Here is a 72,089-nt window from a genome sequence, read left to right on the forward strand (position 1 = left end):
TTGAGCACTATTATACTCGTTGTTGTGATACTATACATGAAGTCCTCCACCCCCGGACGTTTCCGCCATCCTTGGTTCGGGGGTGTGACAGGTGCCATCATGCTATTCGAAAAAAAGGAAACTTCAAATCGAAAATAACAAGGGAAAGAATTGAGATTCAGTAATTAGAAATCGTGAAAAGAAGGAAAAGAAAATAGAAATAACACTCTCGATTTACTATCGGTAGTATGATATGGTGAAAACTGAAAAGACAGTGAAACAACTTGTTGACAGAATCAGAAAATCATAAAAGATGAAGGAGAAATCGATTCACTTGAAATGTGAATAAGAAAAAATCGACAAACCATTGCTTCTTGAATCTGGATAAGACGTTTGGATTTTCCATTGAAATCTATTGCTGAAGAGTTATGGCGCCTTGGAAGCCGGACATCATCGCACGCCAATTCTTTTATCTCGCTTCATCTGTTGTATCGGCGGTGCTTTGATAACCGGTGATTTGGGCTTTGAATAATTAGTTCACTGGGCTTAAAACTAATGGTCTTTTACCATATAATTAATATAAGAAGTATAAAACGAGTCCTTTTGGCATTTGGGGGACCGGGGCGGTCGCCCAGGCCCATGGGCGTGCCCTGTGGACATGGAGGGATTCGACGAGTCGCTCATACGACTTAGCGAGTCGGGTCACAGTTTCCCCCAAACCTCTTCTGTTAACGAGCAATGTGTTGAGTTGGAAGAAGACTCAGTCAGTTGGGTTCGTTATGGACCTGAAGATCATAGAACTCGATGTGTTCAAGAACAAACTCGGCGAGTTCAAGACTAAGTCCCAATTGCATGAAGAAGAACTCGACGAGTTCATGGAGAACTCGGCGAGTGCAGGGTTAGACGTGCCAAGTTTCATGAAGCAGGCTTCGACAAGTTCAAGGATGAACTCGATGAGTTAGTTTTAGAAGGTCCCGATTATGTACGAAGGAGAACTCGGCGAGTTCTTGAAAGACTCGGCAAGTAGGGTCGAAGCTTTTAGCATTCTAAGGATTATGGAACTTGGAGAGTTTGTGGATAAACTCGGCCAGTTGAGTCAACCAGATGTTGACCTTGACCAAAAGTTGAGTTTGACCAAAGTGTTGATCTTGACTTTGACTTTGATATGAGTTGACCCTTTAAAGGGGTTAAGAGTGTGAAATGGTAATTAAGGAAAATTGTTATGTGTAGGAGTTGAGAGGAGTTGATCCCGGCATCGATGACAGTTTAGATACAACACGACATTGAAGTGAGTTACCTTACATTAGAAGTGGGTCTAAGGCACCAAGGCCAACCCACTAGTATGAGTTGTTTGCTAGATGATTGTCTTTGTGATAATTGTCTGGTTTGCCACTATCTGTTGTGTTTTATGTACTAGTATGATATGATGTTATGTGATAGTGGTAGTAGGGGGAATAGTCCCCATATTCGGTCGATAGGACCAAAGGGGTAGGTCGGGCACCCCAGTATGCCTGGCAGTAAGATTATGTTATGCTTTTATGTGGTAGTAGTAGGGGTGAAATAGTCCCTGTAACCAGTTGAGATAAACCGGAGGGGTAGGTCGGACACCTCGGTATGTCTGACAGGGGTGGGTTAGGCACCCCCGGTATGCCTAGCAGGGGTAGGTTGAGCACCCTGGTATGCTCAGCAAGGTAGGCCGGGCACCCCGGTATGCCTGATGGGGGAACTCACTAAGCTTCGTATGATGGGGGAACTCACTAAGCTTCGTGCTTACAGTTTTCAGTTTTGTTTCAAGTACCTCTTCATCGAAAGGGAAGGAGCTGGCGCGGTAGCTGCGCATCACACACACACACACAGGATTTCCGCAATAAGACATTCTCAGGATTGTACTCTAATATTATTACTATTTTCATGTTATGGTTTTGAGACACATGATTGTGGTTTTGATGAAATGATATGACATGATGGTGTTTTCTTATAAACGATTTTCTAAATTGTTATATCAAAAATGAAATTTTTGGTCTTGAAAAATTGGGATGTTACAACATCATTCTAACAAAATAATATTATGATAGAATAAAATCGGTTTATGCTTACAAATTACGTTTGAAATTGAATTAATTTTTTTTAAAAACCATATTTTTAAATCAAGGGCATTAATTATCCCCTAAATCTTAAATTTTTCTTTTTAATTTTGTCTTAATTGACTAAAATACCCTTATATTGAACTTAGATGATATTTTTGTGTTGTTTTTAATTTAATTATATTTATTAATCACTTACTTAAATAACTAAAAGGATTGGTCCATAATCAACCATACATGCACACAATACTTATCAAAAACACAGTAACCTAACTCTCTCTCTCTCTCTCCCTCCCTCTCTCTCTCTCTCTATATATATATATATATATATATATATATATATATATATATATATATATATATATATATCATGTTATTATTTATTCTTAGCTTTATTTATTTATCTTTGTTTTTGTGGTTTAGATTTTTTTTTTAATGTTTTTGACGTCTTATTCGAATATACGATTTAATATATATATATATATATATATATATATATATATATATATATATATATAATGTGTGTGTGTAAGAGAGAGAGAGAGAGAGAGGATCAGGTGAGGACTCGTGAGTATACCTTAAAAAATTGAAGAAAAAAAAACATAAGTCATAAAATCGAGCATAATACTATATCAGAGAGAAAAAAATGGAATTTTTTTTATCATTAAATCGCAAGCATGGATCATTTTTATGATCCATAATTCAATTTTAATAATCCAATTTTTTTTCTCTCCGATATTGTACTATGCTCGATTTTATGATTTGTATTTTTTTTTTCAATTTGTTAAATGTGTCATCACCGAAAAAAGAGTTATTGCCTATATATATATATATATATATATATATATATATATATATATATATATATATATATATATATATATAACGCTTTATTCGTTCATATTATATAACGTTTTTTTAAAATGTTTTGCTCTAATAAACAAATTAAAATAGAACCCAAGATAATTATCAAACATCAATTATAATTATTTAATTTTTTTTGTGTTTTTCATTTACCATCATCCGTTTATGTGTTTTATTTTTTTATTCAGCTTTAAAAGGGTTTATTGTTACCTTTTAATCGAATAATCTTAAATATTAGGATAAACAACTATCATACCGTCATAACAGCTATCGAAATAAGAATTATTTGTTAAAAGAATAAGCATAAATAAGCATAAGCTGGATTATGTATCTAGAAACTACAAGATTATTTATCTAGAAACCACGGATTCAGTTTTTTTTATAAGCATAAGCTGGATTATGTATCTAGAAACTACAAATTCAGTTTCTCTCTTTTTAAGCATTAACTGGATCTCTCTATGTAGAAACCACAAATTCGGTTTCTCATTTTATCAAACATTTTAAGTATGGATTTACTTATGATTTCTCTCATTAGCAAACATTTTAAGTATGAATTTACTTATGATTTCTCTCTTTATCAAACACTTTAAGTATGAATTTACTTTTGTTTTTTTTCTTTTTATCAAACATTTTTCAAACATGGTTTTAACTACAAAAGAAATAAATTTCAAACTTATAAAAGTATTATTACTGCGGTTAGCAGAAAACCTGTAATGCTCATCAACCTTTGTGTTGACTCTCAAACTACATGAATTCTCAGGAGATCATAGAACCAACTTTTAGCAGAAGAAATGTTTATGGATTTTGGGCAACATAGTTTTCTCTGGGTTTTGTTATATCGACCTATTTGTTAATGAAATTCACGCGTTTACTTGTTTATTATTATATGTAAGAACCATGTATTCAAACTTGAAAGTGGAATGTAACTACTGTATTGTTATTATTGTACTTGTGATGTATATTCAATTTGCTTGTGACCCATAAACTAAGTCGCAAGGTCGGCTTTATTTGTATTTGACCAAAGATAGGGCTTAGGGCCCCCCTTCTAAGGGGCCCCATTTAACCCAAATACCCAATACCTATTATCAATAGTGAATCTGGATTGCTAGCCCTCACACACGTCATTTTTGTTCCTTTTCTTCTACAAGGTATGATGTTTCTTCTCCATTCTCGATTTCTCGGACTCTAAATCAGTGAATCTTTGATTAACGATCATGATTCTAGCCTCCTCCATTCTTGGCTTCTCCTGTTCTCCATAACAACATTATGATAACTCCTTCTCAGTTCTCACGATTTGTAGTTTTGTAGGCAAACTATATTGTTCAAAAATCAAAACATTACAATCTATAAATATGATTGATTATTAGGCAACATTCTGATCTCTGAAGGAAATATCAATTATTGTCGTCTACTCATCTGATTATCTATCACTGAAGGTAAACACCATCAATCAATTGTTCAAAAATTTCTGATGTTTCTCAAACTTAAAGTTCATTGCTACTGTGTTACTTTGTGAATTATTCATTGATCATTGATTACAAGTTTACAATACAGACTGGTCCGAATAGCAAACATAGACTTAAATTTAAACCAAACAAACAGATCATATATAATAACCTTTCTCCCCTATAATTAGATGCATACTACTAGTTCCTACTTGATAGGTATGCCAATGGTTTACATACCTTGGCAATACAAAACAAAGCAAACCATTTAGAAAGAACTCATATTCTATAATTAATATCCTCCATGATCGAAAAAGAAGAAACAAACAAACATGCATCCATCATCATCATCATCGTCCCTGTCAGCTGGCATGTATCTCACCCTTACTCTTTATACTGAGCATATGGTTGGAATCCAGCGACAGAAGCAGCTTGCCTAGAAGGGCCACCGTTTGCTGTAGGATCATTCAAGAAACCAGCGATAGTAGCAGGGCCAAACAGTTGATCACGCATGCGAAAAACAGGCGCAAAAGCATCGATGTTACCAAACGACATGGAATTAGCAGTATGATCAACATTAACATCGTCTGTCTTCGTAAACGACTGACTTCCACACCCACGTTCGCCACCATCAAGCTCCCTGTAGCGATGAAGATAGATTGTTAAGGGTTCGATGTAATCATCAAATCCCAGTTTGTTCATTGCCCAAAGGATGTCTTCGGCTGTTATCGTCTTCCTCTGCTCACGCTGGCATCTATCATTGGCTTCACTAGTCACAAAGCTGATGAACTCAGAAACACATTCTTGGATTGTTTCTTTAGCATCATCGGATATCTTGGCATGAGGAGGGAGGGACTTTCGCATGATGCGGATCACGTTTGCTATTGGCATGAACATATCTTGTTCTCGAACAAGGCATTCGTCGATGTTATTGGTGGGTTCTGATTGTGGTTGCATCCAATTCCTTGCTCCTGATCACAATGCCCGATAATACCATATATGTCACCATTAACGAAACTGATATTCAAGTATATTTCTTTCATTTAAAAGCTATTTAACCAAACAAAGTAAATAAAAATAGGAAAACATACAAAACTTTTGTCATTTTTTTGGTTGTTTTTTAAGGGGATGTTTGGCTTAGCTTTTAAAAGGCCAAAAGTCATTTTAGGAAAAGATAAAAGACAAAAGATGTTTAAACACTTTTAAAAGCTACTTGTGGATTTTGGATATAAGAAAAATAAGCTTTTTAGAAAAGTCAGAAAAACTTGACTTTTTGCAACTTTTCTAAAAAAAACTATTAGCTTCTAAAAAAACTAAGCCAAACAATCCCTAAATATTTTACCAATCTCAAAAGGCAAGGATTTTTGTTTGAAGCCCACGAAACAAAATAAAATGACAAAAAATCAATAAGAAACATAATATCAGATTTTTTAATAAAAATTAAAAATAGTTACGGTTGGTCCTATAAGACACTCTCTCAAACTTACAAAATAACTTCGTTCTATATATTGTTTTATTATTGATTAAATATATAAATATCTTAATAATTATAAAGAGACTTTCAAATTAGATCAAAATTAGCAACGTAAAACTAACCCATTTTGTAGAGGTTTTGTGTTTTAGATTGAAGATCTCGATTTATAATCCAAACATCGACAATTTCGTAGTACTAATTTCTAACCATCAACCTCACGGTTAAAAAAACTACAAGCCTCATAAACAATAAAAAAACATTAATAATAAGAAGAAAAATAAACGTTGTTTTCACGGTTTAAGAAAAAGTTGCTTGGAATTTTAATTATGTTGGTAGATTTCATCTTATTTATTTTAATAATTAACTAGTTGTAAAACCCGTATATTATACGGGTTAATTAAAACATAATGTTAAATATGAGTGATTAAATGAGAAGTTTATTTCAATTTGAAATATGAAATAAGTGAAAATTATGAAGAAAAAAACATGCAAAAAATAAATTATCTAAAATTATGTGTTTAATTGTTAGACCTGTGTACTACACGAGTTGTTATAATAAAATGTTAAATACAAATGTTTAAAGTGTACATTTATTTGAAATTAAAATTGAAATTTCAAATTTGAAATTTGAAATTAATAGTTATTATATTAGGTTTAATTTATGGAAACTAAATTAATGATATAGTGAAAATGAGTAATGAAATAATTGACAAGTGGAAAATAAAAATATTTCAAAATTATGACAAAATGACATGTGGCCAATTAAATGAGAGAATGACAAGTGGCAATATCATTTTCATTTATTATGGTAGATGTTCTTAAAAATCCATTTTTTTTTGCTAAAATAATAAAAATCGGAACACGCCAAATATAAATTACGTAGAAACTGAATTACTAGAACTAAAATTAGGAAATGGATCCCTAAACCAAAGCTATTGTCAGGTACATAAAACTAAAAATAGAAATAAATATTAAAAAAATAAAAACACAAAAAGTAAGAGGTGTGTGGGGTCGGAGAGAGAGAGAGAGAGCATGAATGGGATGGATGCCATTTGTTTCCTCATATTTGTCTTTCTTTCTCCCAATCCAAACCATTTTCTCTCTTTTTTCTTTTTCAACACAAAAGAAAAACTCTTCAAAAAATTTCATCATCCACTTAAATCCACCTTTCTAAAAGAGAAAGATATGTGTTTTGATGTCTAAATCGAAATAGGGTTTTTCCTTTTCTTCTCTGTATGTGTAATTATTAGTTATTAACATTATTAAAGATACATAACATCATTAGATTTTCAAAACAAAATCATAAACAATTTAATTAGCAGTGTAACAACTAGCAAATCAAACACGATAACCTAATTAACTAAAAATCTCTACATCAGATCAGATCAGAAGAAGAAGTTACATTTGGTTCATACCGAAAGAAACAAATCCACATCTACTTAAACACTTCATCCAAATAACAAAATAAACACAAAAAACTTCAAATTAATGCAATTGAAGCAAAAGGTGTCAAACAATTTTACCAAATGTTGAATGAGGATTGGGTCTCTGGTAGCCATGGAAACCTTCGCCATTCGCCATTCCCTCTTTCGCTCTCTTGCTAGACTTTAATTTTAGTACGAGTTGGAATTTAATGAAGGCAAGTGACATATAAAGATGAGAGGCGTGTTGATTTGGGAAAATGTGGACAATTATAATGATGACACGTGGTTGAGAGCACGCGGTGACAACAATCATAAACACACTTCCCACACTCGTTCGATACATTAACTAGTTGGAATACATTTTATTTTCATTGTCACCCTTCGATTTTCGATTAATTTATGCCATTTATTTTATTTTCTTATCATATAATTTCACATAATGTGATGTGTGACGATACATTACCCACAAACTCATCTTCCATTCTAAGAAATATCCAACTATTCCCAAGTGGTTGAACTCCATGACTCAACGTACTTTTGTTATTTGTATTTTCAATGTCTTGATAATCAAATTAAAATAAATGTCATTGTACTTGCATATCCGTATATTTTATTTTACTTATTTTGTTGCTAATTACAATTTACTAAACAACTGTTTTTCAAGAACCACTTTCTTAGTTTCTTTCATATGCTACTATGAGTCTATGACAATGTTAGTAGCCAATTTCTTTATACATATATATTTTATCACAATTATATTTGTACATGTGACGCAGTTTGTCAGTTTGCTTATGTGACATTTTAAATTCTTCGAATGGATGATAATGTGTATGTAGGCTACTATAAAAAATTGGTCGCATAACGACATTTTTAAATCAAACTTATTTTCCTGAGTTAAGCATGAAGCACATACATGTGTTTTGCACATCTAAATCTGCAATAAAATGCATTAATTAAACGTTTATTGTATAATCATCAATTAAAAAAATATCTTCATGATTTGCAAGGAACCAATGATATGTAATTAAATATACATTATTTTGTATTTGTTCAACAAGTTTAAATAAATATTAGCAAAATATAAAAAGAATATTACGGGTTGGAATTGGATTGTCTCGGTACTTGGATCTTGATCTTGTCTTGATGAACTTGGGTTTTGTTGTGTTATTTAAAACTTGGGCCTGGGCTTGAGCTAATCGTTGGTGGACTATGGAATGATGTATAATTGTATATTCCTCAACAACCTTAAGGAAAAAAGAGGTTAATACGTAATTTGTTTTACGATTTTAACATTTGAATAATATGAAATTTTCAGAATAAGCGATTAATTATTAATTAACTAAAATCACAACATACGCAAAAATAGGTTATTCTAATAAAAACTTATACAAAATAATAATAATAATAATAATAATAATAATAATTATTATTATTATTATTATTATTATTATTATTATTATTATTATTATTATACTAATAAAATATCGTCACAGGACTGACAGGAGGCAACGATTAGTAAATCCAATTTCACTATTTATCCGGATAACGTAACGGCGCTTGACCATTTGACCATCAACCGTCACGACGGGTCTGCTGCTAAAAACCGTTTTCCAACCGCCACATCCCGTTCCTATAAATACGTACACGTCCATGCATGCAGAAGATATACATATAGAGAGAGAAAGATCGTGAGGCAGAAAGTGGGAACGTTTAAGCTCGTAATCGAAGAAGAAGACATGGAGGACATGGAGTATGGTTGGGGTGTCGGATCGGTGGTGGCCATGCTCTTTGTGGTGGGATGTTTGTTGTTCTTGCCACTGGTAATGGGGCCGGTGGCACCACCATCATTCCCGGTGCTTTTGATTATTCCGGTGGTGTTGGCTGCCGTTCTCATCTTCCTCATCCATGCCTCCAAGCCTCATGATCATTGATTGATTGATTATCTAATATGTCAATGATTCTCTTCTCTATTTTATTATTATCTTTTAATGTTGTTGTCTATCGTATTTTGATTAATATATATATGGTGTTTGGTTATCAAATCCCGAGTTCCATCATCCATGCAGTGTTTACTTATTTATTTATTACTCTTCTTCATGCATTTCGACAATTAAATTATACACCAAAGGTAATGCATGAAATATACACATCCGAATTATATGTATATGTATCAAACCTGAGATATACAAACATTTACATTTTAAAATAATAATAACAAGAACTACATTCTCATACAAATGATGTTGACCATCAATATAATGGAGAAAAAAATTAGAAGATCAAATTTCTTTTCAATGTTTAAATTCCTTTTAATCTAAAAAATTCGAGTCATGATTCAAGTACAATTGTATAAAGTTTAGTGTAACTCTTTTAAAACCTTAAAGCATTGGATGTAATATTAAGATGGTTCGATTTAATAAAACTGGATTTTCATGATACGACCATAGTCATGATAATGATTGCATTTCTACTTTTTATGGATGATTGTTTTTCTAATCAAAGGCGAGTTATTTGTTGGATGTTTCTCTGATTTTTGCTTAATTTGGCGGTTTGAAAACAAAATTATAACTTTTATATAACCGTAGATAAGTACTTTAAGAAAAACAATGGACAGGCATCTTTTTGATTTCATTTAGTTTTATTTTTCATTTTATAAGAACAAATATTGAAAACTATGATGGTCTCATTTCAAAATAGAAAAAAGAAAAAGGATTCCGTAGAGTACGCATTGAGATTTGTTGTTTGGGTATTGGGCTTGCAATCATTTGGATTTCAATTTTCAAGCCTAGATAGAAATGTTATTTAGCCCAATGTTAGACTTTATATATTTAGTTAATTACTTAATTTAAGAAATAAAATAAAAATTAAGATAAAACATTTCAGTTATTTTTTTTTAACTATATATGTTAAAAGTTTATCATCTTTTATACTTTGGTATTGTAATATTTTTCTTTATTTAATTATAATGATAATAATTTTTTTCCTCTGAAAATATGACATGGTAATAAAATAATAAATTATAAGAGTGAGTTTAATAACAATTTAAGATAGATAAATGATAAATTAGTTAATTTAAAAAATATTAATTATTGAAGAAGCTATTTTGATAATTATTTTTTTGTGACACAGTTCAAAAGTTCTTGAAATGTTAACTATTGAAAATATATTTCTTTATTATTATTATTATTATTATTATTTAATAGTTCACTAAACATATGTGATAAATTTCTCTTTTGAAAAGCGACTGCATCTACTCTTTTCTCTCGTGAACAAATGACACTAGAAGTGGACGTCGTGGCTGATAAAATATACACATATTTAAAGAAGATATAAACTGATTACAGTTGAAAAGGGAAATAATTGTAAGTCGAAGAGACAAATATGATAATCAGATGTCTCCCAAAACCATCAATTTTATGTTTCAGCTCCACAAGCCCTTCCTTGTCAAGTCTCCGTCTCCGCCCAACTTTCCTCACCGGAGGACCTGCAGGTCCGTATCTCAGTTTCCATTTCTAACTGATTGACATTCGATCTTTTTCTACATTAATTTTCAGTTATACAGCTTATATTTGATTCAGTTTTACTCAATTTCTAGTTACTCGATATTGCGTTAGGGATTTTCGGTGTGCTTTTGATGTTTATAGGTTTTGTTTATTTTTTAGGCAAATTCGAGAATCCACTCGTTGTATTTCTTCTTTGCTCATTTGATTTCAGTAGTACAGTACTACTTTGGATGTGCTTTACAATTTTGCTATCCTTACAATTTCTAGGAAAAATCAGAAACTCGTTTGGAATCCATTTGAATGCACGTTCCATATCAGCTTCAGTGAGGTCTTCAGCAGCTAAACAGCTTGATAATGTGTTATTGTTATCTGCTAAGGAGGATGATCATGGAGGTGTTATTGTGGAAATGTCTACTGAGCCAATGGACCGGATTCTGTTCACTTGTTTACTCAAGGAGTCAATCATACAATGGAAACAACAGGTTATCCAAAACTTCCATTTTCTTTCTGCGATTTTTATGCTTCAATCATGCTATGGAAATAATATATACATGGATTCTTCACTTATCCAAAAGGTCAATTCCTGTGTAGGGTAAGAAGGGTGTCTGGCTTAGACTACCAATCGAGCTTGCAAATCTTATTGAATCTGCTGTTAATGTAAGCTCATAGCTTGGATTCAAGCATTTATGTGGGTTAAGATAATGAGATGATTCAAATTCAACTTGGGTTTGCAGGAAGGCTTCTATTATCACCATGCAGAGAAAAACTATTTGATGCTTGTATATTGGATTCCTGCAACTCCTAATACTTTGCCACCAAATGCAACTCATAGAGTTGGTGTTGGTGCCTTTGTCATGAAAGAAAATGGAGAGGTACTCAACACATGTATATATCTTTTTCTAGAGGGTAAATGAGTGTCATCTCCCATGAGTTAAAATTGCTGATTTTTTTCATTCATTTGGGATTAAGAGTAACAACAAAAACACTTGTATGTATTTACTTGTTTTGAGAATTTTCTACTGGTACTAGGTTCTGGTGGTGCAAGAGAAGGGTGGAAAAATGAGTGGAACTGGAGTATGGAAGTTTCCTACAGGAGTTGTTGATGAGGTATGTAGATTTGGTTAGTTATTCATCATATTATTATTATTAGAACTTAACTTTTAATATCTGAACAATTTTTTTTTTGTACAGGGTGAAGATATTTGTGATGCTGCTGTTAGAGAAGTAAAAGAAGAGACAGGGGTAATTTGCATTTGCATAATTGCATGTATTTGCTCTATGGATAATGGAGAATTTATATACAGAAAATACTCTCCATTTCTAGTGAAAGAGACATTATTTGATGCTACAAAATACATATGATAGGTGTTAGATTTGTAACATAGTCCCTATCAAGTATGAATATGACCAAAAATGGATTTTTATGTGTAAACTAAGATATTATCAGGCTTGACAAACTAGATGTTTTTGATGTTTCAGATTGATGCCAAATTTGTGGAAGTATTAGCGTTCAGGTGAGGAATTATGTCAAAGTCAACATCTTGTACATGTTGATGGTTTGATTGAAACATGTGTTTGTTTTCTTTTTTCATTTTGATGTGCAACATAAATATTTTATTAAAGATGCTTTGAGGGTTGTTGATCTAATACATTACTTTTGTTTTGCAGACAAAGTCATAAGAAGTTCTTTAACAAGTCAGATTTATTCTTTATGTGCATGTTGCATCCTTTGTCTTTTGACATCCAGAAGCAGGAAAGAGAAATTGAAGCAGCCCAGGTTGGTTTTAGTTATCAAATGATTAATGAAAGATATCTCCCCATGTTACACACACACACACACACACACTCACACCTACCTTTATGCACTGAAATGATTAGTGTGTTTTTCTAGAGAGTGGTGTGTTTGATGCCAAGGTAAATAAAGTTTTGGAGCAAATTAGGGAGTACTAGCATACAACCTATTTGTTTAGAAAACGAACATTCACATCTCCTGGTTAATCAATGTTAGGATTTAAGCACTTCAACCATCGTATGAAGGAACTATGTATGAACAGTTCTTGGCTATAAGCCAGGTTGTGTTTCAAGTGATGCCAAATATGTCCCGGGGGATTGTTGCCACGATAAAAACACTACATGTCATGTTGATTTGCGACGACAAGGAGACAGAGATGAATTGACGAACTTTTAGATGAATTGCACGGGGCAACCACTTTTTCGAAATTGGATTTGAAGACCGGGTATTATCAGGTCCGCATGAAGAAAAGAAAAGACATTTCTAAGATGTCCTTTCGTACGCAGGACGGACATTACGACTTCTTGGTAATGCTTTTCGGCCTTACGAACTCCCCCGCCACATTCTTGATAATGCTTTTCGGCCTTATGAACTCCTCCGCCACATTCCAGTCACTCATGAATAAGGTATTCAGACCTTATTTAAGGCGTTTCGTATTAGTTTTCTTGGATAATATTGTTACAGCAAGTCAGACAACGACCATTAGGAACATTTATACAAGTATTGGGTGTAAATAGAACGAATTAGTTGTATGCCAACAAAAAGAAATGTGTTTTTGCCCAAAAACAGATCGAGTACCCAGGCTGCATCATATCAGGGGGAAAGGGAAGGGGAAAGCTGTCAGCTGACCCTATTAAAATCAGCACGATGTTGGAGTGGTCTTTTCCAACAATTTGCGAGAACTACGTGGGTTTCTTGGTTTGATCGGGTATTACTGAAAGTTTGTGGTAGGGTACAATAAGATCGCTTTGCCTTTAACAGAGTAGTTCAAAAAAGCAAGGTTTTAAAGTACGGAATCGCGCCTCGAAGCGTTTTCCCTTCGCCTCACGAGGCGTAAGCCTCGAGGCGGAGTGAGGCGTAAGCCCGAAGCGGAATAATATATATATTATAAAAAATAAAATACTAAACATATATTTTTAAGCTAATTTAACTAGCAAATCCATTAATCATAAAAAAGACATTAAAAAACATAAAAAAATCTAAAACTTCAAAAGACACTTCCACATAAGAAACGCAAAAGTTAGTAATCAAGTTCAAATATAATAATCAACATCATTCACATTACTCTCTAACGAGTCATCCCCATCTTCTTGACCCCGATGAACCCCGTCATCCTTGTTAATCAAATTCACTTGAACATTTTTCCTTTCATCCATAATTTTTTTTTTTTTTTATCTCTTTACCATCGGGTTTCTTAGCACAATAAGATGCCCTCCATTCGTTTGAAACAAACATTTGTTGTAAGTTTTGTTTCAATTCATAAATGCTTTGTATAGTCAGAAAAGCTGTGGCGAATCTCATGGCGGCCGGTCAAATTAGATCTTTCTTCAGAATCTTCCGGGATACTTAACACCCACTGATGGTTGTAGATGAAATTGCTAACCTTTTTTGCTTTAAGCAAAGCATTTTTATGTTGAGTCAAAACAATGAGTTTTTCAAGCATCAAATCGATGCAATGAGCTGCACAAGGGGTCCAATACAAGTTTTTTCTCTTCTCCATTGACAATACTCCGACACCTTTGTATGCACTAGCATTATCGATCACTACTTGAACAACAATATCTTCCCCGATCTCTTCAACTACTTCATCAAGCAACTCAGAAATTTTTTTGAGCATTTTTTATGCAATCTAATGCATCAATAGCTCTCAAAAAAACAGTTCCATATTGATTATTGACCAAAAAGTTGATCAGACTTCGGTTTCTCATGTCTGACCAACCATCTGATAACAATGACACCCCGATTGTCTTTCAAGTTGCTTTTATGTCATCCACCATTGTTGTCGTTGTCTTGACTTCTTCTTGAAGGATCCAAATTCTTAACTCATGCATTGAAGTGGTTTCAATCCATGTCCATAGTTTCCAATAGAATGTACCATATTAGTAAATGATGGACACTATTGGATACATTGAATGGGATTCCATTCTCGTAAAAGAACCTCCCAATATCCAAGCAAACTTGGTTTCGATGCTATTTAGCATTCGCCGGGGTCATAGGTCCTTGACCATCTATTTCATCCTCCTGTCCCTCCACCATCCATCTATCTATTGGTCCTCTAACACCCCTAGAGCTACTAGTTGTAAATGATGGATCAACACTTCCACCTATGTTGTAGTATGCCCCACTTGCCACGTTTTCTTCAAAGGCCATTCGAGAAGCTAATTTGGTAGCCTGAAATGCTTTTAAAAACTGAATCATTTCCTCTTTCACTATGTCTGGAACATTAAGACAAGGCTCTACATCTTGGTGTGTACAAGCAATATGATTTTTCACTCTCTGAACCCCTTCCTTAATGATTTTGCTACAATAGTTACATTTTAGATATTTGTATGCCTTTTTCGGACCCTCTTCTATTATTTCTTCACTATGCCTCCAAGTAGGATCCGACCTTCCACCTTTACTAGACATCCTCACTGTAAATAGAATAAGAGCATTCATATGTGAAAAACAAAGTTCATACAGTCAATGTAGTTGTCATTGTAGTTACATAGTCCCAAAGAAATAATTTGCTTAACAAAATAATAATAATAATAATAATAATAATAATAATAATTACAAAATGCTTTTGATAGAAGAATAAGAACATTTACTTTGAAAGTGAGCAGACCTTCGACTAGAAGAAGTGCAGAACTGAAGAAGTACAGATGCAGTTGGGATGCGATTTTGAGAAGAAGAGGAGCGGCGTTTTAGAGTGAGCGAATGAGTGGATTAGGTCCATAAATGAAACGAGTTTTCAATTTTATTATAAAACCGGGGAATAAAACAGACGTAAAAAGAAGTCGACGTCAAAAAGTAAAAAAAAAAAAGTCGAAGGCCTAAGCTTCTGAAAAACGCACCACCTCAATCGATTCCTCTACGCTTCACTAATACGAGGCGTACATTTTAAATCCTACCACAGAGGCGACACCTTTAGTTCGCGCCTCAAGGTGTGCGTTTCTCACGATTTTTAAAACGATTGAAAAAAGACAACTTCAGCTGGATTGAAGAAGCCACAAGTGCGTTCCGTCAACTTCAGGAAAGTGATGACATAGATTCAGTACTTGCCCTTCTTCTTGACTTCAACACAGATTTTGTTGTAGAAGCAGATGCCTCTAGGTATGGGCTAGGGCTAGGGGAGGTTCTAATGCAGGACGAGAGACCAATAGCTTATTTCAATCAAGTCTTAGGCACTTGGCCCAGATTAAGTCGGTGTACGAGAGAGAATTAATGACAATTCTTTTAGTGGTTTAGAAGTGGAGCCCGTATCTGTTGGTCTGAAAATTCCTGGTTCGTACAGATCAACATAACCTAAAATAGATCAACATAACCTAAAATATTTACTGGATCAACTAAATGTAACTGCAAACTGTTTTTGAGGAACATCAAAAGTGGTTGACAAAGCTGCTAGGGTATGAGTTTGTCATCCGGTATAAGCCAAGAAAGGAAAGCAGAGTGGCTGATGCACTGTCAAGACGGTAAGATGTAGCACACCTTGAGGTTTTTACGGTTTTTAGAAAATTCAAACGGGACGAATTATTGGCAGAATTGAGAACCAATTTGAAAATACAAAAAGTTAAGCAACAAGTGTTAAGCAGGTCAGAAGCAACACAACACTGTCCATAGTTGTCAATAGCGACCATAGCGGTCGCTATAGCGAATAGCGTGGCGAAGCGGTCGATGACCGCTATGGACTAAATAGCGACAAAAAGCGGGACTTTTAGCGATTGGGTTTATTTTTTCTTTATTTTGTAAAAAAAAAGAACTGGAATAAACATATTAGGGTTGGCGCTAACTAAACTCCAGTCTCGTTCCTCTCCCGCCTCTATGATTTGGACTTGCTCTGCTCTGAATCCTTGCGTCCACCTCCTAAATACGTATAAACATTGCTAAATACGTATAATAGGTATATAATAAATATCTTTTAATACTTTTATACCTATCGCTAAATATGAAATAGCGGTCGCTATTTACCGCTATTCGCTACGTAGCTTATAGGTGGCCCGTCGCTATTTACCGCTATTCGCTATCGATAACTATGACACCGTCGAACATAACGGTTGTTTTACCAAGGTCGGTTAGTGCTACCTCGGTCTTCGAAATGGATTCCACAGGTTTTTCGGGAGTTCCATGGCAACCCGATAGGGTGTCGCTCGGGGGGTTCTAAAGACCTACTAACGCATGACAAATGAATTATATATTATTGGGCATACAAATAGGCGTGGCACGAATGGTATCCGAGTGTGACGTTTGTCAACGCCACAAGTATTCTACCATGGCACCGGAGACATTGGAATTACCACTGGACTTCATTGACGGGCTACCGTGATTTGCTGGTTATTCAGCTATTTTTGTAGTGGTTGACCGTCTGAGTAAGTACGCCCTCTTTGTCCCACTTAAACACTTGTATATGGCGGTTTCGGTAGCAACATTTTTTTTTGCGAGAGATGGTTCACTTGTATGGGGTTCCGACGTCGATTAAGTCCGACCGCGATAAGGTATTTTTGAGTTCGTTTTGGAAAGAACTTTTCCGTTTGCATGGCATGGTATTGAAGCGTAGTAAGACTTAACGGAGTCCGTCAGACCAAGGTAGTTAATCGATGCTTAGAAACATATTTGAGGTGCTTCGTTTCTTATACCCCAACCAAATTGGTGAAATGGTTGTCGTGGGCGGAATACTAGTACAATACCTCTTTCCACACGTCGACTAATACCACTCCATTTGGGATCATGTATGGATGTGATCCCCCGCATTTAGTGTATTATGGTGCGGTCCGGTCCTCATTATGTGATGTCGACATCGACAGTACTTGGAAGAGCGAGATAGGATTTTACAAGAATTACGAGGACATTTATTGCGATCTCAACAACTTATGATAGATCACGGAGATACTCGCCGAAGAGATGTCAACTTCAAGGTAGGAGATTGGGTTTACTTAAAGCTTTGTCCTTACAGAGGCGAGACGCCGCATCAAAAAATTGGTTACGTGTTTCTTTGGGCCATTTGAAGTTTTGGAGCGTTTTGGGAAGGTGGCGTACCAGGAAGATGCTCACATCCATAATGTTTTCTATGTTTCGCAGCTGCCAAAGGCCATCGGGGATATGGTGGAAGCACCGGTGCTATCACTCACATTGACCGAGGAAATGGAGGAAATTTTACAGCTGGATAAGGTGGAGGGAGTCAGAATGGAAGGATAGGGTTGACTTAGGAGTAGGGATGAGATTTAGAACTGGAAAACCGAATCGGAACCGGAATTGGACCGGAACCGGAATTGGACCGGAACCAGAAGCGTTAGAACCGGTTCCTGTTCCAGGTTTGAAAATTGGCTTTATCTGGTTCCGGGTAATCCGGGTTTGGGTCCATCGGGTCCGGGTAAACCGGGTCTAAAAACCGGAATCAGTGTTAGGAACTGGAACCACTTTTAGGGCCGGAACCGGTTTTTGTGAAACGTTTAAAAGATGCATATCTCATTCGTTTCAACTTCGATTGACATGAGGTTTTTTTTTCCAAAGTGTAGTTTAGAGTTTGTACATAATTTTAGACTATAAATTTACCATTTTTAGTTTTATATTCATCGACTTACAGTCCCCCAAAGTCGAGATATCAAAGCTGAAAGTTTTTAGTTTTTCAGTTTTTTTGTATTCTATGAAAGTTTTAAAACATGCATATCTAATTCGTTGAAGTCGGATTGACATGTGGTTTTTTCCAACTTGTAGTTTACAGTTTGTACATGAGTTTAGACTATAATTTTGTCATTTTTGGTTTAATATTCAATGATTTACAGTCCCCTGAAGTCAGGATATCAAAACTGAAAATTTTCAACTTTTCAGCTATTTGTTTTTGTATTTTGTATTCTGTGAAAATGTTAACACATGCATATCTCATTTGTTTAAAGTCAGATTGACATGCGGTTTTTCCTAGAGTGTAGTTTAGAGTTTGTACATGATTTTAGACTATAATTTTGTCAATTTTCGTTTCATATTCAATGAGTTACTGTCCCCCAAAGTCGGGATATCAATATAAAAATTTTCAAAGTTCAACCCACTAAATAGTAAGTAATTACCAAAAAATTCTGTTTTTTCCGGGTTTTCCGGTTTTAAACCCACTTTATCCGGTTCTAACCTACCCACTTTGATGTTTCCGGGTTTTCCGGTTCTAAACCCACTTTATCCGGTTCTAACCAACCCACTTTGATGTTTCCGGGTTTTCCGGTTCTAAACCCACTTTATCTGGTTCTAACCTACCCACTTTGTTGTTTCCGGGTTTTCCGGTTCTAGACCTGCTTTACCCGGTACCGTACCCGGAACCGGTTCCTATATACAAAATCCTGTTAACCGGTTCCTATATACAAAATCCTGTTAACCGGTTCCTATATACAAAATCCTGTTAACCGGTTCCGGGTTTTCTTGGTCTGGGTCCATCCGGTCTGGGTTTGGACCCACTTTCATCCCTACTTAGGAGTGCGAGGTCTTGATTCATCGGAAGGATTTGCCTCAATATGAAGCTATGTGGGGACCCTTGAATTTCACCTTGAGGACAAGATGCATGTTTTGAAGGGGAGTAATGATACGACTGGCCACAGGCGTCGATTTTGACAAAGGGTTATTGTGCGCTTTAATCTTTTATAATATTTAATTATTGCTTATCTTTATCTATTTTGGACTTGGTATGTTTTATTTCTGGTAAGTAGGGTTCTTTTTTTTTTGTAAAGATTGTTTAAGTTGGCTTTTAGCCGTATTTTAAGATATCAGATAATTATTAGAGTCTTGCACTCGTTTTGTTTAATTATCTAAGCAGGTTGGAATACAAAAAAAATTCTCTTTTTCTTGTAACTTTTTTAGGAAAATTATCAGACCAAACGCAAACGCGTTTTCAAAATTATCGTTTTTTTAGATTTTTTTTTTCTTTTTTTGAAAAACTAGAGAAATTATCGCAACCAAATGCACCCTTAATATTTTAGGCACAACACTAAAAATACATTTCAGGAGAGTATAAGGATTGTTGGACTTCGTAAGAGAGTACTAAAAGTGGCGAAATATGAGTATATATGTACTTATCCAATAGATACACATTACATTTGGACTTATGATATTATTTACCTTATTTCTAGTTGTATTGCAATCAAAATTAATACACCTTCAATACATTGTTGAATTGATCATGCATCAATCATAAGAAATTGTTTTGATTTATTTTATGTGTATGTAGTGGATGGCGTTTGAAGAGTATGCAGCTCAACCTTTTGTCCAGAAATATGATCTTCCCAAATATGTAGCCCAGATTTGCTTTGCCAAGAGACACAAACACTATTCAGGCTTCTCTCCTGTCTCCACAATACCAACTTTCTCCAAACAACAAACCAATTTGTACTTCAACACAACTGATCTCATCTCAACTTAATTAATTCATGTATAATTAATTATTAGTTCTCTTATGTTTGTGTTAACATACCTGGACCTGATTTGGTTTAACTGGTGATCAATTTATGTGTGTGTGTGTGTAAATTTAGTTCAGCTAATAATTTTATTTAAATTAAAGAAAATAACGGCTGAAGAAAAGTATTTAATTTTGTGATGAAGTAAGAAAGAAAAATGAAAATATAGATAGGGCAGGCTTGACTAACATATGTTAGTCACATTATATAATTAAGAATACTTAAATAACGAGATCACAAGTTGGCTACCTACTTCCTTTTCCTTGTTTTTGTGGTAATCCCTCTTCCCTCATGTCATTTTACTTTTATACCCCTGTCCCTTCCGAAATTTCTACATCACTTTTTCTTTGCCCTTCTAAAGGTGTTGATATACAATGACGGAAATGCCCTCTTACCGGTTATGTGTGGGTTATGTGTATATCTTTTTTCCAAAATTTATACACGGTCTTTCCGCTTCAATTATAGATAATCATTAATCACAAAAAACGACAATTTTCTGATGTGGTATATATAAGAAATTGATCATGTTTTTTGTGAATAACACAATTTGCCTGCCAATTCAGTTAACATACGAACAGTTGCAAAATTAATGATTATTTTGTGTTATTTGGTAATAACAGCATTCATAATAAATACACGGTTAAATGACAATTAAATGAGATGCATTGTCTAATTGATATTTACTAGATCGAATTTAATGGTGTTAAATTGGCCTCCAATGGGGAAAAAAATCTTTTACAGATTTCAATGCAATATAGGAAAAAATATTATAAAATGATTAACAAATAATTAATCCATCTACTCTAATAAATAAATAGTTTTAATCTATTTTTGTCAAGAGTCACTCTAATATAACTCCTTATTAATATTATGTCACTAGTTTATAACCCGTGGGAACCATGATTATAAAGTTAATTAAACTTTAATAGTTAAAATTTAAAATTATTAATAACTTATTTTAAATAAATTATTAATTAAGAGGTTTTTTTAGTTATATAAAATTATAATAGTTAATTTAAATAAATATGTAAAATTATATCACTTTATAATTTGTATTAATGTTATTTTAATTTTTATTCTTTGTTAATTTAATGTAATTTGAATGGAAAATTTAAAACTTGAAATTTGAAATGGAGAACCAATATGTTGACAAATGGTATGCATTAATTATAAGACAATATAATAAGGTGAAACATGGTAAAAGAAAAATAAAATTTGCATTAATTATGAGACTTAATATGGTGACACATGTCAAAAAGAGATTAAAAACTACACTTTTATTAGAATAAGGAGATGTGTCATTATATATATTAGGCAATTTATTTTAAATTTTAAATTTATATTTTTTAATTATATGTTAAATTTGAAGTTATAATAACTTTAAAATTTGATATATCTTTTAATTAATATGTTATTTAAAATAATTTAATTTAAAATAATTATAAATTTCTATTATGAAAGTTTAAGTAATTTTATAACTCATGGTTCCCACGGCTTATAAACTAGTCTATTATAATAAATAAGTGTTTCTCCTTCAAATTTTCAAATATCATTTTATGGTTATTTTGAATTAATTTTTTTTATATGTTATTTTATGAGTTTTTTATTTTATTAAGTTCAACATAATATTTTAATGTAATAATTGCAATAAATGTAGTAATAAATGGATATCAATTTTATTAATAAACTTAGTTTCAAAATTCTCAAATTAAAGTTCATTAGTCTTTTTGTTTATTTATTTAAATTTAAAAGATAAAAAACATTTTAATTATAATAATTCATTATTTTTTTTTATTTTCTTACAAATTCAAAGTTCTGAATTATTTTGAAATTCATATTTAATTTTTTTAACCTATGTATTATATGGGTCTTACAACTAGTTTTTTAATATAAAATAATTAGCAAATAAATAATTTTTAGAAAAAAATGCTCCGCTAAACTTTTATAGATTTCAATATATCATAAAAAAATAATAACAATAATAAGGCTGTATGAAAAATAAAATGATTATGTATAGTTGATGCACTAAATTTTTTTTAATATAAAATGATTAACAAGTAAATAATTTTTTCTATAAAAATATGTTCTGCTAAACTTTTATATATTTCAATGTAAAAAAAATAACAAAATTATATGTCAAATCTAACCTTCTCTAGTAAACTACTCATAATAACATCTATATCCCGATTAAACCATTAAAACTATGTATCGTTGATGAATTAAATGTGGTCACTTTATTAAAGATCACATCGTATAGTTTTTCTGTGATTATCCTTTTCGATTTATGTAGACAAAATGCCGATCATAAACAGTTAAACAAACAAGACTAACAATTTAAAGTCTACTCTCTTTCTATATGTCACAAAAGTAAACAGGTAAAAAAAAGAATAGAAAGTGTCAGAACCTTGGTCCTCCTCTTTACCATGTTGACGATTATGTTTATTGTTTCTGTGGAAGTTTACCTATCAAAAATTGGGTACAAGGCACTGGTCAAAGGTCAAAGTAGGTATTCAACCATATGATATGACTCATAATACTTTAAGGGTAATATTGTAATTTCAAAAGAAAACAAGACCCCATGCACACACAATAAATACAAGGTAAACCCTCACATTACAATCGGGTAGCTTTTCATTGTCTCCTCCTCCCGTCTTGCGTTGTTCCAAAGTTTTCCACTTCTTACGTATCAACAAAAACACACAAAGATGATGATCCATTTTCAAGCGCACATGATAATCATGTTTTTCATCTTCTTTTTCCTCGGAGCTTCAGCCATGGCTGAAGCTGGACCACGGAACCCACTGGTGGACCTCTCCACACCGGATGAATTATTAAGTCTAGCTGGCTATGGAGAAGAAAAGCTCTCCACGGTGATTGTTGGCGGGACTTTACACTGCGATACTTATTTCAATAGGAATTCCATTTCACATCCAATCTCCGGTATGCATATATATAACTGTAACTAATCCATGGTTAATGATGATTCCACTTTTCAAACACTTCTTTTTAATCGATCGGTTTCTTAATTTGAATTTACAGGAGCATTGGTTGCGGTTTCATGTGATAATAACAAGAAAAGAAGTAAATCGAACTGGGTAAGAGGAAAAACTGACGAATATGGAGATTTTCTCATTGATCTTCCTTCTCATCTTCATGCGATTTCAAACATGGAAAAGAGATGTGTTGTTAGAATTGTTCATCTACCCAAGATATCTCCTTGCCACAGGCGGTTTACCAGTAAACACATAAGGATAAAGCTGACATCATCAGGGAACGGAATTCGTACATATTCAACTGATGAGATTCATCTGGGACATAAACAACAACATTCGCACCCATCCAAGAATATACGAAGCAAGGGAATAAGGAAAACAGCACAACACATGTTGTGATGATAAGGAATAGACCCTCTCACGAATCACGATGGCGCTGCAGTCACAACAGTGAGTACTTGTCGAAATTGATATTGGTTTATCCTTCGGTTTGTATGTATACTTAAATTCCAGGCAAATCCTAAGAGAGAATGCATGTACATAAAAATATAGTATTTCCTTGTAAGAAAGAAGGTATTATATAGTAATATATAATACAAAAGAGTATGAAACAAGTTATATTATAAATTGTTGTGTGATTTTGATTTGATTGATATCATCAAGAACATGGGAATTCAAAGCTATATCCTTTAGACTTTAGAATGTAATTAATTGTGACATAACTGAATCGACTTGACTCTGTAACAATAATAGGTAGCTAGCGTATATAAGACCCTTGTAACTTCCATGAAACACATGTCACAAATTTTGATTCCATGGAAAACTCTAGACTTTGCAATACTTGGCCGGTGTGAATTGCAAAATCATGTCGACTTTTTTTAACGCAAGTTGTGTTGAATGTGATTAAACATAAAACATCTACAATACATTGAACTATGTATTGTCATTTCATAATTCTACTCTCGTCTCGATACAACTGTACCAATAATTTTATAGGAAACATTGAACTTTATAAAGTTTTATGAAATATATATATATATATATATATATATATATATATATATATATATATATATATATATATATAATCTAATTTACGACATATTTAATAATTAAAAGATTTTATTTTTTCCTATTGAAGAGTTCAATGGTTTTGAACTCTCCCATTGAACTATACATCGTTATAAAATTATAAATAATGAATAACTACAAAAACCAATCACACTATCAACACAATATAAAGGGGAAATCCGAAAAGGAAAAAACCACTATGAATGTTCTCTATTCATTGAATGGTTACATTGTTGATAAAACTCCAAGGAGATAGAAGAGAAAGAATAAGAATAAATGAATAAAATATGACATCTAATGGCCTTATATAATAGTCTTACAAAGAGTCTTAAACAACCTCTAAAACTCTTAGCAAATAGAAAACATTCCTAATAGATGGCTAACTTGAGAGCCAAACAAAAGGTTTCGGAGCATCTTCAACATACATTGTGGATAATCTAAATATACAATTTCAAAATTTTTCTATAATAGGAAGGATTGCATTACAATTAACACCGGTCCACGTGCTTGTAAGGGTGTTGTGGCTTGGCTTGGTCACAGATGATTATGGCACCTTAATGGTTAGTTGTTCAAACAATCAAAAATGAGACCGTTGCATGCATTAATTTGTTTAATATATAAACAATTATTTAATATTTATACTAAAATCACACCACCTTTTACCCATAAAATACCAACCTTTTATACATATTTCACACTACAAATACATCAATTTGCTTTCTATATCTCCGTATTCTCTTCAAATTATGGATCCATACCAAAATACATTAACCACTCCAAACACCCAAAACACTCCAAATGATCAATTCTCACATATGGGTAATTACATGTAAATGCTAACATCCCCAATTCAACAACCATATATACTCACCAACCTTCCATACCAACAAAACTACTTCCAACAACCTATGCCACCACAATTCAATCATTCTCAATTCCAAGCTTTCCAACAACAACCTTGTCAGCCTCAACAATTTCAAACGCAACCATCTCAATCCCAAACTCAAGTCCCATTTTCTCAATCCCAACCCCTTAACCTCGATGATGACGGCGACGAAAGGGTCCAAGAAACTCAACAACCACCTAAAAGAAAAAACAAGAAAGGAAATGGAAAAAAACTACTTGAGGTTGGACCGAAGAGGAGGAGGAAGCTTTAGTGAAAGCTTGGATTTTCATATCGGAAAACAAACAAACCGACAACGTGAAATCGGCACAGAGTTTTTGGAATCATGTTTTGGACAACTTTCACACACAATTAGGAAAGCGGTCATATCGTACGTACGACACGATAAATGGAAAATAGCGTGAACTACGAGCGGCGCGCACCACAAAAGTGGTAGCAACAATTTCAACATTTTATCAACGATGTGTTACCAATACAAGCTTAGCAACGGCGACAAACCTTTAGGACACCAAAAAGCGTGACATATTTGTCTTGAGTAGGGGTGGAGTTGGTACGGTACCAGTCATTTTTCCCTAAACCGTGTACCGTACCAATTATAGTTTGTACTAAAAAAAAAAATCTACCACTATCGTACCAAGTATAGTTGGTACCAACTTGTTTGGCTACTAATAATTTAGGTTGATACATGTTGGTAATGGTATGTACCAACATGTATGAGAGTATTTTAAATGATGGTTTGTATGTTCTTGAACAATGTGAAACATGAATGAAGGTTTTGTGAATAAGAGTTTTGTAATTGCTGCGATTGAAAATTTAACTTAAAAGGATTTTATGGATTTCTAACAAGAGAGTGGAGAAAATAGGACATACCAACATAAATTTAAAACTTAAACTTTACTAATACAGTAATGCTAATACCGAAGCTCTTAAAATCTTAAACACTAAACATACTAAAAGATATATATATATATATATATATATATATATATATATATATATATATATATATATATATATAGAGAGAGAGAGAGAGAGAGAGAGAGAGAGAGAGAGAGAGAATTGGTTGGTACCGTATTACTGTGGTATTGAAAACTTTATACTACTACCATACCATGATTAGTCAATTGTTATGGTACTACCAACCAAATATATTGGTTACCAACATTTTAGGTTCGGTTGGTAATATGTTGGTTGGTTTTTCATTATACATTTTTGTCAGCCTTAATTTTGAAGGTCCAAAATGTGTCCTTAATTTGGAGGCGCATTCGGAATCGACCACCGACTCCAACAAAAGGTCGAGAGTATTGAAGTGGGATGTGGGTTTCAGACTGAACCTTAATGATGAATTTGATGACACTGAAGGGGAGAGTCCATTGGAAGTCCACCTTCGTCGATCAACGGGAAGAGATAAAGCGAAACGGGCGACATCGTCATCCGGAAAAACGAATACTGAAGACATACTTTCGGGAAAATTAGACAAACATCTACTTTTCCTCGAAAAAAAGTTCGAAAAACAGGAGGAAGCTCGTCGCCAAAAAATATCACTTAACAATCTTCAAATTTTGAACACCAAGCCCTAACCGGATATCAACCTGAAAAATCTAGCAATATTTTTAAAAATTCAACGTCAAGTCTACGAAAAATACGGCGATTAGATTCTATGTTTTTTTTTTAATATTTATGTTTTTTAGTAATGTAGGTTTATATTTCTATATTTTTATTTCTATGTTTTTTTAAGGAATGTAGGTTTTAAATTTCTATGTTTTTTTATTATTAAAATGCTTTTTAATTTAAAATCATGTTTTATTTAATCTAATATAAAAAGACCATAAATAACGTGGAATGATAATATTTTTAAAAGATAATAGCGTCGAAATAAACATATAGTGAGAATTGCATAACAATGAAAACGTACTGATCATAGCATTTAGCTTTAGTGGTATTAAAGTTGAGATATTGTTTTTGCATAAAGTGAGTCATTTTGGTCAAATCGTAGCAAATTTGAGTTGGTTTTAAAATATTTTTTAAATATTGATGGGTGGCCCCACCAAGACTTCAACACTGTTATATGTTGAGATATTGTTTTTGCATAAAGTGAGTCACTTTGGTCAAATCGTAGCAAATTTGAGTTGGTTTTAAAATATTTTTTAAATATTGATGGGTGGCCCCACCAAGACTTCAACACTGTTATATCTACAGGACAAATTTGGTCCTTATGGTTTGCAAAAATCTTTGGATGGGGTTCAAAAGGTTTCCAGCTTGTACTGAAGGTCCAAAATCATGGTTTTTCTAGGTTTTTAGTCCTAAACTTAAGAAAAAATTGTATTTTTGGTCCATAGAGCACTTGAATGGACTATTTTGCCCTTTAAATTTCTTTTTTGTATTTTAAAATTTTTTTATTTTATAAATATTAATGCAATTTTGTCTTTTTTATTTGTTTAAGTATTTAAATAATAATAACAAAATAAATAATAAAATCCCAGCCCATTTGATAATTATATAAAAAAAAATAGAATCGCGTACCCTTTCCCTCCCACTCTCTCTCTCTCTCTCTCTCTCTCTCTCTCTCTCTCTCTCATCTCAACCGAAACCACCATCCTCAACTTCATCGTTTCCGACAGCTCACCCCACCCTCATCGGCACTTCATACCTCCCTCATTCCCATCGAAAAAACCCCTCATTCCGCTCTTCATTTCCACGGATTCCTCATAATACCCGATTTGACAGAGGGTTTTTACTCCCCCCGTCGTTCCACGCTTGCTTTTCGGTGAGGATCTCGATCATAGTGCATTACCTCTAACAACCATTTCCCCTCTTCCCTTATCCATCGTTCTGTCTTCTCCGACGACCGACCGCTTTTCTCCAAAGGACAAGAGTCCATATCTTTTAATGAAGAAATTTTGAGATTTAGGTTTGGTTTTTAAACTTATAATTATCGATCTGTAATATCTTTTCTGGTTTTGCTAGTTACTGGATGGCATAGGTGGCAGATGGAGGGAGAGGAGGAAGAGTCTGGACAGATTTTGATGGAGACGATCGACTATGGCTAATCTGATTTTCATCTTGATGGTGAGCCATGGCTGATATCTCCATATTCACATATATTAACTTTAGGTCACAAGGGGGAATTAAGATGATGTAGGCGACGGATGGAGAGGGAGGAGGATGCAAGTCAGTTATGAAGATGGTGGAGAGAGGATGGAGGACATGTAGTCGGTGGTGAAGAAGGAAGACGGAGAAGATGAAGTCGTGTGTGTGTGTGTGAGAGAGAGAGAGAGATAGAGAGAGAGAGAAAGAGAGAGGGGAGGAAGGTACCGTCGATGGGTGAGGGGTATGGTGTTTTTTTTTTTTTTTTTTTTTTTTTAATTATTAAAATATATAAGTAAATAAAAAATGTGAAAAAGTAATAATAAGGGCATAATAGTCCTTTCATATTTTTAGGACCAAAACCAAAGAAAAGTTTTGATTTTGGACTTTCTATGCAATTTGGAAAGTTTTTGGACCCTATCCAAAGTTTTTTGCAAACCACAGGGACCAATTTTATAGTTTTGTCTATTTACAACTTAAATCCTCAAAGTATGAATTTGTTTATAGGGTTTTTGTCAAAGCCCATAATTTTACATAAAACAGTTGGTTATGTCTAAAGTCTATTTTTTAGTGCGTTGATATCCTAACATATCGGAAAATTAGTTCATATTTACCCTTTGTCCTGATTTTACCTTCAAATATTGGTCACCCTACTGAGTCGGAGTTACCCTAGTTTCCTATCGAAGGCTTTTAATTTATTTCTCCTAAATTAATCTATTTAATATCTACTTTGCTGAAACATTTGAATAATAATAATAATAATAATAATAATAATAATAATAATTATTATTATTATTATTATTATTATTATTATCATTATATATATATATATATATATATATATATATATATATATATATATATATATATATAAATATGTATAAAGTGTTTTTTTATATATATATATATATATATATATATAATAATAATAATAATAATAATAGTAAAATCGTAATACATATAAAAGCTTTTTATATGTATAAAAATATCTCCATACATATTTATACATATAAGTACACATAAAAACTTATTTATATGTAAATAATAATAAAAATATATATATATATATATATATATATAATAATAATAATAATAATCATAATAATAATAATAATAATAGTAATAATAATAATAATAATATATTAATATATGAATATGTATAAAACGTATTTATATTTTATTTATTTGTACATATAAATACCTATAAAAACGTATTTATGTAAATACAATTATATATATATATATATATATATATATATATATATATATATATATATATATATATATATATATATATATATATATATATATATATGTCTTCATATAAAAGTACATGTATAAATAATAATGATAATAATACATGCGTTTAGATATTAAATAGAACAAATTACGTGAATGGTCCTTTATGTTTTGGATTTTTCCCTAATCTAGTCCCTACGATATTTTTTTCCCTCAAATAGTACCTATGGACCATAAGTTGCACGTGTTTGGTCCCCGAGTTGGATGTCCGTCCATTCCAACGTTAAGTTGCCCCCATGTGACTTGCACATGAGGGTATTTATGTCATTTTAGCCTAAAGGACCTTTTCTGAACATATAAATTAACACTTATATTACTTCTTCTTGTTCTTCCTCCTAATTTAATCGATCACTACTACTGTTAGAGAAAGAAAGCTGGGGAAAATGCCGATATGTGCTTGTGGAAATCGTGATCTAGCCATCGTCACTTCCTGGGGAAAATGCCAATAAGTTAATCATTCTCTTTAGTTGGGGCCTTTTTGCAATTCATTACTTGAAGCATGGTCGAAGTTGCCTCTGAATGTGGTGTCTGAATGCAAGAAGTAGTGCCGTAGTCATTGGGTTAATGTACTGGTGGTCTTATTTTGATTCTGAAGACAGGAAATTGTACCATGGTTTATGTAATGTTTGTGTCTTTTTTGAGTTTGACTGCAGTAAATTATGTTCTGGTTAATGTTGTCTTAATGTTATAATCTTTTTTTAATCAAATGGTTTAATTTCAGAACAAGGTTATTGTGTCATGGCTTTGTGCAATCAAATATTATTGACAAGAACACCAATTCAACATGCATGACCAAACACTTTGAATATCACAAATTCTAGTTGACAAGAACAAGAATATAACAAAAATGCTATTGTATATCACAACAGCAGTTGACATTGTTTCACAGTTTACCTATGTGTACAATGATTCAAGGTCAACATGCATGACCATAAAAAATAAGGAGCCCAAAGTAAGTATTATTTGGTACATAAACATAGGTGTTAACATAACCATAAAAGTAAAGTGCAAATTACATCAAAAGACCTAATGGTTCTCAACAACACCCCCATCCTCACTTCTATCCTCCTGTTTCTTCAATTCTTTTCTCATTTGGGCCACCTTGACCTTTACAAGTTCTTGAATTATGCCATTTGTTGTTGCACTTTCTACATGTGACAGTGTTCCACCTCTTGGACAGTTTATGCCCCTGTGTAGCAGGTTCATCATATGCCCTCTTCATTTTCTTTTTGGGCCTACCCACCTATAAATGTACATAAGATTAAATTGTTGTTCTTAAAAAACTTCAGTTATATTGATATATGAAGACATACCTGAACAACATGTTTGGGTGGAAGCAACTTGGTTGGGCATTGTGATTTGGGCCACATCAATCTACCATTTATAGGTTCAATTTTGTGTTTGTACACTTCTGCCCATGTAACTAGCCATTAGCATGGGTGGACCCAATGCTCCAATTCAGGAACATTCTTTGCTCCATGTTTAATCTTGTCCCATATTGCACTTATTGCATGTGAGCATAACATGCCTGTAATTTCCCAATGTCTACATGTGCATGTTTTTTCATCCAAATTCACAATAAACTGATCACCCCATTGAGTAGTGACTTGAGTTTTAACCCCATTGAAAATACACCTGTGCTTTTGTGCTTGTCTTTTCATTTGATCAAGAAGACTAGTGGTAGTTGGTGTGAGAGGACCATGACATCTATCAATCTCTCTTTGGACATTACAAATTCTCTTCATCAAATACTCTCTAATATACTCCAAACAATAAATGATAGGTTTGTCCCTACCACCTTGTATTTTTCCATTCAGAACCTCACACAGGTTATTCAACAAGATGTTAGTATGTGCCCTCCCTGTTTAGTCATATAATACAAAATGAGAACAAATCCTAACAATGACAAGTAAATGTTAACATAAAGGAAAGATGAAGTACTAACCTGAGAAATGAGATCTTGCCGAATGAGCTGGAGGAATCTGTATCAGCCAATCATGAGCTTCAACTTTGAATTTCTTTAGCTTTTCTAATGCTTTCTCAAAATGCCTTACAGTAGTAGCAGTTGCACATGCCCACACTAAATCTTTGAGCTCTTTATCCTTCCACTGCCTTTTCATATTTTCATAAATATGCCTCAGACATAACCTATGCTCAGCTTGAGGGAATGATACCTTATTTAAATATTTCAATACTTAGTTGACTAAATAACAACAATATCAAATTAAATTGAAGTATATGTACCTTCTGCCTATCTGAGATGAAAGTGAAGTTTGAATTAGCATAAAGTTCCAGATCATCATCAAGTTGTTCCAAAAACGATGTCCTTGAATTGGTGGTTTCATTCTCAACAAGAGCAAATGCAAGAGGATATATCCCATTATTGGAATCTACCCCTACGGTAGTCAAAATTTGACCAGGATAGGGACCTTTCATGAAAGTACCATCCAACCCTATGAAATCCCTTAGATTAGCCTTAAATCCTTCCTTTAATGCTCCTAAACAAATGTAAATTCTCCTAAATGTCCTTGTATCAGAATTTAAAGTTGGCTCACTGTAACAATCGATCTTCACATTAGTACCTGGGTTTCTTTCCATCAACTCTAGTTCATAGTCCCTCAAAATAGCATATTGTTTCTGAAAATCCCCAAAAACATGTTTCTGAGCCAATTCCTTTGTCCGATGTACCTTCATTCTTGACATGTTCATCTCGAATTTTTGGATGAGATCTTCTTGAAGTGCATTGACTGGAATGGTTGGATTACTCTCAATTTGCTTCACAATGTTTGCTGCAATGAATTTGTGGTTACAAGCTTTAATGGTTCTTGATTGCACACACCGATATTCACTAACTAGGGTGTTCACTACCCAGTCATCTGTCTCTTTAGGTCTAGACACCAGTACAACCCAAGGACATTTACCCTCTTTCATATTTAATGTTTTGTCCTTGAATCCAGTCCTTGACTTTGTCCATGGCCCACCACTCATATCTGGGACCACTCCTCTACACTTAGCCCTAATCCTTGTTTTGTCATTTTTTTCAAAATGTAAATCCCTTTTGGTTTCTACTGCATGTTTGTTTATATATTCTTTCACATCTTTCTTTGTTTTGAACTTCTGTCCTAATGTGAAAGCCTTTTGATGAACTACACCCTTAGAACAACTTTTTTCCTTTCTTATGTCTCTCAACATCCTCTCTCTGTTGTTATCTTCATCTACAATAGGCGACTCAAACGATTATGGGTCTATGACCTCCAAATCTTCACCTTCAGTAAAGTCAACACCACTACCACTTGCTTCTTTGGTGGTTTTTTGAACCCACTCAACATCTTCATCAACATGTATATGAAATTCTTTCATATCAACTTCCACATCATCTACAATATTTTCTAAATCCACAAAGAAGTCTTCGTCCTCACTCTCATCATTTGTCATATTACCCTCACTCCTACTACCCTCACTCCAAGGACCCTCACTAACACTTTCCTTATTTCCACTGTATTCATCATCAAAAAACTCAACATCATGTAGATTTTCCCCCCACCATATTCCGCATCCATATCCCCCATTACCTCATAATCATCCACCGGATCAACATCCCCTTTTGCTTGGTGCTCATCCCCTGTGTCAACATCTTTTTTACCATGGTTAGCCTCAAACTGTACCCCCTAAAGGGACCATTCTCTAGATCAACTGAGTGTTTTTTGTTGATTACATGTTCATAGGGTACAATTAACTTTGACAAATCAGTGGACTCATTCAAATCCAACTTTTTACTGCATGACCCAATTGATTTCCTTTTCATTCTAACCCTATTCATTTCAGGAGAATCATTCCCTTCAACTTCCTCAATACGAACCTTCAATGGGGACTTAAAGTAAAGGACTACTCTAGTATTTCCATGCTCGATGTACAAATTAATTTCCTTATGATTAAGCGCATACCTTGCCAGCTGAATGACTTCCTGATCGGTGCCAAGGGGTAACAATCCACTATCCAAGTCTGTCTCTGGGATCATGAAATGGTAAAACATTATACCACCATCATTGTACCCTAAAACTGCCATCATATCATCTAACTCGTGGACTGAAAACACATCCATGTCCACAAAATCAAAGTGATCAACAAGCCCATCTATGTATGACCTTCCAGATACCGTATTTGTGAAAGAACCTCCATGATTTATCTTGAATGTGCAAAAGCTTGAAATAGAACCTGTGAACATTCAAGAACAATAAAATGTTAATGATGGAGGAAAGAAAAATTACATTTCGTCAAAACCTAGCATTACAAGGTCCGTGCTTACCATATTCTTTACGTAGGTCAGGTGGTTGGGTGTAGCGTGGACGTAAAGACCACAATGTGAGCACCATTTTCCTCGATACACCGTTCAATCAGTTGAACTGTAACGGCCGACGACGATAAGAACTCACGATCGAAGAAGATGGGATGATCAAAAGGTTTTCTTGGGAAAGAGATAGAGTGTAAAGTCAATGAATGAAACTAAACCCCGCCATCTTAATGGATATAGCTGTTAATTTATATGTTCAGGAAAAGGTCTTTTAGGCTAAAATGACATAAATACCCTCATGTGCAAGTCAAATGGAGCAGCTTAACATTGGAATGGACGGACATCCAACTCGGGGACCAAACGCGTGCAACTTATGGTCCATAGGTACTATTTGAGGGAAAAAAGTACCGTAGGGACTAGATTAGGGAAAAATCCAAAACCTAAAGGACCATTCGCGTAATTTGTTCTATTAAATATAAATTGTTAGGTGAGTATTCAAATGACTCCTCTTAGTTTAGTGGTAAGGTTCTTGGTATGCAGGGAGGATTCTTAAGTTGGAGACTCTCTAGCCCCACACTTCAATTTACTATTTCAAAGATTTTTTTCCTTGAAAGAAGGAGCTCTCACGTGACACTCCACGTCTGCAAAAAAGTCTTCGTCAGCGTCAAGTCAACGCCTCCTTTGTTGTGTAACCGGTTGTTGCTGGGTAACGGGCAAAACTAAACCTATTTTTAGTATGTTGGGGTTTTAACGCATCAAAAAAACTTAGGAGATAACCGACTATTTTGTGTAAAATTATGAGCTTTTATGGCAAAACTCTTGTTTATATCGGCTTCTTCTTTTATATGATTTTTAATTTTCAAAAACTATAAATAATTGGATAAACAAAAGCTAAATTCATAATATATGCTATTCATCTAAAAAAAGGAGTGCTCACGTGGCACTTCACGTCTGCAAAAAAGCCTAACAACATACTACATGGCAACTATATCCTAACATACATAGGATATATACTAGAGCACATAATATAGTGAGAAAACTCACCTTGTAATGACTCGGAAGATTGACAATTGTCTGGAAAATCTACTGACGATCCGACTGACAGATATCACGTCGAACAAGTATTAACCTATAATACTTTATCCAATTAATCTCTATAACAATCTGGTAATGAAAACTAGATCTTTCGCTAATCCCAATGGATATTGAGAGTTATATTAGATATGGATCAATCAGGTCGGACAGTTGGATAGCAGGACCGTTTCAACGTATAGCCTATCTGAAATCCAACAATCAAGCCAATGTGACCATTCTAGACACCTCTCTTGTAAGTAGATCAATCAATATTTTTACTTGGAATTACTGATAAATCTTATTTATAGGTTCATAATGACGACTTATAACTATAAATATAAGTTACACTGAAACCAGAAGAGTGTAGCTTAACTTATAGAGGTTTAGTGAGAACTAGGAATTTCGTGGGCAGGACCCCATTACCGAGTGCTTCTGTCGGCCCATATTTCCGCCTCAAAGTCTTGCCAAAATAAGATTCATCAAAATCCCCAAAATAGCCTCAAAATCCGAGTTCTAGAGAGAGATAGAGAAATGAGAAGAGAGTGGGAGGAAAGAATGAGAACTAGAGGTATTTATAGCCAAAAATGGAGGGTGTGCCACGTAGGGTATCGACACGTGCCGCGCGTTATGTCGGAATAGTTGGTGTTGGCCGCATAGAAATCTACCACATGTCGTTGTTGGGTTGGTCCACGTTACCCTTGTCGGCCGCCTTCTAGAAAACGTCACATGTCCGATTCTCAAGATGCGATGTCGGTTGGTTGGTGGAGGAGTCTGGTGCCTCTTTTGCCACGTGGCACACTACGGTGCCGCCACGTCGGGTATTTTCCTGAAATCTTCGGACGATCATAACTTTCGCATACGAACTCCGTTTTCGACATTCTTCTATCGCCAAAATCCTCTTGACGAGATCTGCAGCTGTCATAAGGTCTCAATAACTAATTCCCTCTCTAACTAAAATTCATATTTAGACTGGTTTAGACTGTTAAAGTTTGTGCAAAATTCATAACTTCTTTATACGAACTCCGTTCTCGACTGTCTTTATATCGGCAGTTTCATATTTACGAAATCTTCAATTATCGTTTATATTGTTTCGGCTAAGAATCAACCGATTAGAATTTCGATTTATGTGCCCGCACTGCTGCATTGAATCTTCGAAAAATCACAACTTCCTCTCACGAAATCGGATTTGGACGTTCTCTATATAAACACTCTCGGTTTTACAATTTCTACGACTTTCATTTAGACCACTAAGGCTAATAAGTAATCTATCTCTAATTCGTATTTACGACACACATAATCGTGTCGCTTTAATCGCAAAACTTCGAAGAAACACAACTTCTTCATACTAAGTCGGATTCGGACATTCTATATATCTACGAAAATCGTACTGTCGTTTCCTACATGTTTATAACAATTACTTTAGCTCAAAAGATATATATATATATATATATATATATATATATATATATATATATATATATAAAGAACTATTTAATTATTTTGCATAAGTTCATCATGTTAATTATTGTTTGGCTTTAGGTTTGAAGAATGAAATATATTACTTAAAACTTTCTATTAGTCGAAATCATATGCTTGAAAACCGAATTCATAACGAAATGAACATTTGTCTTCGTGATGAACTTTGTAGATCTAAGAAATTGTCCAAAATTCTTAACTATTATTCAATGTTATGTGAGTTATGGATTGTTTAGTAATTGATGTTGTAGTTTCACGTTAATCTATCTTTGTAGTTCCGTGTTTAATTGATACTCTAAACTCTTAATATTACAAATTTAGATAGATGCTTTTATTTTTCTTTTTAATTTTGTTGTTAATTGTACCTTTTTAATATTAAAAGTATGTATGATATAAAAATAAAAAATGAAAAAGGATAGAAAATGATTTGGATGTAAATACTGAATTTTTAAATGATATGACATTACAGTTCTGAAGTTCACCGTGTTACTGAATTTCTAAATACAAGCATTATCTGGGTTAAATGCCAAAGGAAGAAAGCAATAGGGGATGTTATATGGTGTATTATGGCATATTTGGATTGGCAGAAAGATAAGATCTTCAAGAATATTCGCGAATGATATTATCTCAAGCTCATACTCATGGTGCGAACATAGGAGTAGTATGAGTTGTGATGGTTGGGTTGAATGAAGTTGCTCTCCCTTTGCTTGTGTATCTATTCCCTCCTAATTTTGTTTTGTCTCTTTTCTCCTATGTATTCATTTTTTTTTTTTTTTTTGTACTTATTTCCGTCATACTTTAGTTACTTGCTAATAATGGTTTTTTAATGATATTTATCGTTTTAAAAAAAAATGAAAATATTGAAAATTAAACTTTTTGGGTAAACTTATAAATGTGTGTAAACTTTGCTCCTTGGTAGGTTGGACTACCAACCCATGTTCATAGATAATTCTAAGGGCGTGTTTGGTACGAAGCTTTTGGAAGCGTTTGGGAGCTTTTAGCTTTTAACTTTTGACAAAACGCTCTGATTTAAATAAAAAGCTTCGTTTGGCAGTACGAGCATTTAGCTTTAAGTTTTAACAAAACGCTCCGATTTTAAAAGCTACTTCATGTAGCTTTTAACAAAACGCTCCGGAGCTTTTGAAATCAATTTCCATAATTACCCTTAAAAATATATTTATATATTTTTTTATTTTTAATCAATTGTCCTTTTATGTAATTTTATATATTTCAAAAGCTTCCGGCTACTTTTGCCAAACATTCATATAACAAATAAAAGCTACAGCTTTCCGTTACCAGCTACACGCTACCAGCTACCCGCTTCCAGCTACCCGCTTCCAGCTAACAGCTACTTTTGCCAAACACGCCCTAAAACTAACCCATATTTTCAAGCGTTTTGTGTTGTATGAGATTCCTCACTTCAAATTGAAGAGCGAAATAATGACGGTGACATGTAGCTATTAATTTATCTTGAACAACATAATAAATTTGTTACAAAATAATAAAATAAAAGACAAATAAGTGAATAAGATATTCCAAAGTTACATGATACCCGTGGAAATATAATTTGTAAGCTTTTTAGTTTTTATATTATTTAAGAAAGCTAGAATCACTTTTCTACTTGCCTCATTAGTCCTGGTTCCATAAGCATATCATAGACTGTTGACCCTTTACTACATTCAGACGCTGGTTCCTATGACAAAAAAATTATTTACTAATTTAAATTGATAATAAAAAGGATAAAGTTGGCATAATAAATTGAAGATACATTGATTTTAACCTTTTTCTATTTTTATTTATCCTTTTCAAAGTAGGGGCTAGAAGAAGATTAAACATATACATTACACAATTTTAAAAAGGTTCTAATATTCTATACCAAGAAAGTTTGTATTCCACATGCAAACAATGTTCCAAAAGTTTTTTAAGGGTTAAATACTTATTATATTGGTAAGGAATTATCCCCCAAGTTAAATATATGCGACACAGTGACAGTGGTACTATACAAACAATGCAGAGAGGGCTTTTTAGTAACTTCATGTAACTCATACAGTCATACTCGATCTCCTTAATAGGTTTTTTTAAGCAGTGATTAATGAAATGTTGAAGCAACATATTTCTAGTAATGGAACATATACACTAATGAACACCAAATGGTTAGACCACATCCATCTAACAAAATCTATGAGTAACCAAGGGCTCTACTACATACTATTACACAGTATACAGCCCATACCTCTTATTTAAAATTACAATCTTACCCCTAGAAAATTGGACATCCAGTAACATTAATCCCTTTGGCTATAGGACAAGTTGCCAAAGGACAGTGATCTGGTTTGGATCCCCACCATTTCAAATTAACACCTTCGTTCTGAAGAGCAAAAAACAGCACCACACCCATGAAAGCTGTCCCAGCATCTAAAGCAGCCGAAAGGACATAATTGTACTTCTGCCACCATTGTTTCCGGTACTTAAACACAAAGTAGTTAAAGATCATCCCTGTCACAAGCCAACTTGCAATGTTCGTAGGAGTTGCAGGCGGCATGCCAGCAAAACCATAGGAGATAACAGGGATGTTGATCAACGGAATCCATTTCTTCTCAGGGAAAATCTTGCTCAAAATCCAAACGGGAACAGGCAAGAATGCTCCGACGAGGAATAGCCATACCAGGTTTCTGTATAAACCTCCAGGTCCGAACAGTCGCTGTGGTCCGATCAGTCCCCATATCACCGAAGCATCAAAAGTAACCCTGAACTTCGGGCACGTCCATGGGCTTTCGGGGTGAAGACCTTCAATGTCACATATGTTCTCGACGTTCTCCAACATCCACCATGATGTTGCTAGATTCACCGTCCCTGCAACTAGCGTTCCCACCAACTGACAGTTTCGATAATAGAATTAGGGTTTCGATTTTCGCATATCGATTGATTTGTTAATTAATAGTAACATGGAAACATCATATATATACCTGAGCTGTGAACATGGATCTAGGTGGGATTTTCATGTAGTGTCCGAGTTTAAGATCAGATAGAAACGAAAGAGCGTGAATGGTACTGATTCGCCCGTAGATTTTGAACAGAAGATTTGCGATTGGTTTTCCGGGTAACACATAACCGATTATGAACTGTGCGATGATGTCATATCCAGGTTGCTGGTTTGTGGTTGCTTGAATGACTCCAATGGGGAGAGTAACAATCCAAGCCAAGAAGAAAGCGAAGAGAAAGCCCCACCATGGGAGCTGAACATCTTCTGCCCAGACAAAACACATTATTAGCGATAAAGCAATGCTCCCGATCAACAACACCAGGTACCACCATTGAGGAACTTGTTTGTAAGTCTTCATTAGTTTCGAGTGGATATCAAGCTTCACATTATGTGCTGCAGATCTACTCTGCTTCCATATATCCCTACAAGTTATCGATCATTGTATCAGGATTCAGAGACCAGGGCCTGTTATGTTTTAATTAAACGAAGAACAGTTGCTTACCCGCCATGAAAAAGCGCGACATGGGTGAGGGTGGCTGTGAATCTCGCGAATCCAGATCCAATTGAAAGTGCAAAGAGGGGACTCAAGTAGAGCTTACTGTAACTCTGATATGCAGCAATGTTGAGGTCGAATTGTGGGGTTAAGATTCTTGTGGTGTCGTATTTATGTCCGGTGGATGTGAAGAGCTGATTGGAGAAGATGGGAAATTTTTGTGCGTCAAATGTGTTGAATTTCCAGTAACAAAGTGGGACGATGATGTAAACGAACATGATGAAACCAGCTCCGACATTGATAATGGAAGTCCATGGAGTAACCAGTGGGCTTCCATGGTAAGCTGAAATTCCTGCCCAATCGAGGGTGAAAGCGCCGACGCCTAGCCCATGGTAACCGGAGCCGATCTGCTGTGCTGTTATACTGTTCGGAAAAACCCAACATACCCATGAGAAGAAAGTCAAGATCGGAAAAAGATAGCCGGGAAATGCGTAATATGCAAAGCTTGCAACCAGGAAGATCATGAAGAATCTCATTCTTGTCATTCCCTGTGCTTTCGTCTCCTTCTCGTGTAGCGCTCTGAAACAAAACAGGAGAATCAATTGAACTGATTTCGAATAGAAATGATTCTGTTTGATTTCACTTTTGAAAAGAGTTCGAAATTCTCCAATAAAACAGTCGTCAACTCGTCATGGAATATGGAACAACATTTTTATTTACTCAATCTCATGGAATACTTGATATTCTTGATGCCATCATTAAAGTGAAGAACATTAAAAAGTAGTCATACTTTATGAGGAAATCAAGTCCGATTCTTGAAATGTATATTTAGCAAACAAAGGTTGAAATTTGAAGTATCAGGTTTTAATCGATTGTTAAAAGTAATAATAATTAAATTGGATGAACAGTTTGAAAACATACCTGAAGAGAGACACCTGAGCAAGATTCGCCGGCCACCACATTTCCACCGGATCAACCAAGTACCTCCTCAACATTCCGGCCCATCCATATCCCACAATCTGAACAAAGACAGACGAATCGATTAAATTCTTATTTGAAATAAGAAGAATTAAAGAAAACCCATGAAGATTAATTAATGAGTTAATTAATTATACCTGAGTAGTCAAGACAATAATCAAACCACAGAGAAAATTCAAGCTCTGTCGATAATAAGCTTTCATAACAGTAATGGCTCCGATGGAGTACGCATCCCCTCCGCCCATTGAAACGCCGCAGTTGGCGAACACCGTGATAATCACATGCTCCTTCATGTTAAACGGACCCGGGTTCAGGCTAAAGCTACGACCCAACAACCGGTACTCCTTCGTCGGCAAGGTGGCGGCCATGAATTTTCCGATCGGCAAAACAGCAATTTGCATGAGGATGGCGGAGATGGTTAGCGGCTGAGTTCGGTATATGAAGAAAGTGTTTAGAAAAATCAAAACGGTGCATGAGGCAACTCCGAGTGTCCATGCCCGGAATGTCAGCACCGGTAGCGACGGGTCATCGGTTTCAGGCACCACCAGCGCCACCTCTTCCACCGTACACTCCGGTGGTAAAGGGTGACCATTTTGTTTGTGGTCGGCGTCGGCTTTTGAAGCCATTATATATGTAGAACGACGAAAGTAGAAAGCTCACTTAGTTTGAGAAATGGGGTCTGATAGTCTTCCTATAGTACATTAGTACATGGGTTTATATACAGGTGTTCGAACTAATAAGCAACTCATTAAAAGCCTCTCATTCTTTTTTATATATATAGGCACAAACATATATTTATGGGTTTACACAAAGCTTTATATTCTATATATACGTAATATTATTCATTCAATAGATTAATTTACTTTTTAGATAACATAAATTATACTCCTTTATATTACATTTTTTTACACTTTTTCAAATGTAGGTCAAATGCTTACAGTATTAATGAAATATTTTAGTCTAATTATCATATTAGATGGTATATGTATGTACCTTTATATTCAATTAAGGTAATGTGTAACTTTTTTTTCCCTTTTTAAAATGAATAGGTAATTATATTGTTATGTTTTTTTGTAAATAGAACATAACAAATAAATTACTTGAATTTGAGGAATATATAATATATTGTTATCTTGTATAGAAGATATATATCAAGTAAAATAAACATTGATCTAAGATATATTGCTTTTAGCATATAGTTATATATATATATGTAAATATATTAAATTTGTTTGTATGATAAACTTTGAATGGTAATTTATATAATATCTTGATTAACTATGGAAAAATCGTTTAAACCATAACTAATACGACATATAGCAATATATAGCAATGGTTTATGTATAATACGACATATAGCAATGGTTTATATATCTCTATCTCTATTCTAATAAATATATAGTTTTAATATTATTTTGCCAAATGTTACTCTAATATAACTTCTCATTAATATTATGTCATGTATCATGTAGATATATTAGACAACTCATTTCAAAATTCAAATTTAAATTTTCTAATTATATGTTAAATTTGAAGTTGTAATAATTTTAAATTTTTGATATATCTCTTAATTAATAATTTATTTAAAATAACTGATTAATAATTAAAAATTTTATTATAAAAGTTTAATTAGTTTTATAATCGTAGTTTTATATATATATATATATATATATATATATATATATATATATATATATATATATATATATATATATATATATATATATATATATATATATATATATATATATATATATATATATATATATATACCCAAAGACGTTAATTAATTGCGGCCATTGAAAATGATTAATCTTTTTTCTTTATTGAGTATTTACATTTACTCGTATTAAATATAATGGGATTTTACATTTATTGTATTTTATATTATTTTATTACATTGGTGGGGGTTGAGTTGTTGCTTTTAACTTTTGGAAGGGCTGTGAATATCACACGCCATAACAAGGCCTGCCACACTCTGTCACAAAACTGCACATGTGGCAAGTGTCTTTTTTCCCCCACGTAGGATCTCAAATGCCAGGTCAACTACGCGTACCCCGGGAGTCCGTGCAAAACCTCATTAAATCCACTGACTATTATTTCGAAATTTCAATCCCTATAATACCACCAATATAACTTAACTTACAGTTTTGGTCCTTGTGGTGATCCTTAATCTCCACATTTTGTTTGACTTTTAGAAAATTGATTTGGCATGTCATTGTGGTTTCCAAAATTTTCAACGGATGTCCTTTTAGGCTAACTCCGTTATGTCCAAATTAAAAGACCAATATGCCCTTCATTTAACTTTCTGTTTTTCTATTATTTTTCTAAAATAAAAGGACCATTTTTATAAATGATCGCAATTGGCTCAGCGCCATCATCACTATCACCATCACCACCGATATTAATCACCATCATCCTGCACCAACATCACCACCACCAATCACCAACATACACCAATCACCACCATTGAAGGGGAAAGAATCAGGGCATCAACATGGAAGGTAAAGACATGAGACATTAGAAGTAAGGGCAGAAGGGTTCCATGTGTCATGTGGGAAGCATGATTTCGTAGAAGGTGTTGTGGGTGATATTTTTTTCTTACGCAGTGACACATAATTTTTTACGTAATAGCACAATAACAAAAAAATCAAAAATTTTGAAAATTCTTGTACTGTGTACACACAGATCTTGTGTTGTCTGTGTCACTATTGGACACCAAGCAAAACTACCCCTGGTAGGAGGTGAAGGGAGGAGACGTTGGAGGATAAAATATGGTGGAAGATGAGAGAGGTGGTGGAGGAAAGACGGATCAAGGAAGAAATGATAGATGTGAAAGGCAGACAATTAGGCCATTGATTACCAATAGAGAAAGCAATGAAAGAGAGAGATTCCTCATGGTGGAGTAGAGGAGGTGAGAGAGATATCAATGGAGGTGCAACATCTTTAGGTTTCTTATTATTTTTTATGAAAAGAAGCAGAAATGGTCAATCATTTAAAAAAATGACAAAAAAACAAGAATAGAAGCACTTTTGTCATTTTACACCCATTTAACGGAGACTTATTAACGGTAACAACAAATATACAATGGAGTTAGCCTTAAGGGCCTTTGGTGCAAGATTTGGAAACAATATGGACCATCCATATCAAATTTTCAAAAATTAGACCAAAAATACAAATTGAAGCAAACCATAGGGGACAAAACTATAATTACTCTTTCATTTATTACCTAGTTTTTACATCTTTTTATCATCATTTAATTGTAACCATTAATCTATCAATCAATTTATCATCATATCTCAAATGACTGGATTCTAGCAATTAACTATACAAATTATTACACACTTTAAATGAGTGTTGTAGGCAATAAAACAAAAACTTGTATGGCAAATGGTGTGGTGCCTATGTGATAGCTTTAGTAAAACCCTGATTACTTTAATATTGACGTATAAATTTTAATCAAAGTTTATTAAAGAAAGTAGGTCTTAAAACAATCATCTTAAGAGTGGAGTTTATACTATTTTGAAAATCATGAGTTCATTATTATCATTATTATTATTATTATTATTTTTGTGTCTGAAAAAAGGGATGTTTATCTGTTTGACCAAAACCTAAATCATGTTGGTTGGTTTGGAAAATTATGAAGTTGAAGTATATGGTTTCAATAGTGGATGTAATGTTAAATAAATCTCTATATGAGTTATATTTTCAATTAATTATAAGTTAAAAAAACGTAAACATATTAATATAAGTCGTAAACCTCTTCGTTACATATCTTTCTCTTTTCTTTAATGCTTGTTTTATTCTAAAGAGCGATCTTTTGCTATTTAAATTGATAAACATTCCAAATGTTTAGACACTATTTAACAAACTAGTTGAAACTCATAAGTTAGCTTATGAATTAGTAGTTTTTAGGGTGTCAAACCCATAAGTGTAAAATTGACTCCAAATACATTGCTTAAAATACACTAAAAAGTAGTACAAGTCAAACATGATGGATCATAGAGACACAAAATTGATGTCTATACCTCTTTGTGAGAGGTACAAGTGAGTCATTGATGTGTATTTTTAATGCACTGGTTATTTATTTATATTTTTTAGTCTATCGCATCTAAACCACACCTTATATGTAGTGAATCTAATCGAGTATAGTATAGTTTTGATAACCAATGTGTCGAACTCAAGGGAAACGGTAGTGAATTAATATTAGAATATTTTATTATAGGTTATACCATGGTTGTAGAAATCGTTAATCGGTGGACTAGCGATTAGGGATTAATCGGCTAGGCGGGGATTAATCGGGAGATTAATCGGGGACCATTAATTATTAGGACAATTATTAAAAAATTTATAAATTTAATTTTAATCCTACAAAAAAAAGTGATTAATCGGCGATTAGGTCCGACTTTGACCTGCGTTGACCAAACCCGATTAGGTCCGATTAGATCCGATTAATTCCAACTTTGATCTGTATTGACTAAACCCGATTATAGTGGCCGATTAGCAATAAATCTCATCGGTGGAGGTCCGATTAGCGATTAATCGCCGATTTGGCCGATTTCTGCAACACTGGATTATACTAAATTAAAGAAAGCAATAAAATGGGGTTTTTGATAAATAAATCTCAATTAAATCAACATATTAACTAACTAGATAAACCGAATGAAAACAAATCACTTTGGGTACTTTGGTTCAGACTGGATTTCATCTCAAAATACTGGCTAACTACTAAGTACAATGGATATTTATTCATTATTCACCGATTCCTAATATGATTAGAATTTATTATCAAAAGACTAAGCCTTTAGTAAAACAAATTCATTCATTCATTGATCAAGTGGACAAACAAACAAGCATACTAGTGTTAAGCTCGAATTATGCAAGACTTGAGTTATAAACTGATATTAATGATCATAATACCTATTATATACATGAATGATCATCACATATAAGCTCACACATTGAAGTAACCAACTTTTCTATTTAACCCTAGTTTATGGTCAAAATCCTAGTCATAAAAATTTAATGATCATAGATGCGTATGATTCAAGCACATCAAGATAGAATGATCATCTAATCCCAATAATACTCACCAATAAACAGAAAAAATTAAAACTTTAACACATAATGATCTTTTATCAAGCAAACATAATTAAATAAATAAGAATAAATACTCCGAATAGCAAATTAATCCATAATCTCAATGTTGATCTAGTCTAACAAAAAGCAATAGGGTTTTGAAGCCCTAAATCAGAAAGTAAAACAAATGAAAATCATAATGGAATGCGAATCATGGGTGGCACAAAAAATCGAATGATTCCCGGCATGACTCGACTCTCTAATCCTTCAGATCTTCGCTCCAAATCAGCTTAACAGCCCTCTGATCGCCTTCTAGACTCTCAAAATCGCGGTTTGGGGGGTTTATTTTCGTTGGGAACAAATTAGGGTTCAAAATATGTCGTTAGGGATACTTTTCGGCTCTATTTATGGGTTTCAGCTTCGCCACCGCATGGAGAAATAGTTGCCACGATGTGGGAGCTGTTTTCTTCGCGTCCACGAATTTTTTTCAAATTGCCACGCCATAGAAACGCTTTTCCATGCTGTGAGAGCTGTGAATTAGAATTTTGTCAAAGCAATAAAGTTGTCCGAAATTTTGTCTAGTTTTCGGAACATTTTGAATCTCGTTAATTGAAGTAACGAGTCATGAGATATGGTCAAAACCCTGACTAGGGGTCAAGTTGCCAACAATATCCTTTTTGCATCTTTTTCAGCTCCATTTGCTTCCTTTTCGCTCTAGCAACATGTTATATCTGTAAAATATAATTCAAAGCATTATAAGTACCATTTAGTTCCAAATAATATAAAAAAATAGTATAAAATATTAAGAAAATACCGGAAATATATGTATAAAATAGGCGTTATCAAACTACCCCACACTAGTCTTTTGCTTGCCCCCAAGCAAAATTGATTTTATAAATCATAATATTATCATATCAAAACCTTAGCTACCAACATCGCACAAGACAATCCTGTAACAGCCCGGATTTCCAGGTATCTTTTATGCTTATGTTTTTAATGTTTTGTGAGGGGACTCGGCGAGTTGGAGCTTAGACTCGCCGAGTAGGATCGCGGTTCAGGACGCGGGTTCGCGCCCGGACTCGATGAGTCCAAGGGATGGACTCGGCGAGTCCTCGCTGTTTAATGAAACCCTAATTTCCCGGTCCTAAGCCCTATTTAAAGGACCTTATGGCCCTTCATTGCGGCTACCTGGATCTTGAGAGCACCAAAACAGCTGAGGGATTCGTGTGAGTAAGAAAGAGGCCATTGTTCACCAAATTTGTGTGTTTTTGCAAGAAAGGAAGAGGAAAGGCAAGCTAGAAGAGTTGGGAAGCTTGGATCTTCTTTCATTTCATCAGAGGAGGTTTCTTGAGGTATCTTTCAGAGCTTATTTTTCGTATTTTGTTGACATGGTCAAATCTAGGGTTTCTTCATGCCTTATTTGCTTTGTATTGGAAGTGTGAGAGGTCCCATGGGGATATGGTGCCTAGATCTGGACCTTAGTAGGTCCAGAGAGTCCCTAATGTCATGCTTTATGTCCTCCCTTTTGGGTTGGAGGCTAGGGTTGCCATTCTAGAAGTCATTTCTCCAAAAAGAGCCTTGTAAGTGTTGTATGGTAACCAAGATATGAACTTTACATGATGAATAAGCTTAGGAGGGCCAGATCTATGAGTGGATGGTGCGGATCTGACCTCAAAAGCTAGTTTAGGTTGATGCATGGCATGGACTCACCGAGTCTGAAGAACAGACTCGGCGAGTAGCATGAAGATTGTCCTTAACCACTCAGCGAGTGGTCTTGCCGAGTTAAGGGTCGACTCAGTGAGTCAGGGAGAGTTAGAGAAGGTTGACAGTTGGATTGAGTCGAGCTGGGACTCACCGAGTTGTTCTTGAGACTCGGCGAGTTGAGTCGTGGTGGCCCCGCGATTCATGCCAGGTGGAACCTGTCGATTCAGGGGAGTACTCGACGTGTCAAAAGAGAATCCTAGAGAGTTGGTGAATACGTATAGACTTGCTGAGTCGCCCTAGTGCACTCGCCGAGTCCAGTCAAAGTTGACCGTTGACCAGAGTTGACTTGTTAGGGGTAGTCAACCTTAGTGGTAAATGTGTTAATCACAGATGTATGATGTTATAGGAGGATTATAGCTCGGAGGATCGAGCACGAGTGATTTCCCAGATTCGCGAGTTATCGAGATATACGAGGTGAGTCTTCCCACTATACTTTACCTTGAGTAGGTAATCAGAGTTATGTGTCAGAGTATGTGTATGTTATGGGTATGCTATGTGTTGTACTGCATGATGTCTATGTGATTTATGCTGTGCATGTTTATAGAGTTGGAACCGGAAGGTTCCCAGTGTTAGAACTTGAGGGTTCACAAAGTTTGGGTGCACGGACCCATAGAGTTATAGCCTTGAGTGGCTAATATATGTTTATGTGGTATTTTGGGGAACTCACTAAGCTTTGTGCTTACAGTGTTAGTGTTGTTGTTTCAGGTACTAGCGATGACCGTGGGAAGGCGCCGGCTTGATCTGTACACACGCATGGGATTTTGATATACATATGATCTTGGGATTTTGTATAATGTGAATTGGGATTTAAACTTAATGTTTTTATGAAAATTAAATGAGAAATGTTTTTATAATTTGTGAAAAATTATTTTGAAATTCACGGTGTTACAAGTTGGTATCAGAGCCAGGGCATAGGTCGATGTGTTCGACAGGGACGTCGAACCCTATAATGGGGGTGAAAGTGGGTTAGATCTGATCCCATATCGGCTTGGAAGGAGAACGAAACATTTCCTTATAAAGGGGTATGGATACCTTCCTTGTCACAACGCGTTTTAAAGCCGTGAGGGCAGCAGATCCCATAAGAACTCTGCAGTTAAGCGTGCTCGGGCGGGAGTAGTACCAGGATGGGTGACCCCCTGGGAAGTCCTCGTGCCGAGTGGCCCAAAGCGGACAATATTGTGATACGTGCCAGAGGGGGATGTTACAAATCCATTTGAGCTCATCCATTACATCAAGACCGCAATGCATGTATTTGTGTCTAATGATTCCTAATATTTCCCTAATCCTAAATACTCACAATCGCCATTAATACTTCCCAGTTATTTTGAACAACATTCAAAATATATCCTTAGAAATCTTTATAAATCTCAAGGTAACTTTTTATTAAGCCTCCAAGCATACATATAGAAAAATAACCTAGAAAATAAAAAATACAATAAAATAAAATACTCATTCGACTTTTTTGCAATTTCGCTTTATTCTTCAATATCTTCAATCCTAAAATCTACAAACTTTGTAGGTTTTTATTGACTAAACATTTCTCTTTTTTTATCACTCACTCAAAACTAAAAACATAAAAAGAAAAATATATGCTTAAGCTAGGGAGCTTAACATCAACCATTATTGGTTAAAGGCGTTAGTCTAAAGTGAAATGACTACATAAGCTTTCATGGATACATTTCTGATGCACAATTTTAAACATATTATGTCCCTCAAACTAAACAATGTTATGTTTTTGTCTCATGATTTCACTAGGATAGGGAAGATACAAATACACTAAAACTTATATTGGCTTAATTAAACATCGAAGCTTGCATCGGATCGCCTCACACAACACTAGCAACCTAAGTCTCAACACAACAATATAACAATTTGTTTTAAATGTAACTAGATTTCAAAATTAGACCATTATGTCAAGTCTTTATACTATACATTATTTTTTTTAAATCAATATGCTTGCATTCCTATATTCAACCCATACCCCACACTTAATTCATGCAATGTCCCTATTGCATGCTTAAAACAATTAAAGCACATAAAAGCTAAAAGGAGAAAAAGGAAAAGATTCCTCTAGGGTAGTAGTGGCGATATCGAAACGATAGTGGACTGCTTGAGAATAATGTTGCTCCAAAAGTTACTAGAAAACTAAAAACTATAATCGTTGCTTTCTTTCTTCTCAGATGAAGACTTGGTGTGCGAAAAACTTGGTGTGCGAAACGATTGGCAATGACATTGTATAACAGATCAGTGTATAAAATCTAGGAATCATTTCTCGGGAAGTTTCTTCGTGCAAGAGATGACGCCACATCGTGGTTATGCATGGACCACGACGTGGTAGCTGAACAGTGGATTTTTCGCGACTAAAAAAATGAACTCGATTTGTGTCGGCCAAAGACTCGTCTCGTCTCTCATCTATGCTCTTCCCTCCAGTAGTGGACTTTAATAAAAGCCTCGATCCCTCTCTCATATGGGTAAGTGATCCCACATTTATGTGATGCAACGCCTCATGTGAAATTTCTCTCGTGACAAAACCACACTCGATCCAAATTGTTGAAATTATTGAAGCCATCCAAAGGGCAATATAATTCAAAGATCTAAAACATCAAATATCATCAACATGGAAAACAAAATTAAACAAAATAAAAATAAAAATAAAAGCAAACTAAAATAATTTAAATATAAAACTAGAAAACCAAAATAACTAAAAAAAGATATCACAATCACTTGTCTTTGTCAGAATCATGCAACAATTGTTGATTAAATCCCTTGCATGCAATAAGTGGTTTGTGTAAGCAAAACTTTCAGGACCCGTCAGGCTATTTTCTTTGCTTTCATTACACCATTAACTAATAAGTAGAACAAAATTTGACCCAACTAGTCAAGACTAGCAAGATTATGATCTTCCACTTAACCACCGCGATACATCTTGCTATACTACGCCTCGTGGATTGAATTGGACAAATCACCAAAGTTATAGACTAAACAAGTCAAGAATTCCCTAATCGCTTGCAATATCGAAACCCACATAAAAATATAAACTAAATAATGTGTATGATCACGAGTTCCTGCACATAACTCTGAAGTACCTGAAACAATAAACTGAAATTGTAAGCCAAAGCTTAGTGAGTCTCCCCCAAAGTACCAACACACAAACATATAACAACATGCAACTGGGTCCACATCTTACAAACTGGATTACCCCTGAGCCTACAACATGAGTCTGGCTTGCCCTTCAGGCCCACAGCTCAAGTCTGGCTTATGTCTCGCTTGCTCCTAGGTTTGTTGGCTTCCACACAAAGCAGTATAACCTCAACCCAACCATACTATGTCGACATGAGCATAATAGATAAACATATAACTGGTAAACAAACAAACAAGCATATCTACAGATCAATATCTCATAGTAACATCCTATATACCAGGACACAAATCTAACAGCTCATTACATCATAGAAACATACCAAGATACATAAAATAATGGGCCAACATTGGTGCCTTCGACCCACAAGAACAGTGAGGAAAACTCACATCTCAGTCCAAACAAGTAGTTGAATAGGTCTCTACTCTGATTCTCAGCTCTACCTGTAATGACCTAATTTTCAAAAGGATTTTTTTTTTCATTTTTAAATAGTCAAAACATTTCTAATAAACCAAAAATCTCAATAACAATAGTTTTTAAATTCATAACATCAACAATTTTTATTTCAAATATCAGAGTGTCCCATCAAATCAAATGCCTGAGAGTGCATATCGTGCCATCAAGCCTTGCCCTTGCCCTTAGGCTCAGAAGTACCTGAAATAAATCAAGAAACTGTAAGCTGATGCTTAGTGAGTTCCCAGAGCGTAACCCACATAATCCACATAATCATGTAATCCGTATTAGCTATAAAAGCTACATAAACCATATAAGTCATGCATACAACATATAGGGATGTCGTGGGCTCACCCCAAGGTTTTACTCCGGGATACCATGGGCTCCCCACATGGTCTTACACCTAAGTGCCATTGGCTCCCCTATGGTCTTTAATAGGAAAGCCATGGACTCTCCACATGGTCTTACATCCAGGTTCCATGGGCTCTCCCATGGTCTTTAATAGGAAAGCCATGGGCTCTCCACATGGTCTTACATCCAGGTGTCATGGGCTCTCCCATGGTCTTCCATACAAGCATACCACATATACAACTAGCATACCTCCTAGCACATAACCAACTAACATGCTACATAACACTACTTCAACTAGTGTACCACATATCATAAAATGGGTCGGCCTTGGTGCCTTCAACCCCATCGATCCTCACGACGACACGATCTATACTCTCAAATCTAAAATTAACCTCTTTACCTAATCCATACTCCCGGATCAGGTATATCTAATCCATGCTCTCAGATCAATAACTATGCTCATTCCATACTCTCGGATTAGGGACAATTGACCATGTCTAATCCATGCTCCCGGATTAATGATAAATAACTATGTCCTATCCATACTCTCGGACTAAGGACGAATGATTAAGTCAAATCCATGCTCTTGGATCAATGACAAGTTTTAAAGTTCTACTCTTCGTGTATATCTCACTCGTGCTCATAAGGAGATACTAGCCAATATTCCTCTTAATTAATTTAGGTTTACTATGTATCCTAAATCATCATATTTGATCATATATGCTCTTAACACATATTTCAGGGAATATCAAATATTTCACACAGAAACATATATTTAATACTTTAATCAATACTTGTATTAAAATCAAATTCATGAAAGGGACTATGCACTCACACATAAACTCTTTAACAAATATTTAACTCTTTAACAGATATTTTATACTTTAATTAATACTTGTATTAAAATCATGTTCATGAAAGGCACTATGCACTCACACATAAACTCTTTAACATATAGTTAACTCTTTAACATATATATAATCCTTTAATTAATACTTGTATTAAAATCATGTTCATGAAAGGGAGTATGCACTCACACATAAACTCTTTAACATATATTTAACTCTTTAACAAATATTTAATACCTTAATTAATACTTGTATTAAAATCATGTTCATGAAAGGGACTATGCACTCGCTTGTTAAAGTGATGATTCCAAACTAGGGCAGCGCTTCGCTTCTAACAATTATATTTTCCTTCGACAAAAACTAGTATCATTATCGCTAGATTTCAGTCTAATATTTATAGCGACTATTTACGAGTGACATTGTTTTATAAGTGTTAAACAATACTTTTCAACCACTATATACAAATAGGGGCGATACATGAAACTGAAGGGTTTTGAGCATTCTAACACTCTGATGGTGTACATGCAACCCTAGAAAACTTGGATCTATATTTTCTCTAAGATACATGCAAATAATAATTTTCCAATGTTTACTTCCTAACTAGCATGTTATGGGGTACTTGAATCATAAAACACTAGTAGAATTACATACCTTTTAGTAGCGGATGATTGCTTGGACTTTGAGAGCCTAGCACCAATAATGTGGATGCCTCAAATGGAAGTCACAGATCACCACAAACTTTGGAAACCTTTAGAGAGAGTATGAACACTTGTAGAAATCGGCCACCTTTTGATCACACACACACTAGTGTCATTTCAAGTGCCAAGGACCCCTTTATATAGTGTGGTGGATTAGGGTTACATTCATGTAAACCCTAATACCCATGAACTTTCATTTCCATGAGATCCATGGGTTAAATCTACATGGACTATCCATGGACTTTCCATGCAAGCCTAGCCTATTCTAAATAAGCAATAGCCTACACTATATAAATACAAGAGTCCATATTTAATTAGTCACCTTTTTTATCACCAAATTAATTCTAAATTAATTCTAGATAAATACTAATTAAATAATATGATTTCATATTAATATATTAAAACTTATAATATATTAATAAATCATAACTTATAGTATTCTCAAAAGATTGTCCATATAAATTATTCGGGTGAAAAGAAACCCAAATGGACCATGACAGGTCGGGTCAAGTACACATCAAATATAGTTATGGACTTAGACAACTTATCCAACAATCTCCCACTTGGATAAGTTTAATAACTATAATTGAAAGCATGACTTCAGGAACCGACCAACAATCGTAGCTCTTAAAACTCTTTTGAACTATGAAGCGCCATTTTAGATAAGTGATCATATAATCCTCTGTTCTAGATATCAGCCGGACAAATACATGGAACAATGTTGTACTTATTGTCCAGCAGTTTGTTTCCCGATTTCCGATTTGTTTGACATAGAACTTAATTGAACACATCAATTTAGTTATGACCGAGCTCGGTACATGGGTAAACAAAAAATCATCGAGGGGCCCAGATATCGCGTCTAATCCAAGAAGGAATAGATAAACTTCGAATCATATGCTTGTTCTACTACTTGTTGAATCATACACAAAGGCACGTTTTATAACATCAAGTTACCAATGCGTTTTCGTACAATCAATGTATAACCAACTCGTAGTCAACAACTCATATCTCTAGGTTTGAAGACTTATATGATATTACCATCTCACAATCACCCGAGATAAATTCCATGAAGTGATACAAGCGAGCGTGGGTTGAATCCAATACTCAGAACTTATGAGTACTCATGAGTGTTGTAGCAACTCTTGCTATGTCCAATACCTTGGACATCTACAAGACAACTTCATGACAGTCTTGATCCATATCTACTTCCAACATATGACCGAATGTGGAGAATTTGAATAATATGATATACCATAACATAATTATTCTGGAAGTTAAAACATGTAAATTAAAATGATAGTAAACGATTGACAGAAGATAGCAACACTTTACTTATAAATAAACAACTTTTATTTATCATCAAATGTCAATTACACTTTACAGATTTCAAAGCTATCTAATTTCCAAAACTAATATCATCCTTTAGCCCTATGCGCCTTGCATGTTGAAGATGCTTAACCCTACTCAGTCCTTTCGTGAGGGGATCTGCTGGGTTCTCATCCGATGATACCCTCTTTGCCACGATGAGTCCTTCTTCTATTCAATGTCTGATGAAGTGATATTTTTTTGTCAATGTGTCTGGATCTGCCATGATCTCTCGGTTCCTTGGCTAAGGCAACCGCACTTTCACTATCACAGAAAATCTCCATAGGCTCCTTTATAGCTGGTACAACTCCAAGGTCTCCAATGAAGTTCTTTAGCCATATAGCCTCCTTTTCTGCCTCGCTTGCCGCTATATACTCTGATTCACAAGTTGAATCAGCCACTGTCTCCTACTTGGTACTTTTCCAAGTAATTGCTCCTCCGTTTAAGGTAAAGACCCAGCCTGACTGAGAGCGGAAATTATCCCTATCAGTTTGGAAGCTAGCATCACTATACCCTACTACTCTCAAGTCATCACTCCCACTGAGGGTAAGGACCTAGTCCTTAGTCCTCTGCAGGTACTTGAGAATGTTCTTTACCGCAGTCCAGTGAGCCATGCCAAGGTTCCCCTGATATCTGCTGACTATGCTCAATGTAAAGGCCACATCAGGACGAGTACAAGTCATAGCATATATGATCGAGCCTACAACGGAAGAATATGGTTATCGACTCATCTCAGCTATCTCATCCTCTGTACTCGGGCTCGGAGCCTTGCTCAGTTTGGCATTATTCTGGATCGGTAACTCACCTTTCTTGGAGTTCTGCATGTTAAACCTTTTCAAAACTTTATCCACATAGGTGCTCTGACTAAGTCTAATTAGTCTCTTATTCCTGTCTCTCAAAATCCTTATCCCTAGGATATAGGTAGCTTCTCCAGGGTCCTTCATAGCGAACAGTTTCCCAAGCCAGGACTTAACTTCCTACAAAGTTGGGATGTCATTTCCTATGAGTAGTATGTCATCCACATACAATACCAAAAAGCTAACTATACTCCCACTAGCCTTGATATATACACAAGATTCATCTTCGCTCCTCGAAAAGCCAAACTCTTTGACTTTCTCATTGAAACAAAGATTCCATATGCGAGGTGCTTGTTTCAATTTGTAGATGGATTTCTCAAGCTTACACACTCTATTAGGGTACTCTGCGCTGAAAAAACCCTCTGGCTGACTCATGTAAACATCCTCAGCCAACTTCCCATTAAGGAAAGCGGTTTTGACATCCATTTGCCATATTTCATAGTCATGAAACGCAACAATGGCTAGCATAACCCTAATAGACTTAATCTTCGCTACTGGTGAAAAAGTCTCATCATAATCAACTCCCAGAGTTTGAGAAAAACCCTTTGCAACCAATCACGCCTTATAAGTGTGTACATTACCATCCATGTCGGTCTTCTTCTTGAAGATCCATTTGCACCCGACTATCTTACGACCTGGTACATTGTCAACCATGTTCCAAACTTGATTGTCATACATGGATTGTATCTCGATGTCCATAGCCTCTTTCCATTTAGCAGCCTTAGGGCCTGCCATGGATTCCATGTATCACCTTCCGCAGTAATATGGAAACCATAGTAATGCTCAGGTGCATTCCTAACTCTCTTGGAATGCCTCAGAGGTACAGTCTCTTTTGTCGGATCAACAAGAGTTTCCTCCTCAGGTTGATTGCTAGGGTTTGAGGTTACTTCACCACTTGAATCTTGAATTTATTCAAGGTCAATTTGCCTCCCACTTTTTCCTTGGCTCATGAACTCTCTCTGGCAAAAGACTCCTCTCCTTGCTATAAAGACCACAATATCATTGGATCTGTATAAAAGGTAACCAACGGATCTCTATGGGTAGCCGATGAAAATACACCTCTCACTTCAAGGTTCAAGCTTATCGTGTGTCTCGCGCCTCACGAAAGCCTCGCAACCCCAAATCTTGATGTGTTCCAGATTGGGAACTTTTCCAGTCCATATCTCGTGAGGTGTTTTGGAAACCTTTTTGGTTGGGACTAGATTAAGAATATGGGTGGCAGTCTCTAAGGCATACCCCCAAAATGAGATTGGTAGCGAAGATCAACTCATCATGGAACGAACCATATCCAACAAGGTTCGATTACGCCTCTCAGCCACACCATTAAGCTGTGGTGTCCTGGGAGGTGTCAATTGTGAAACAATCCCACATTCCTTAAGATAGTCAAGGAACTCTGTACTAAGATACTCACCACCTCTATCGGATCAAAGCATCTTAATGTTCCTGCCCAACTGATTCTCCACTTCCTGTTTAAACTCCTTGAACTTTCAAAGGTTTCTGACTTATGCTTGATTAAGTATACATATCCATATCTACTAAAATCATCAGTAAAAGTCACATAGAAGCGGTTAGCATCTCTTGTGGCGGTTCTGAAGGGTCCACACACATCAGTATGTATGAGGTCCAACAAACCCTCATCCCTAGCACAAGTACCAGTGAAGGGTGGCTTTGTTATTTTCCCAAGAAAACAAGATTCACAACTATCATCCGACTTTAGGTCAAATGACTCCAAGATTCCATCCTTTTGGAGTTGCCCTATGCGTTTCTTGCTCACATGTCCAAGAGGAGAATGACATAATGATGCTTTATCCAAGTTAGTGGAAGAATCGATACACAACATATTATTTCCTAGGTTATCAGCAACCGACACGGTTTCATATACACCATAACAAGGTAATGCTTTAAAATAAAGAACATTATTAAAGAAATCATTAATACCACCACATTCATTATCAAACGAAAAGGTAAAACCTTGTTTGTACAAACCATGAAAGGAAATAATATTTCTCACCATTTTAGACGAGTAAAAACACTTATTCAAATCTAACACTAACCCACTACTTAGCAACAAAGAATAAACTCCAATCTTGGTGACAGGTGAAGCTTTCCTACTCCTCATGATCAAGTTTATCTTCCCATGCTCCACATTCTCACTTCTTCGTAGTCCCTGCAAATCAGAACATATGTGAATACCACAACCTGTATCAAGGACCCAAGAATTAGAATAGGGTGAGTTATTAGACAATATAGTGTATATACCTGCATGGCTGGGTTTTACTTTCCCATCCTTAACATCTTGCAGGTACTTCGGGCAGTTTCGCTTCCAGTGCGACTTTTCATGGAAATAGAAGCATTCAGCCTCTTTAGGGTTGGAAGAAGGAGTGACAAAACCTTTCTTGGTTCCACTTGAAGAGGAGCCATCAAGGGACTTTCCCTTGGTACCCTTCTAAGGGCTCTTCCTCTTCTTTCCTTTGCGTTGCCTGATTGCCAAGACAGGGGCCATGGTAGGAGTAGGAGTGGTAACAACCGATTTACTCTTAAGACCAATTTTGGCGGTCTTCAAGAGTCCTTGAAGTTTGTTGAGTGTAACTTCCTCCTTGTTCATGTGGTATGTCATTCGGAATTGATCATAACAAGAAGGTAAGGAGTGCAAAATGATGTCAATTGCCAACTCATCGGGGAAGTTCACATTGAGTTTTAGCAAACGGTCCACATACCTTTGCATTTTCTTCATGTGGCCCATGATAGGTTCACCATCCTTCATCCGGGTTGTTATCATGGAGGAGATGATTTCATACCGCTCTTGACGAGCACTCTGATGGTAGCGGTCCATCAAGTCCTGGTGCATCTCAAAAGGGTAATAGTCATCATAAGACTTTTGGAGCTTGGCTGTCATTGTGGCTAACATGATACATGCCACTTTGGTGGCATCTCTCTCATGAGTACAGTATTCAGCGATCTCCTTAGGAGTCGCAGACGACTCCTCAAGTTCCTTAAGCTCCTTGTCGAGGACATATTCCTTCTCCTCGTAACGAGTGACCATCCTGATGTTCCGGATCCAATCCATAAAGTTGGAACCATCGAAGATGACTCTCCCACAAAGGTTCATGAGAGAAAAGGAGCTGGTAGGGTTTGAGCCAGAAGCAACATTATTGGAAGACATCTGAAAAGGAAAAAAGACAAGTTTAGATTAGATATAAAGATAGTCCTTAATAAGGCACCCAAATGTAATATTAAGGCTAGGACCCAACACAATATTTTATAACTTAGAAGAAGGATGTCGTAGTCCAAGCTATAAAATATTTGAAGGTAGGTGAATAACAATTCACCAATTTCCACCACAAAAACGAAATAAATTATTAGGTTTTAATTGGTTTTGAAACTCCTAGATTCTTTGAGATTCATTAAACTTTTCAATGGCATAGTTTAATCTCGAGTGTGTCCTTTAGGTTTGTGACCGAGATGCAGAGGATCACAAAACAAGGTATGAAGCATGCAAATTACTTAGTACTCTTAATGTTTATCACCTAACCGATATGCCGGTTAACTACACGCGCTCCACCGATCTTTGATAAACTTTAAGCCACCCTTTGCCTACTTTGTTAAATCCAAGTTAGTGTGTCGGTTAACCATACACACTCCACTAACAACTTAATCAAAGTGCAAAGTGTAATTTCATGGGTTAGCACCTCATTTGTAACGACCATAAAATTCCAACCAATTTAAACTTTTCAAAAACAACCCGATTTCATAAAATTATTACAAAAAGGTTTTCAATACAATTATTTCAGAGCCTTCCCAGAATCACATCACAAAACATAATCATGAGGAGTGGTACGATCATGCCTTAGCCTTGCCACGGTCTCCTGAAGAACCTGAAAAACATTAAACCACAACTGTAAGCCCGAAAGCTTAGTGAGATATCCCCAAAATACCAACCACATATACCATACACACATAACATGCCATATCATAACAGAACACAGAACAGCCATGCACTTCGGGTCTACTGTGTGACTGGTCCGCCGCACAGGCCTTCAATCCACCTGGTCCACCCTCCGAGTCTAACCACATACATCTAGTCTACAGTGTGATTGGTCCACTCGCACCGAGCCTTCAATCCACCTGGTCCACTCCCTGAGTCTACAGTATGACTGGTCCGCCCGCACTGGGCCTTCAGTCGACCTAATCCACTCTCCGAGCCTCGGCACGTCTGGTCCGCCCTCTTTGGGGCCTACAGCCTATCCGGACCTCTCGCTGGGCCTTCGGGATAACCGGTCCGCCCTGGGTATGTTGGCCTACAGCACAAAGCAGGTCCCGCCTCAAACCAAACCCAGTCCAACAACCATGTGCACATAAACATTCAATCATATAACATATCACATCCAATCAAACCGATCTAACAGATCACATAGCATAACATCATCCTAACCAGGATACCGACCTAACTGGGTCACTAGCATAGCATCATCCTATATACCAGGATTCCGACCTTAACCAGGTCTCTAACATAGCATCATCCTATATACCAGGATTCCGAACTTAACCAGGTCTCTAACATATACCATCCTAACTACCAGGATGCATCATAGCAAAGCAATAACATAACAACGATACCCGGATCACAATCTGATAAAGGGCCTGCCTTGGTGCCATAGACCCTGTTGATATAGTGAGGATAACTCACCTCGCAACTACCGACTGAACAAATAAACCCAAGCTGCTCCGACCACTGATACGATCTCCACCATTGGTCAACACCAAAACACTGAACTCAAAACAAAAGCCAACAATTACCAAAATGCCCCTGGAAATCAACTGGTCAACCCTTGGTCAAAGTCAAAGTCAAAGTCAACCCCTGACTGACTCTACTCGCCGAGTCAACCCGATGACTCGCCGAGTCCCCATGCACAGAAGTTCCCCAATCCGTGACTCAACTCGCCGAGTCACCGCGAGACTCGCCTAGTCCAACAACTCTGAGTCCTTTCACACTCGACTCACCGAGTCATCCCTTGACTCACCGATTCACAGATCAACCAGAAGAAAGGTTAGGACCCCACGACCAGACTCGCCGAGTCCAAGGCTATCTGCAACCAACTCGTCGAGTTCCTACCCATATTCATCCAACTCGCCGAGTTGTTCTTCCAACTCGTCGAGTTCCAGCCTATCTTCAAGCAACTCGCCGAGTACATCCTTGTGACTCACCGAGTACCCCTAGATCTGAAACCATACAGAGGCTTTCCAAGCCATGCAGAACCTCTAAACCATAGATCTACTCTTCTACAAGCCTCTATCACGTAAAGTGGAAAACTTTGCGTGGATCCAAAGAGATCTAGGCATTTTACACTCTAGAACTAGGGTTTGGGACAAAAGAACTTCACCAACAACTCTTGAGCATAGACTTTATGGCTTTTTGGATCATTAACAACCTAGATCTGAGGTAGTAACCTCAGATCTTACACCAAACTTGAGATGGACCTCATTAATGCCCCAAAACCCCCACAAATGATAGATCTAGATGCACAAAAGCTCAAACAGGAGATTTTTACCTCAAATGAAGGCTCCCACTGATGAATGAACCAATTCTCTGCAAAGCCCCTTGCTCCACTCTTCTTGCTCTTCAATTTCCTTCCAAGATTACCTCCTCCAAGGCTCTAATCTCTCACTAAGGAAGGCTCTCACGAATTTAGGGTTTCTGGAACTCAAAGGGAAGGTAAAGGGGCTGGGGAAGAAGTGTTATGTTCTATACATAGGGATCAACCTCCGAAATTAGGGTTTTCTCCACTCAGCACCAACTCGCCGAGTCCACCCATGCTACTCGCCGAGTTGGTCACTTAACACGCGACCAGAGTCGCGACCCTACTCGCCGAGTTGCCCTCTCACACTTACACTTTTAGCCCTTCATCTCTACTTCTGATATTTCGGGATGTTACAATTCTCCCCCACTTAAATTAGGCTTCGTCCTTGAAGACTGCGACAACACAACTCCAGAACTACTCTCGCACTGCACCACCTGGCATTAACCAGACCAGGTTCCTCAAAACACAACCACCAAAACCCAAAAACCCAAAATTTTCCTTCCCGCGGTGTTCTGACCACCGCTTCAAGCCGGCCACCGGCCTCGCCCTCTAACAACCACACTTATCCACTTATCAACTTAGTACCACTCCATGATACCTCACTTTCCCCAAATCACAACAATCACTCGACTCATACGAGCTAGAAATAACCATGGACCACCGGAATTCCCGGTCTGAGCCCAACTTTATCCACTCCATGCTGACAGGACGACACATCCTTCAGCCTCAGAACAACTCCCATGAGTTCTCCGCCGCAATCTCATACCCATGCTGAACTGGCTCTAGCATCTTCGGGTTGGGAAAACCCGATACACTGACGACACCTCCAATCATCCCCCAGGATGAATTTTCCACCACATACATAAATCCTTGATCAAAATCAAACTAGAAATACAAGATTCCGTCCCTGCATTCCTTCCAAGCCTCTTGGCTCTATACCCTCGGAGATTCCTTCCGTGACCTTAGTAAACATCCAACCCGGATGTGGTCCCATACCACAGCCGCAGACACACTGCTCATCAACCATGATTGGAACACCTCAATCATAACTCTGCACTACTACTTTCACTCCCGTAAACTTACACTCCCTCTCGGAGCTACATTCCTTTCCCTTTCTTACCAAGGAAAATCCACTTGGCCGCCTTGTCACTACAACAAGTGCCACGGTGCTCACCCAATACTACACCATTCTCTTATAGCATAACCGCTATCCCATGCACCACACATGCTCTGGATCCGCTCACAAGGACTCTCAAGTCCATGCTCTACCTTCCACTCACCATGATCAATGCCCGGGGCCAGACCTTCCAACGCTAACACGTCGCGACATACTCAATTCATTTCCTCTTATTGATCTATCAACACATGTAGAGTCTTCAGCATGAGTGGACCGCCTTTCCAGGCCTTCAGCCCATCTGGACCACTCTCGGAACCTTCAGCAGGTCTGGACCGCCCTCCAGGGCCTTCAGCCTGTCTGGACCGTTCTCCGATCGTTCGGCCTGACTGGTATGCCCCCCGGCCTTCAGTCTATCCGGACCGCTCAACCAGCATCCCACATCCCGAATTATCCCTCCAGGAAAACTCTCCCATGCATATTGTTCTAGCCCTCTAGGGGTTCCGAACTCTATCTCCACCCTACATACTTAATCCCGGCCCGATCTCAGGCCTTCCACAATCAATCACCCTTGGTCTGTATCCCGCCCCGTATGCCTGCGACTTACTCATACCAGCCTACACTCTTGGCTGACTGAACCACTGTTGAGTCCCAAGCAGCTAAACAACCTCTCATGACCATCGATCTTCCGGAGAATTTTCCAATTCTCCCCCACTTAGAGCATTGACTATCAATCACCGGTCGCCATCACCAACCTCCATTATCAACCCTACACAACACAATCCCTTACACGCGATCTGGTTCCCACTAGAACGAGCAACCTTCACAAAATCACATATCAACACAGATCATCTCGGCTCGAAAGAAACCCGACCTTCAACAACCACTCCTCAGACTAAAGATGATACCCGACATTCGGACCGAAAGCCAAATTCCCACTAATAACCCTCATGAATGATAACCAAAGAAATTCCCAACACCAAACCCTTAACCATACCATAACCCTCAAGGAACAATGAATACAATACCAGAAACCACACAATGAGACTAGCAGCTATGCAATACTCCAAAATAATCACAAAATAACAAGACATTAAGGAAGAAGCATACCCGCAGCTGCATCCGGTACTGCCCTGACCTCCTCTGCTGTAAGCTAAAAAGCACGACCCTGAGCCCTTGAGGGCTCCGCTCCACCCTGACCTCCACCCGTAATCCTCAAAGTGGCCGGTGCTGGAGCCTGCACCGGTCCCGCAGCATGCTGTGGATAGTTGAGCCTCAAGTGTCCAACATGATGACAATGATAACAAATCCTCAAATCCCGACCCAGGGCTGCCTGCCGACAATCCCTCGTATAGTGCCCCTCCTTTCCGCACTTGCGACATGAACCACCGGACCTGCAAACGCCGGTGTGACCCTTCCCACACTTCCCATAATTGTGGCTGCTTTGATCTCCCAATCTAGAATCAACGGGTTTGGAACGTTTCGGCGCCGGCTGCGACTGCACCGGAGCCTGCCTCTGCTCTCGCAACTGCAACTCAATCTCCAACTCACGCCGCCTGGCGGCCTCCTGCAACTCCAACAAGGTCTCGCACCTCTGCATAGACACAAACTACCTGATATCCCTTTTGAGCATACTCAGATATCGGGACATCTGAGCCTGTTCCGAAGCAAACTCAGGGCAAAACATCGCCCTCTCTGTGAACATCTTGGTGATCTCTGTTACCGACTCAGAATCCTGCTTCGGCTCCAGGAACTCCTGAGCCAACCTCTCTCTCTCAACCCGCGGCACATAACGAGTGCTAAACATCTCTCGGAACTGATCCCATGAAACCGCAGCCCTTTGCGTGCCTGAAAACGACCCCATGGTCAATCTCCACCAATCCTTCGCCCCGAGCCTTAACAGGTTCAGAGCACACCTCACCCTCTGATCAGCAGGGCATGAACACGTGAAGAAACACCCCTCCACGTTCGACAACCATCTCATAGCAACAATCGGGTCCTGAACCCCATCGAAGGTAGGAGGCTTCGTATTATCGAAGTCCCGATACTGAAAACCCCGACCAGCTCCTCCCCCTGCCGCTGCTACAGCCGCTGTAGCCGCCGCGACAGCCGTCTCTGTGAGAGTCGCATAGCGCTCATCAAAATACTCAATCATGGCGGTCTTGATCGACCCAAAAAGTTCCGGCAACTCAGCCCGGAACAACGCAGCAACCTCATCATGCAGGATCTCACGAATCCTAGCATCTAGCTCGCATGTGCTCATCTGACCAATAACCTCGGGCGGTACTGACCCACCCTGACCGCCTTCTCTTGCTCCCGATCCCGATCTGGATCCACTCCCAGCATGCCTCGAAATCTCCATACTGAAAAACACCACAAGATCTCAGATACTTCCCACTAATCCGGGAACCAACCCCCAACCCATCCCTAGAGGTCATAGTTTCTTTGATACGCGTATGGGTCTTGTGCTTTCAGTAGTACGGGCCCATACTACCTTCCACACCTACCCATATTTGTATCAATTATACCACAACACCCTAGAGAAGAACATACATAACAAGCACTCAACCCTCAGTCCTAGAGGAACACTGGAAACCTCCCACAAAGGAAACCCTAGGCTAACAGGCATCATAAATCAGGCAACATTATCATGAAATCCTGAAGATCCCTAGCCTAGTACTAGTATGCTGTTCTATTAAAGCTCAAAACAAATATCATGTATGGTATTTTGGGGTTACTTACTGGCTCCGGCAGATCGTACCTCCGCGTCCTCCTTTACTCATTTGAAAACAATTTTAAATTCTCTTTTGAAAACCCTCCTCGATTTGAGACTGGATTCACACGGATGTTCCTCCAATTCACTCAAACCAAGGCTCTGATACCAAGTTGTAACGACCATAAAATTCCAACCAATTTAAACTTTTCAAAAACAACCCGATTTCATAAAATTATTACAAAAAGGTTTTCAATACAATTATTTCAGAGTCTTCTCAGAATCACATCACAAAACATAATCATGAGGAGCGGTACGATCACGCCTTTGCCTTGCCACGGTCTCCTCAAGAACCTGAAAAACATTAAACCACAACTGTAAGCCCGAAAGCTTAGTGAGATATCCCCAAAATACCAACCACATATACCATACACACATAACATGCCATATCATAACAGAACACATAACAACCATGCACTTCTGGTCTACTGTGTGACTGGTCTGCCGCACCGGCCTTCAATCCACCTGGTCCACCCTCCAAGTCTAACCGCATACATCTAGTCTACAGTGTGATTGGTCCACTCGCACCGAGCCTTCAATCCACCTGGTCTACTCCCTGAGTCTACAGTATGACTGGTCCGCCCGCACTGGGCCTTCAGTCGACCTAATCCACTCTCCGAGCCTCGACACGTCTGGTCCGCCCTCTTTGGGGCCTACAGCCTATCCGGACCTCTCGCTGGGCCTTCGGGATAACCGGTCCGCCCTGGGTATGTTGGCCTACAGCACCAAGCAGGTCCCGCCTCAAACCAACCCCAGTCCAACAACCATGTGCACATAAACATTCAATCATATAACATATCACATCCAATTAAACCGATCTAACAGATCACATAGCATAACATCATCCTAACCAGGATACCGACCTAACCGGGTCACTAGCATAGCATCATCCTATATACCAGGATTCCGACCTTAACCAGGTCTCTAACATAGCATCATCCTATATATCAGGATTCCGACCTTAACCAGGTCTCTAACATATACCATCCTAACTACCAGGATGCATCATAGCAAAGCAATAACATAACAATGATACCCGGATCACAATCCGATAAAGGGCTGGCCTTGGTGTCGTAGACCCTGTTGATATAGCAAGGACAACTCACCTCGCAACTACCGACTGAACAGATAAACCCAAGCTGCTCTGACCACTGATACGATCTCCACCACTGGTCAACACCAAAACACTGAACTCAAAACAAAAGCCAACAATTACCAAAATGCCCCTGGAAATCAACTGGTCAACCCTTGGTCAAAGTCAAAGTCAAAGTCAACCCCTGACTGACTCTACTCGCCGAGTCAACCCGATGACTCGCCGAGTCCCCATGCACAGAACTTCCCCAATCCGCGACTCAACTCGCCGAGTCACCTTGAGACTCGTCGAGTCCAACAACTCTGAGTCCTTTCACACTCGACTCACTGAGTCATCCCTTGACTCACCAATTCACAGCTCAACCAGAAGAAAGGTTAGGACCCTACGACCAGATTCACCGAGTCCAAGAACAGACTCGCCGAGTCCAAGGCTATCTGCAACCAACTCGCCGAGTTGTTCTTCCAACTCGTCGAGTTCCTGCCCATATTCATCCAACTCGCCGAGTTGTTCTTCTAACTCGTCGAGTTCCAGCCTATCTTCAAGCAAACTTCTCGAGTACACCCTTGTGACTCGCCGAGTACCCGGTGATCTGAAACCATACAGAGGTTTCCAAGCCATGCAGAAGCTCTAAACCATAGATCTACTCTTCTACAAGCCATCCATCACGTAAAGTGGCAAACTTTACGTGGATCCAAAGAGATCTAGGCATTTTACACTCTAGAACTAGGGTTTGGGACAAAAGAACTTCACCAACAACTCTTGAGCATAGACTTTATGAAACCCTATCCAGATACATTCGAGCCTGGTTGGTTGAAAAATACCTTCTAGGAAAGGAGCTTAAGCCATTTACGAGTTGCTCGGTCTTTCTAGATGCTCGTGCGACACATGGTACGCGTACACTTCGGTGTTTGCGGACTGGAGTGATGTTGGCCATTCGAACGAGGCTTGTACAAACATCACGTAGGTGTTGGTAGGTGGCGGACGAATGCCACCGCTTGTACCAACACCAAAACGACATCGCGATGTACTTGTACATTGCATAGTCGGAGTAGTGAAAGTGGAGTCTTGGGGTCGGTGTGACGGGTGGGAGTCGCGAACCATCTAAAGCATTTGGCTGGCCAGGCACACAAGTAGCAAACGGGTTTTTCCCTTGGGGTTAGGTATCACTGTGATCTACCTACGCCTATACGATTATGATAGATTCCTTTGATATGATGATGTACGATTACGATATGATTATGCATGAAATACGATTGATGTTACACTAATGAATGATATGTAAATGGATGATACAAAAATTGAATGATTGCATTTTATGAGAAAGATGATTGATTATTGATTGATATGTTAATTTGTTTACATGATCATAATTTGAATGATTGACTCGTTAAGGGATGGTATGTTTTCCCTTTGGTTGTGTACAAACTCCTATTGGCTCACGAAGCATTTGCTGACACTTGTTTCTTTGTTTTGTGCCTTTACGATTGGTACAGGTAGCTTAGGAGCTTGGCTTGGTGAGATGGGGTCACTTTTGGGTAGTTTATCCTTAGAATAAAGATGCCACTTGGAAACGTTATTTAATTTTGAAACTTATGATTCTGCTATAATTAAATACTTTTGATATTTTGGTTTTGAATTGAACGTAACGTTGTGGTTTGAAATGTTTTTGAAATAAACAATGTTTACAGTCTTCCGTTGCATTTACCATTAAAAGGATTTTAAAAACAAATGAAACAAATTTGGGCAAAAAAATCATGACGTTACAAGCAACCTCAGATCTTACACCAAACTTGAGATGGACCTCATTAATGCCCCAAAACCCCCACAAATGATAGATCTAGATGCACAAAAGCTCAAACAGGAGATTTTTACCTCAAATGAAGGCTCCCACTAATGAATGAACCAATTCTCTGCAAAGCCCCTTGCTCCACTCTTCTTGCTCTTCAATTTCCTTCCAAGATTACCTCTTCCAAGGCTCTAATATCTCACTAAGGAAGGCTCCCACGAATTTAGGGTTTCTGGAACTCAAAGGGAAGGTAAAGGGGCTGGGGAAGAAGTGTTATGTTCTTTATATAGGGCTCAACCTCTGAAATTAGGATTTTCTCCACTCAGCACCAACTCGCCAAGTCCACCCATGCTACTTGCCGAGTTGGTCACTTAACACACGACCAGAGTCGCGACCCTACTCGCCGAGTCCACTCATGGACTCCCCGAGTTGCCCTCTCATACTTACACTTTTAGCCCTTCAACTCTACTTCTGATATTTCAGGATGTTACATTATTCACATTTTCGTAAAGTAACTAAGATTGGAAATTTATAAAACATTTAATTACTTTACATTCATCATACTTTTAATGAGAGTTTTAAAGTCCTTGTCCTACCCGTTCAGCTAATGACCCTCCACCAGTCAAAGAAGCGGTGGGTGAGAGTGGACACCCATTAAGCTACCATTTTATGGGCAACAACCTTATACCCCCCCCCCCCCCCTTATAGACCGGCTTCGTGAATGAGTCCTACTAACGGTAAAACAACTTGTTCTTATATATATATATATATATATATATATATATATATATATATATATATATATATATATATATTCTTAACTTATTATATTATAAAGTATAAGGGTTGAATTTTAACTTTTAAAATTCTAGGGGTTGGAACTAAAGTTCACTAAAAAGTGTGAAACATTACATGTTCCAAAACTTGAGGGCGAGTTTTGTAACTTTCAAAACTTTTCATCTTTCATAACTTATGAGTTAATGGTTTATTAAAATGAGAGACTTTTCATTCTTTGGAACTTATGTGTTTTTTTAATGGACTTTAAAAGAGTGACTTTTGGTAATCCATAACTTGAGGACAAATTATGGATTCCATTAAAACACATCAAGATCATGAATTAAACTAACAAACTATTTGCAAAAATTCCTATGATCTTCTAAACTCATAAGTTCATGAACATTCATATCAATAATTTCAAGAATCATAAATAAACTATACAAAACTTGAAATTTTTTATAATAGCCATTGAAAATGGATTAGCATAACCATTACACCATCTAAAACAAGTTTTATAAGACCAAAACAGTTTAGGGTAATGTTTCTAGTCCATTTCCATCAGCAAAACTCGAAAAACTACAAACTGGAAGACAAACTCGTCGAGTTCCATAAGGAACTCGTCGAGTTCATTTAAACAAGTTTCCATCAAGTATCAACAAAACAAGTCTAGGCTCTGATACCACTGAAGGGTTGTGATCATTCTAACACTCTTGTGGTGTACATGCAACCCTAGAAACCTTGGATCTATGTTTTCTCTAAGGTATAGGCAAATAATGATTTTCCAAGGTGTACTTCCTAACTAGCATGTTATGGGGTACTTGAATCATAAAACACTAGTAGAATTACATACCTTTTAGTAGTGGTTGATTGCTTGGACTTTGAGAGCCTAACACCAATAATGTGGATGCCTCAAATGGAAGTCACAAATCACCAAAAACTTTGGAAACCTTTAGAGATAGTATGAACACTTGTAGAAATCGGCCACCTTTTTCTCTCACACACACTAGTTCCATTTCAAGTGCCAAGGACCCCTTTATATAGTGTGGTGGATTAGGGTTACATTCAGGTAAACCCTAATACCCATGACATTTCATTTCCATGAGATCCTTGGGTTAAAGCTCCATGGACTATCCATGGATTTTCCATGCAAGCCTCGCCCATTCTAAATAAGCAATAACCCACACTATATAAATACAAGAGTCTATATTTAATTAGTCACCTTTTTTATCACCAAATAAATTCTAAATTAATTCTATATCAATACTAATTAAATAATATGATTTCATATTAATATATTAAAACTTTTAATATATTAATAAATCATAACTTATGCTATTCTCAAAAGATTATCCATATAAATTGTTCGGGTGATGTGCATCCCAAATGGACCATGCCGGGTCACGCCAAATACATCTCAAATATAGTTATGGACTCCGACTCTAAAAACTTCTTTCGTCGGCTTTTTGACGAATCATAGTTTCTCTATCGCACCCTAAAACTAGGAGAAATCGATTAAGAAAAAAAAGTAGAATTCTAGAGAGAGTTTTATGGAATGGTGTAAGAAAATACGAAGAATTCATCATTTATTTATAAAGGTTTGATGATAGAGTAGGCCCTAAGTTTCGTCCGTATCTTCCGCGTATAAGCTACGTTTTCTACGTTTTTTATATTCATGCGTTGGTATTTACGAGTACTACAACTTTCATTTAGACCCCCTCAGTTAATTCTCATTCTATCTCAGATTTATAAATTTGTATCAAATTTATCGCACTTAAAGAGTAGGGACTAAGTTTCATCCATATCTCTAACATATAAGCTCTATTCTCGATGTTATTTATATCCACGTGTTGGTATTTACGAGTACTACGACTTTCATTTAGACTCCATCGGCTAGTTCTCATTCTATCTTAGACTTACAAATCTGTATCGAATTCACCGTGCTCGAAGAGTAGGGAGTAAGTTTTGTACATATCGTTCGCATACGAGCTCCATTTTCGACTGTCTTTTTATCGTTGAGCTCCTATTAGCGAGATATTTAATTCTCGTTTAGATTATTTTGGCTAAAAATCGACCAATCTAAAATTCGATTTTGGGGTTATGCACTGCTATGCTAAATCCTAGAAAAATCATGACCTCCTTATATAAAGTCAGATTTGGATGTTCTTTTTATGCATGCTCTTGGTTTAACATACACTAAAACTTCCGTATAGATTTCTAAGGCTAAAAATTATTTTATTATAAATTCACTCTTTACGATTCCCGGTGTCGTGCCGGTTTTGCCGCAAAACTTCGGCTGGTCATGACTTCTTCGTTATAAGTCGGATTTCAACGTTCTTTATATGTATGAAATCCTTGTGACATCTACTATAACTTTTGTTAAGATTATTTATCCCAAATAATCTTCTATCGAAAAGTCATTTTTTATGTTTATTTTCTCTAAATTGACTAGCCCGAATCTGTGGGCGTTACAAGATGTCCTAACAAGACCCCAAGCATCAAATCCCAAATGAATGGCCCTAACCGAAGATCCAAAATTATGAAGCCCAAATGAATGAGTACACGGGGTTTACTCAGTTGTACGCTAAGCATACACGCTAAATGGCTTGTATGCAGTGCATACAGACTTGTACGTGGCGCGTACATACTTGTACGCCCATCATACTCACCCATTCAGCCAAAACTCACTTTTAACCCTTAATCCACTAAGACATTACTCCAAAAAATAGATCTGACTTCCTTGAGCTGGACTATCACGTATAGTTGCTAACTTTACATTCATGCATGGCTAAATGAAGCTCTTAAGCATAAAAAGGACTTAATAGGTGAATTAATAATACAAGCATGTGACCAAAAATCCCATAAAGCTTGCACCTTTATGTCCCATAACATGCTCAAATCTAAAAGAATAAGTCCTTAAAACGTCCCAACTCCTCAAACCAATCCAAAAGGGACCAAAAGCATAAAAACTAGGATATGAAGAGATCTAAACATTGAGAAGACAAGGTTTGAACTTGATACCTAAATAAGCTTGCAACAAGGGTGATGATTCTTGATCTATAACCTTCTCACAAAGCAATGCACCTTCAATCTTCTTTACTTCCTTCACCAAGAGCAAAACAACCACCAAATTCTTCTTAAGGAATAAAAACACCACAAAGGAGGCTAAGGTTGATTTCTAGGGTTTTAGAGGCTTAGAGACTGGTAAAGAGGACAACCTTAAAGACTTAAGGTTTTTATATAGGGTGCAACACGCTAAAATTAGGGTTTCTAAATCCTTTCGTATGCCCCGTGTAATCCTCGTACGCTCATCGTACGAGGCTTTGCTTTCTTGATCAACCCCTTTGCGGTATGCTAAGTGTACATCAGTGTATGCCTCGCGTAATGACTTCACACTAGTACGCCCTGCATACTATCTTGTACCCCCGACGTACTAGGGCTATCGTTAAACCCTATATTCTTCTAAAGGCCATAACTTCTTCATTATAATTCGGATATCAACGTTCCTTATATCCATGAAAAGGTAACGAGATGCTCAACGCTTTTATCAACTCATACTTGCCTTAAAATT

General features: G+C 36.4%; 4 protein-coding genes across 4 annotated transcripts; 2 read left to right on the forward strand and 2 right to left on the reverse strand.

Annotated features, from left to right (window-relative positions):
- Positions 1 to 4,680: 4,680 nt before the first annotated feature.
- LOC111919060 (nuclear transcription factor Y subunit B-1) lies at positions 4,681 to 5,329 on the reverse strand. The gene has a single exon (XM_023914937.2). The coding sequence runs from the start codon at positions 5,327 to 5,329 to the stop codon at positions 4,757 to 4,759; it is 573 nt and encodes a 190-aa protein (XP_023770705.2). The 3' UTR covers positions 4,681 to 4,756.
- A 5,200-nt stretch (positions 5,330 to 10,529) lies between these two features.
- Positions 10,530 to 20,266, forward strand: LOC111918197 (nudix hydrolase 2). The gene is made up of 9 exons (XM_023914117.3): positions 10,530 to 10,760; positions 11,041 to 11,255; positions 11,365 to 11,430; positions 11,508 to 11,645; positions 11,803 to 11,880; positions 11,965 to 12,015; positions 12,253 to 12,287; positions 12,442 to 12,550; positions 19,971 to 20,266. Exons 1-9 carry the CDS (start codon positions 10,652 to 10,654, stop codon positions 20,160 to 20,162), a joined length of 993 nt encoding a protein of 330 aa, XP_023769885.1. The 5' UTR covers positions 10,530 to 10,651; the 3' UTR covers positions 20,163 to 20,266.
- A 2,546-nt stretch (positions 20,267 to 22,812) lies between these two features.
- LOC111881891 (uncharacterized) lies at positions 22,813 to 23,844 on the forward strand. The gene is made up of 2 exons (XM_023878554.3): positions 22,813 to 23,136; positions 23,236 to 23,844. Exons 1-2 carry the CDS (start codon positions 22,902 to 22,904, stop codon positions 23,586 to 23,588), a joined length of 588 nt encoding a protein of 195 aa, XP_023734322.1. The 5' UTR covers positions 22,813 to 22,901; the 3' UTR covers positions 23,589 to 23,844.
- Positions 23,845 to 38,480: 14,636 nt separating this feature from the next.
- Positions 38,481 to 41,601, reverse strand: LOC111920790 (oligopeptide transporter 3). The gene is made up of 5 exons (XM_023916658.3): positions 40,983 to 41,601; positions 40,789 to 40,886; positions 39,877 to 40,446; positions 39,358 to 39,796; positions 38,481 to 39,266 (listed from the first exon to the last, which is right to left on the reverse strand). The coding sequence occupies exons 1-5, from the start codon at positions 41,469 to 41,471 to the stop codon at positions 38,652 to 38,654; spliced, it is 2,211 nt and encodes a 736-aa protein (XP_023772426.1). The 5' UTR covers positions 41,472 to 41,601; the 3' UTR covers positions 38,481 to 38,651.
- Between the last annotated feature and the right edge of the window lie 30,488 nt (positions 41,602 to 72,089).

Source organism: Lactuca sativa, chromosome 7 (assembly GCF_002870075.4).
Source record: "Lactuca sativa cultivar Salinas chromosome 7, Lsat_Salinas_v11, whole genome shotgun sequence".
Taxonomy (NCBI): domain Eukaryota; kingdom Viridiplantae; phylum Streptophyta; class Magnoliopsida; order Asterales; family Asteraceae; genus Lactuca; species Lactuca sativa.

Coding starts and splice junctions, on each gene's coding strand:
- LOC111918197 (XM_023914117.3), top strand. CDS start 10,652: ATGATAATCAGATGTCTCCCAAAACCATCAATTTTATGTTTCAGCTCC. Junction 12,016..12,252: donor AAGTAAAAGAAGAGACAGGG/GTAATTTGCATT, acceptor TTGATGTTTCAG/ATTGATGCCAAATTTGTGGA. Junction 12,288..12,441: donor GTGGAAGTATTAGCGTTCAG/GTGAGGAATTAT, acceptor TTTGTTTTGCAG/ACAAAGTCATAAGAAGTTCT.
- LOC111919060 (XM_023914937.2), bottom strand. CDS start 5,329: ATGCAACCACAATCAGAACCCACCAATAACATCGACGAATGCCTTGTT.
- LOC111881891 (XM_023878554.3), top strand. CDS start 22,902: ATGATGATCCATTTTCAAGCGCACATGATAATCATGTTTTTCATCTTC. Junction 23,137..23,235: donor CATTTCACATCCAATCTCCG/GTATGCATATAT, acceptor TTGAATTTACAG/GAGCATTGGTTGCGGTTTCA.
- LOC111920790 (XM_023916658.3), bottom strand. CDS start 41,471: ATGGCTTCAAAAGCCGACGCCGACCACAAACAAAATGGTCACCCTTTA. Junction 40,447..40,788: donor GCTCAGGTGTCTCTCTTCAG/GTATGTTTTCAA, acceptor GTTTTGTTTCAG/AGCGCTACACGAGAAGGAGA. Junction 39,267..39,357: donor GATCCATGTTCACAGCTCAG/GTATATATATGA, acceptor CGAAACTGTCAG/TTGGTGGGAACGCTAGTTGC.